At 34.6% G+C, this 72,089-nt stretch overlaps 4 protein-coding genes and 1 pseudogene across 4 annotated transcripts; 1 reads left to right on the forward strand and 4 right to left on the reverse strand.

Moving 5' to 3' along the window:
* Positions 1–19,872: 19,872 nt before the first annotated feature.
* On the reverse strand, positions 19,873–20,820 carry LOC124237385 (olfactory receptor 12-like). Its single transcript, XM_046656988.1, has one exon. The coding sequence runs from the start codon at positions 20,818–20,820 to the stop codon at positions 19,873–19,875; it is 948 nt and encodes a 315-aa protein (XP_046512944.1).
* Positions 20,821–32,692: 11,872 nt separating this feature from the next.
* LOC124228473 (olfactory receptor 12-like) lies at positions 32,693–33,640 on the reverse strand. Its single transcript, XM_046643051.1, has one exon. It carries the CDS (start codon positions 33,638–33,640, stop codon positions 32,693–32,695), a length of 948 nt encoding a protein of 315 aa, XP_046499007.1.
* Positions 33,641–36,353: 2,713 nt separating this feature from the next.
* Positions 36,354–42,230, forward strand: LOC124252223 (olfactory receptor 9K2-like; annotated as a pseudogene).
* A 7,742-nt stretch (positions 42,231–49,972) lies between these two features.
* On the reverse strand, positions 49,973–50,971 carry LOC124234709 (olfactory receptor 9K2-like). Its single transcript, XM_046652081.1, has one exon. The coding sequence runs from the start codon at positions 50,912–50,914 to the stop codon at positions 49,973–49,975; it is 942 nt and encodes a 313-aa protein (XP_046508037.1). The 5' UTR covers positions 50,915–50,971.
* A 17,364-nt stretch (positions 50,972–68,335) lies between these two features.
* LOC124228162 (olfactory receptor 12-like) lies at positions 68,336–69,271 on the reverse strand. Its single transcript, XM_046642516.1, has one exon. It carries the CDS (start codon positions 69,269–69,271, stop codon positions 68,336–68,338), a length of 936 nt encoding a protein of 311 aa, XP_046498472.1.
* Between the last annotated feature and the right edge of the window lie 2,818 nt (positions 69,272–72,089).

Here is a 72,089-nt window from a genome sequence, read left to right on the forward strand (position 1 = left end):
CATGGTCCCAGGGAGTGGCCCTGCCTCAGATCCAGCAGGGAGGCCCCACACATCAAGCACAGAAGCTGGTACAACCTAGGACCAGGTGGCTGCAGAGCTGCAAGTCCAGTTGAACAAGCTCCCAGCTTCCTCAGAATCCCATAACACCACTGTGCTCCTTAAGGGGGGAGGGCATCTGAGCAGGTCCATGGGAGCAGGTGGCAGAAGCCTGGAGCCCCTGTGTGATTGTTCCCACAGTTGGTGGGAGACCCCACAGGGCTGCTGTGATCCCAAGGAGTGATGTAGACTTGGACAGGAACAGCTGACAGGAATCCTGGTGGGCACAGATCACATAGCTCCTTCCTTCTCCCCTCAGTGACAGCAAGTGGAAGCTCTGACCAAATTGTAACTTTGTGTGGAGGCAAAAATCCACGCTATAAAGCAGTAAGAAAAAATATATTAAATCTCCTGAACAGAAGGAAAATGACAAGTACCCTGAAGACACAGAAATCTATAACCTAAATGACAAAGAATTAAAAATAACTAACAGTGAAAAACTCACTGAGTTAAAAGAGAATACAGATAAACAATTCAATGAGTTCAGGAGTTCCTTTAAAAAAGAGCTTGAAACTATAAAGAAGAACCAATCAGAACTGCTGGAGATGAAAAACACAATGAATGAGATAAAGGAAAATCTGGACTCCCTGAAAGGTGGAGCTGATCTTATGAAGGACAGAATTAGCATTCTGTAAGATAGAAATAAAGAAATGTTTCAGATAGAGGAGGAGAGAGAACTAAGACTAAAAAGAAATGAAGAAACTCTCTGAGAAATATATGACTCAATTAGGAAATGAAATGTTAGGATTATAGGTATCCCAGAGGGAGAAGAGAAGGAGAATGGTGCAGAAAGCTTGTTCAAAGAAATAATAGCTGAGAATTTCCCAAGCCTGGGGAAGGAGCTGGAAATCCATGAGACAGAAGCTAATAGATCTTTAAACGTTATCAGTGTAAAAAAGACTAACGCCAAGGCATATAGTAATAAAGCTGGAAAAAGTCAATGACAAAGAAAAAATATTATGGGGAGCAAGGCAGAAGAAAATAACCTACAAAGGAACCCCTATCAGCCTGTCAGCAGATTTCTCAGCAGAAAACTTACAGGCTAGGAGAAAGTGGAATGAGATATTCAAAATTCTGAAAGTCAAAAACTTTCTGCCAAGAATAGATTACCCAGCAAAAGCATCCTTCAAATATGATGGAGAAATAAAAACTTTCCCAGATAAACAAAAGTTAAAGGAGTTCATTGCCATAAGATCTCTCTCTCTACAAGAAATCCTCAAGAAGGACCTCATACCTGAAAAAAAAAAAGGGGGGGGAGGGTTACAAAAGCCTGAGCAAGGAGATAAGTAGAAAGACAAAAATCAGAAAACTGCACCTCTCCATCAGAACAGGTTAGAAAATGCTTAATTATAACATTAAAGATAAAGGGAAGGAAAACACCAAAAATAAATATAATCTTGTCATTTTAACCACAAACTCACAACACAAGATGAAATAAGATGCGGCGATAACAACTTAGAAGGAGAACAGGTAAGGGATGGAACCAGCTTAGCCTAAGGAAATAAGAGGCTATCAGAAAATGGACTATTCATCTATGAGATTTTTTATACAAACCACATGATAACCATTAAACAAATAATTAGAACAGAGATACAGATGACAAATAAGGAGAAAACTCAGAAAACTAGCCTCAAAAACTACCTAACTGAATTGGTAGTCTGAAATTCATGAGACAAGAAACAACAGAAATACAGGAAAACTGGAAAACGAGTGATAAAATGGCAGCATTAGGCCCTCATATATCAGTAATCTTTCTAAATGTAAATGGATTGAATTCTCCAATCAAAAGACAGAGTGGCAGGATGGATTAAAAAACAAGACCCAACAATATACTGCCTCCAGGAAACATATCTCAGCCCCAAAGAAAAACAGACTCAGAGAGAAGGGATGGAAGACAATACTCCAAGCTAATGGCAACAAAAGAAAGCAAGTGTCGCCTTACTTAGACAAAGTAGACTTCAAGGCAAAACAGGTAAAGAGAGACAAAGGGGGCAGTATACAATAATAAAAGGGACACTCCATCAAGAAGATATTACACTAATAAATATCTATGCACTCAACACACGAGTACCAAAGTACATAAAGCAACTATTAACAAACCTAACAGGCGACATTAGCAACAACACAATGATAGCAGGGGACCTCAACATCCCACTTACACCAATGGATCAATAATCCAGACAGAAAGCCAAAAAGAAATTGTAGAATTAAATGAAAAACTAGACCAGATGTACTTAATATATATATAGAACCCACCATCCAAAAACAGCAGGTTACACATTCTTCTCAAGTGTGCATGGAACTTTCTCAAGGATAGACCATATCTTGGGAAACAAGGAAAGTCTCAATAAATTTAAGATAGAAATACCACCAAGCATGTTTTTCTGACCATAATGCTAGGAAAGTGGAAATCAACCACAAGAAAAAAGCTGTGAAAGGGACAAAGATGTAGAGATTAAACAATATGCCACTGAACAACCAATGGATCATTGAAGAAATTAAAGGAGAAATCAAAAATTGTCAGGATACAAATGAAAATGAAAAAACACCATACCAACTCATTTGGGATGTGGCAAAAGCAGTCCTAAGAGGAAAATTCATTGCAATATAGGCTCACCTTAAGAAACTGTAACGAAAAAGAACAACTTCAAGTGAGCAATCTCAGACTACACCTAAGATAATTAGAAAAAGAAGAAGAAAACCCAAAGTTAGTAGAAGGAGTGAAATAATAAAAACTAGAGCAGAAATAAATGAAATTGAAACAAAAAAGACAATAGAAAAGATCAATGAAAGAGAGCTGGTTCTTCAAGAAGGTAAACAAAATTGACAAATCCTTAGCCAGCCTCACTAACGAAAAAAGGAGAGAAGGCTCAAACAAATGAAATTAGAGTGAAAGAGGAGAAATTACAATGGATACCACAGAAACACAAAAGATTATAAGAGAATACTATGACAAACTATATGCTGAGAAATTGGACAATCTAGAAGAAATGGATAAATTCTTAGACTCTTACAACCTCCCAAAATTGAATCAAGAAGAAATAGAGAATCTAAATAGACCAATCACAAGTAATGAGATTGAAACAATAATCAAAAACTTCCCCAAAAATAAAGGGCCAGGACCAGATAGCTTCTCTGGAGAATTCTATAAAACTTTCAAAGATTTAATACCTATCCTTCTCAAACTATTCCAGAATGTTGAGGGAGATGGAACACTTCCTAACACATTCTACAAGGCCAACATCACCCTGATACCAAAACCAGACAAGGACAACACAAAGAAGGAAAATTACAGGCCAATATTGCTGACAAACATAGATGCAAAAATCCTCAGCAAAATATTGGCAAACTGAATACAGCAATACATTAAAAGATCATGCATCCTAATCAAGTTGAATTTCTACCAGGGACACAGGGATGGTTCAACAACCACCAATCAATCAATGTGATACACCACATTACCAAAGTGAGGAACAAAAACCACATGATCATCTCAATAGATGCAGAGAAAGCACTTGACAAGATCCAACATCCGTTTATGATAAATACTCTCAATAAAGTGGGTATAGGAGGAAAGTACCTCAACATAATAAAGGCTGTATGTGACAAACCCACAGCCAACATCATACTCAATGGAGAAAAACAGAAAGCCATCCCTCTGAGAACAGGAACAAAACAAGTGTGCCTACTATCACCGCTCTTATTCAACACAGTACTGGAGGTTTTGACCAGAGCAATTAGGCAAGAAAAAGAAATAAAAGGAATCCAAATAGGCAATAAGAAGTGAAATTCTCACTGTTTGCAGATGATGTGATTTTATATATAGAAAACACAAAAACATCCATTGGAGAGCTATTAGAAATAATCAACAATAATGGCAAAGTTTCAGGATACAAAATCAACTTACAAAAATCAGTTGCATTTCTATACTCTTATAAAGAACTAACAGAAAGATAGCTCAAGAGCACAATCCCTTTCATAATCGCAACAAAAAGAATAAAATATCTTGGAATAAATTTAACCAAGGAAGTGAAAGACCTATTCAATGAAAACTGCAAAGCATTGCTGAAAGAAATTGACAATGACAAAAAGAAATGGAAAGACATTCCATGCACATGGATTGAAAGAATAAACATCGTTAAGATGTCCATACAACCTAAAGCAATCTACAGATTCAATGCAATCCCAACCAGAATCCCAATGACTTTCTTCATAGAAATTGAACAAAGAATCTTTAAATTCATATGGGACAACAAAAGGCCCTGAACTGGTAAAGCTATCCAGAGAAAAAACAGTAAAGCTGGAGGCATTACAATCCTTGACTTCAATATGTACTACAAAGTGATAGTAGTCAAAACAGCACAGTACTTGTACCAATACAGGCACACAGATCAACGGAACAGAATTGAAAGCCCAGAAATAAAACCATGCATCTATGGACAGCTAATCTTTAACAAAAGAGCTAACAACATACAATGGAGAAATGAAAGTCTCTTCAATAAATGGTTTTAGGAAAACTGGATAGCCACATGTAAGAGAATGAAAGTAGACTAATCTCTTATGCCATACACAAAAATAAACTCAAAATGGATAAAAGACTTGAAGGTAAGAGCTGAAACCATAAAACTTGTAGAAGAAAATATAGGCAGTACACTCTTTGACAGTGGTCTTAAAAGGATCTTTTCAAACACCATGTCTTCTTGAACAAGGGAAACAAAAGAAAAAATAAACAAGTAGGACTTTATCAGACTAAAGAGCTTCTACAAGGTAAGAGAAACCAGGATTGAAATGAAAAGACGACCCACCAACTCACCAACTGGGAAAAATTATTTGCATATCAGATATCCAACAAGAGGTTAATCTCCTTAATATATAAAGAATTCACACAACTCAACAACAAAAAATCAAACAACCCAGTCAAAAAATGGGCAGAGGATATGAACAGACATTTCTCCAAAGAAGATATATGGATGGCCAATAGGCACATGAAAAGATGTTCAACATCACCGATCATCAGAGAAATGCAAATCAAAACTACACTAAGAAATCTCCTTACACCCATTAGAATGGCAGTAATCACCAAGACAAAACATAACAAATGTTGGAGAGATTGTGGAGAAAAGGAAACCCTCATACACTGCTGGTGGGAATTTAAACTGATGCAGCCAGTATGGTAAACAGTATGGAGACTACCAAAAGACTAAAAATAGAAATACTATATGACTCAGCTATCCCACTACTGGGTATCTATCCAAAGAACTTGAAGTCAACAATTCAAAGATACCTATGCACGCCTATGTTCATTGCAACATTATTCACAGTAGCCAAGGCATGGAAACAACCCAACTGCCCATCGACTGATGATTGGATTAAAAAGATATGGTATACATACAATGGAATACTACTCAGCCATAAAAAAGACAAAATCATCCCGTTTGCAACAAGGATTGACCTTGAGGGTATATGTTAAATGAAATAAGCCATACAGAAAAAGGCAAACACTGTACGATTCCACTGATATGTGGAAGATAAACCCATAGACAAAGAGAACTATTTAATGGTTATCAGAGGGAAGGGAGATTGGGGGTGGGAACAAGAGTGAAGGGGAGCACCTATATGGTGACTGACAAACAGTAATGTACAAGATGAATATCACAATGTTGTAAGCTATAATAACATCAATAAAAATAAATTCCTAATGACTTTCTTTGCAGAAGTTGAAAAACCCATCCAAAAACTCACATTGAATTTCAAGGGACCCCAAATAGTCAAAACAATACTGAAAAAGATGAACGAAGCTAGAGGACTCACACTTACTGATTTAAAATTTACTATAAAAGCTACAGTATTCAAAACACTGTGGCACTGGCATAAAGATAGACATATAGACCAATGTGACAGAAGTACAGAAATAAACATGCATAGATACTATCAAATGATTTTAACAGGATGCCAGGACCGTTCAATCGGGAAAAGGTAGTTCCTTCAACAAATGCTACTGGGAAAAGTGTATATCCATATGCAAAAGAATGAAGTCGTACCCTCACCTAACAACAGATACAAAAAATTAACTCAAAAGAGATGCATGACCTCAATGTAAGACCTACCATTATAAAATTCTTAGAAGAAAACAAAGAACAAAATTTCACAACTTTGAATTTGGCAGTGATTTCTTGAATATGACACCAAAGGCATAGGGAAGAAAAGAAAATACATACAAATTGGCCTTCACTAAAATTTTAAAATGTTTTGCATCAAAAGACACTATTCATAGAGTAAAAATGCAACCCACGGAATGCATGAAAATGTTTTCAAATCATATATCTGATAAGTGATTAGTACTCAGAATATATAAAAAACTCCTGAAATTCAACAATAAAAAAACCCAAAAAACTTGACTCAACAATGGGCAAAGAAATTTATAGACATTTCTACAAAGATGATATACAAATGACAAATAAGCACATGAAAAGATGGCAAACATCACTAATCACTATGGAAATTCATATCAAACCTACAATGAGATGTAACCTCACACCCATTAGGATGGTACTCTCCAAAAAAAAGCATTAGTGAGGATATAGAGAAATTGGAACCCTTGTACACTGTGGGTGGAAATGTAAAATTGTACAGCTACTGTGAAAAAGAGTATAGTATGTTCCTCAAAAAAATAAAAATAGAACTACCATATGATCCAGAAATTCTACTTCTAGGTGTACAGTCAAAATAATTGAAAGCAGAGTCTCAAGGTGATATTTGTACACCCATGTTTCAGCAGCATAATTCACAATATATTAAATGAGGAAGCAACCCAAGTGTCCAGCAATGGATGAATGGATAAGCAAAATGTGGTATATACATACAATGGAATATTAATCAGCCTTAAAATGGAAAGAAATTCTGACATGTGCTACAAAATGCATGAAACTTGAAGACACTATGCTAAGTGACATAAGCCAATCACCAAAAAGACAAATCCTGTATGACTTCACATATATGACATAGTTAGAGTGATCAAAATCATAGAGAGAAAAAGTAGAATGGTGGTTGCCAAGGGCTAGGAGGTGTGGAAAATGGGGGAGATATTGTTTAATAGGCATAGAGTCTCAGTTTTGCAAGATAAAAAAAGTTCTGGAGATGAGTGTTGGTGATGGTTGCACAAAATATGAATGTACTTGATATCACAGAACCGTATACTTAAAAATGGCTAAGATAGTAAATTTTATGTTACATGTATTTTACCACATTAAAAAAATGGGCAAAAAAGGAATAGACAAACTGAATTATCCTTCATCTATTAAAGACATTGATTGATAGTTAAAAGCCTTTCCACAAAGTGAATTCCAAGCTGAGGCAGATTCAATGGTGGTTTTCCAAATAATTTAAAATAGAAAATAATGCAAATTCTATACAATTGCTTCCAGACAAATTTAAGGAGAAACACATCCTAATTCATTTCAAGAGGCCAGTGTGACTCTGATAAAAATTCCTGACAAAATATTTGAGGGAAAAAAAGAAAAGAAAAAAATTAACTACGGATAAACAACCCCCCAAAACAAAGAAAGATAATCCTTAAAAATGTATTAATAGTATCCAGGACTATATAAAAAATAACACATCATGACCAATTGGAACTTATGCTTAAAATGTAAGGTTATTTTAACATTTGCAGATCAAAGTTATTCACCATATTAACAGACTAAAAAGGAAATATGAAACAAAAAAGAGTCTAAAAGTACTCCTTAACCATGTATGGTTCATTGATTTTTGACAAAGGCAAAAATGTAATTCATGTGAAGAAGATAGTCTTTTCATCAAGTCTTGCTGGAAAAATTGTATATCTATATGCAAGAAATATGAACATCACCTCTTGCAGCATGTCATATACACACATTAAATGAGTCACACATCTAAATATAGAAGCTAACACAATATAAAAATTCAATAATATATGGCAGAAACATTCTTGTAACCTCAGTTTAGGCAAATATTTCTTAGTTAAGTCATATAAGATAGAAAAAAAACTAGGTTCCATCCACATTAAAAATATTTGGTCTTCAAAAAAAGCTGTTAAGAAAATGAAAAGGCTAGGTATAGACTGGGAGAAAAGATCTGAAAAACGTTTATCTATTAAAAAACAGTTATCCACAATACATAAAAAAAACTTTTGCAACTCAAGAATTGAAAGGCAAAAGAAAAAGAAAACCCAGTGGCAAAGATTTTATCAGAAACATTACCAGACAAGATATATGAGTGATAAATAACCAAGTGAGAAGATTCTTCACCTCACTAGTCATCAGGAAAATATTAATTAAATCACAATGAGAAAATACATATCCATTAGAATGATTAAAATTAAAAATACTGATAATACCAAGTGTTGATAAGGATTTGGAGTAACTCTAACTTTTACACACTGCTGTTAGTAATGCAAAACGTACACCCACTTTAAAAACCACTTTGGCAATATTACTGAAGTTAAATGTACACTTACCTAAATCAACAATCTCTCCCAGTTATTTTCCCAAGGGAAATGAAAATGTATGTCACCATACAGCTATGAAAACAATTATTCACAGCAGCTTTTTTCATAAATGCTAAAGAGAAAACAAACCAAATGTCCAACGGTTGAATGGATAAACAATTTACAATATGTCTATGTAATTTAAAAAAAACTACTTATGAATGAAAACAACAAGCTGCTGATACACAAACAGACATAAATCACTAAAGCATTATGCTAAGAGAAAGATGTCATCACAAAAAGATAAATACACATGATTTCATTTGTATACAATTCTAGAAAAGTTAAGTATAATGACAAAGAGCTGTTCAGTCCTTCTTAAGGGTTGAGAATGGAATACGGGAATTGACTACAAAGATGTATGAGAGATCTTCTATGGAGCAGGGAAACATTCTGTATTATAGTTGTAATGATGGTTCCATGAATGTATACATTTGACATAACCTGTTAAATTGTATACTTAAAATTGGTGAATTTTATTGTATGTATATTCTATATCAACAAAATCTTTAAAAATTTTAAGCCATCTACAAAAAGAGAATTTCTAAATTAACTCACTAAGGTCTCAATTTAATTTTAATTTTATCAGAGCATGTATTTATATATGAACAATGAACAATTGAATAACGGCATTAAAAATACCATCTATTGGAGCATTAACAATTACCCATAAGGAGCAAACAAAGTGGTCCTTGATCCTGCCTTCTGCCATCCCCCAAACTGACTAAAATAGATCACAGACTTAAACATAAACTAAAATTGTTGAACTTATAGAAGAAAACATAGGCTATCGTTGCACACTCGAGGTAAGCAAGCATCCCTAAGAAAGAAAACAAAACATACTAAACATAGAAGAAAAAATGATAAATTTGACTTGATCTAAATTTAAAATGCATGCTCTTCAGAAGATGTAGCATTTCATACTTAAAGGTAAAATGTGGGCTAAGAGAAAATATCCATGATTCATGTATCTTGACAAAAGGCTTTTATCCTGAATGTACAAGAATGCCTACAAGTCAATAATTAAAAGATAAATACATCACCATAAAAACAGACAAAAGAACATAAATTTATTTGAAGACTAATGGCCAGTGAGACTATGGAATTGTACTACTTGACATTATTAGTTTGGAAATTAAAATTAAAATCACTTTATACAGACCAGACTAATGTTAAGAAGACAGACAAGTATTGGCAAAGATGAGGAGCTACTGAAATTCTCTTATCGAAAGTAGCTGTATAAAACATTTGGTCAACTTCTGACTTAGTTAAAATGCATAAATAAAAACAACTTAATAAAAACATTATTAAAATATAAATACTCATATTGAAAAAAATTAAATTCAGGGCAAAATAAGACCATTGTATTTAATTAATAAAAACTTCAATACCTAGGAAGCATATTACAGAAACAAATTACCAAGTCCACCGTCATTGTAGGAGATCATCATGTCTCACTAAAATATTGAGAAATAAAGCAGACAGGAAATCAGAAAAATTGTAAAGAAGTGAAATTAACCAGACACATGCAGGAACACATGTAAATATGCACACATCTAATATGTTTATCCCCAAAATAAAAGAATGAAGGAATAATTACAAAAAATGATCACAAATTAGGCGATCAAGTTACATTCATCACAATTAGAAATACATATCATACATATAACAATCTCTGAAAATAAATAAAAAGTCAACAGCTAGTAGAGTTCATTTACAGTTCCATCATATTTGTAAACTTTATAATCTATTACCAAGTAAACCATCAGTCAAAAACTATTAAATGTATTTAGATCTCCACAATAGTAAAAAGAATATGAATCAAATATTTTCAATTAAAAAAGAAGTTGAGATAAACAGTTTTACCTACTAGATTACAGCAATTAGGTATGATTCTTTTATCTTTAGCCATAAAGTATAGTTAAGATACTGTTTAATATTCTGTTCTTGATAATAGTTCCATGGTTATGTAAGACATTAACATTATGGAAAGCAAGGCCTTTTAAGGGAATTGGTTTTTACTATTTTTTCAACTTTCTGGCAGAAAACTTAAAATAAGTAAGATTAATATGCCAATGTCTGTAATAGAAATAATAGACAACAGTGAAGATCATAAATTTAATTTCAGCAGAAAGATGGGACCTGTAAAAAATAATGGAAATGCTAGAAATCAACAACACAGTAACTTAGATGAAAAATGCCTTTGATGTTCTCACCAGTATAATTTACATGGCCTCCCAATATTATTAGAATTAATGAACATGAAGACAAGTCAATATAAATTATCAAAAATGAAATGCAAAGAGATAAAACATTTTAAAAAGAAAGAACAGAACATCCAAATAACTGTGGGACAATATCAACAGTGCATCATATGTGTAATTGGAATCACAGAAGGAGAGGAAAGAAACAATGAGGCATCAAAAAGTTTGAAGACATAATGACTAAAAAACTTCCACGGTAAGTGACAAACACTAAACAACAGATCTGCAAAGTTCAGAGACCACCACCGAGGATAAATACCAAAAAATACCACCCAGAGGCAAATTATATACAAGCTACACAAAACCAAAGACAAAGAGAAAATTGTGAAGGCAGTTAGAGAAGTGGGGGGAACATTTGCATTACATACAAATAAATAAAGATAGGAAGAATAGGAATTAGAGAAGACTTCTCATCAGAAACAATGCAAACAAGGGAGCAATAGAGTAATTAACATCTTAAAATAGCTGAAAGAAAAAAACCCCAGCAGACTCAGAATTCTATACCCAGTGAAAATAACTCTTCAAATACAAAGGACGAAGATCGTCTAAGACAAAAACTGAAAGAATTCATTTTCCCCTACAAGAAAAGTTTAAGAAAGTATTTCAGACAGAATTAATACGATACAGGTCAGAAACTTGAATCTACAGAGAGAAATGAAAAGTTTCAAAGTAGAATAAATGAAGGTAAAATAGAGTCTTATTTTCTCATTTTAAATTTCTCTAAAAGATAACTGACTATTTAAATTAACAGTCAACAAACTATAGCCCATGGGCCAAATCTAGCAAGCCACAAGTTTATCCATCTCCACATGTTAAAAATACTTTTTACACTTTTAAATGTACAACTTTAAATGGTTGGGAAAAAATCAAAATAATTTTTTTTTTAAGGAAGATTAGCCCTGAGCTGACTACTGCCAATCCTCCTCTTTTAGCTGAGGAAGACTGGCCCTGAGCTAACATCCGTAACCATCTTCCTCTACTTTATACATGGGACGCCTACCACAGCATGGCTTTTGCCAAGTGGTGCCATGTCCGCATCCGGGATCTGAACCAACGAACCTCGGGCCGCCAAGAAGCGGAACGTGTGAACTTAACTGCTGCACCACTGGGCCAGCCCCCAAAATAAAAATATTTTATGACACACGAAAATTATATGCACTTCGAATTTCAGTGTCAATAAATTAAGGGTTGTGGGAACTCTACCATATGCATTCATTTTTGTCTGGCTAAGGCTGTTTTCTTGTAACAATGGCAGAGTTCATCAGTAGCAAAAGATACTGCTACATTGTATATTTCCTCTACATATTTTTATTTAATGCTTTTAGTTTGTTTCTGTCTCTATCTTTCACTTTTGATTCTTTCCACATGTATCTGTTACGTTGCTTATTGAAAGCTCTTGATTAATACAGAATGACTAAAATGCACATTTCCACTCTTCACACAATGTGATTTTTTTATTGCTTTGAGAATTTACTGTGATCTAGCTAGATCATACTGGTAAATTCTCAATTTCAGTATATTTGAGTCACTCCTTTTGGAAATATGAGTCCCTGAGTGATAGTAATCTGATCTGTTTCCTAATATACAAGTGAGGGAGGACTCCTGGAGCATCTTACATTTGTTTAGAATATGGTAATAAAAATGACCAGCAATAGGATATATTGGAGTATACAGGAAGCCATTTGGTGTAAAGCTGATTTGGCCTAACCTTACTTTTTTTCCAAAAGGGCCTGACATGGCCCTTGAACATACATTGTATATCTGCTTTAAGCATTTGTTATGTCCCAAAGGCAAGAACAAACTTCCTTAAGATAAAGGTGCAACTTCCCGCATATTAGCATTTCCTTAAGGATAAGCATCTCTCCCTAGACTAGGAATTGATTGCTGTGCTCACCTGTGACCACCCAGCTCACCTGTGACCACACAGCTGGAGACAAAAAACCTGCTTCCTGCCATGCCCACCAAGACAGCAGACCTATTACCTGCTGTGTCCATCAATCACTGTACCAACAGTGCAATCTTGTGACTATTGTAAAATGGACATGTCAATCATGTGTGATACATGCTCTGTGATGGTATATAACTACTCTGTACACCCCTACTTCTTTGAAGTGCTCCGTTCCTTTGTGGAAGTACTCTCCCAAGCTATATGGTCCTCACATTTGGTTCATAATAAACTCACCCCAATTTTGATTTATAGATTGGTTATTGATTATTTGCATCGACAATGGTTTTTAATTGCTTGGTTTTTCGTATGGAACCCACTCATCTTCTTCATTGTCTCTGCATCTAGAAATCCTTTGGTTTACACTTCCTGGGAAAAAAAACCTCAAATCTTCTTTGGTGTGGGAGAAGCAATCACCCAGCATCATGATTTGGGGAAAGTGAAGGGAATCAGAATATGTCTCCCCAAAATATGCCTCCTTGACACAAAAATTATTTTGAGCTGAAAGCAATTAAAAGACAGCAAATCCAGAAAAAGCTCCCCCTTTTCTGTCTAAAAGAAGGAAATAAACTCTTCTGTTACTGGAGACAGATATCAGCCCAGAGGCAGCACCAGAGGAATCTGAGAACAAATCTTACTCCATTAGTTTCTTCCCATATATTTACTTTCCCACAGTTTACCACCTGTAGAAGCCAAAAACTGCTTTCCTTTGTCCTGTAATTTCTCTACAAATTTATTGTTTGAAAAGATACTATATAAGCTGGATTTTAAGTCACCATTTTGAGTTACTTTGGGTTAGCTTTCTCCCATGTGATTTACGCTGCATGCACTAACAAACCTTTTTTCTCTTATTGTTATCTTTTTTTGAGTCCTAGCTGAAAACCTAGGATGGGTGGAAGTAGTGTTTCTCCTCTAAGGAAAGATTCAGGCTGAAATTGCATATGTGTGAGCATGCTTCTTGAAAGTTATCAGTTCATAAATCCAAAATAAATGTGGCCTAAATAAGTTGTGAATTTATTTCTGTTTCAAAAACTTGAAGTCCTGAGAGAGACAGGGCTTACGCAGGGATTGAGTGTAGTTTCACTTCTTCAGGGACAACTGTTCTTTCCAACTTGTTACTCTACACCCTTCAACAGAGGGATGCCACTTTGTAGTTAATTACAAATGTCACTCTGGTATTTTCCAGGTCCTTCTTACAGAGGGGTGAAGTTCACTTCTCCCTGTTTTGAGTCTAGGGTGGCCTCATGAATCACACTGACTTACATAATGTAGTGGCTTTGATGTGGGAATTTTTAACCTTTAAAAGGTTTTGCAAAGTCTTGTTATATTTTCCTCATCATCATTTTAAGGAGACTGGGTTAATATTCTAGATAACCATTTGGCAACCATCAGCAAACAGGCAGATGTGTAACTGAGGCCATTAAACACCATGTGACTACAAAATCATTGAATGATAAATGTATAAGTGTTTGTTGTTTTAATCCACTTGGTTTTGATACAAATCCTATGATTCTAAATGACTGCTAGAGCTCCAGTCTAAAAGAGAAAAATTAAAAAGCAAAACTTCATGCTAGCCATTATGAATTAGGGAGGAAGAAGAAAGATGAACAAATTTCTTTAAGGATGCTTTCCAATTTTTATATGACACTTCTGCTTATATCTTTCTGTCAAGATCATAACTGTACAACCTCATGAGAAAAATCAGTGAATCTTATTCAGCATATTAAGAGAATAAAAATGAAAAAAATGATAATATTAATTGGTATTGTTAATTGATAAGAAAAAGTGCAACCTCCATTTCTTATAGAAACTATGAGAGAACTATAAACATAAAGGAAGTTCCACAACCTGACCAAAAACATCTATAATAAAACAGCAATTAACATATATAATAAAGACAGAGTAATTTCCTACTAACACCAAGAAAAAAGCAAGAATGTCTGGCTTACTACCTGTATTTGCCATTGAATTGGGGGTTCAAGAAAGTGCAATAAAGTAAGAAAAAGATCTTAAAGGCACCGAAAACGAAAAAGTAGTGAAACTGCATTTATTAGCAACTGACATGATTATCTGTGCTTTAAATTCCATAGAATCTAAAAAAAAGCTACCAGAATTTATAAATGTTAAACCAATCTTACTTTCCTTGGATAAACTTCACTGGTCACGATGCAGTGTCGTTTTTATATACTGTGGATTTGATTTTCTAAAATCTTATTAAGAATTTTTGTATCTATGTTCATGAAAGATGGATATGCTATCGAAGTATGTTGGCCTCATAATGAGTTGGGATATATTACTTCTGCTTCAGTTTTCTGGAGGAGTTTGAGTAGAACTGTGTTCTACTAAAAATACACCATTCTTGATAGCATAAAGCACATTAAATATTTAGTGATATATGTGACAAATGTGTAACCCGGATACACTAAAAACTAGAAACATCACTGAAAGAAATTACAGAAGGCTAAATAAAGAGATATGCCATATTCATTAATTGGAATATTCATTGCCAAGAGATTAGTTATACCTAAGTTGATCCGTAGATTCAATTTAAATTCGAATGAAAATCTCAACAAGCTTTTTTTTGTGGAAATTGGCAAGTTTATCCTAATATTTTACACAGAAATGCAAAGGAACTAGGACAGTCAAAATAACTGAAAAAGAAGAACATAGTTGGAGGCCTCAATAATTTTAATATTCTAAGTCCTATTTCAAAGACTTATTAGGGCCTGCCCGGTGGCGCAGGGGTTAAGTTTGCACGTTCTGCTTCTCGGCAGCCCGGGGTTCGCCGGTTCCGATCCCGGGTGCGGGGATGGCACTGCTTGGCACCCCATGCTGTGGTAGGCGTCCCACATATAAAGTAGAGGAAGATGGGCACGATGTTAGCTCAGGGCCAGGCTTCCTCAGCGAAAAGAGGAGGACTGGCAGTAGTTAGCTCAGGGCTAATCTTCCTCAAAAAAAATAAAAAACCATAGAAAAAACAAAGACTTATTAAAAAGCTACAGCTAAAAAGCTACAGATCAAGATATCAAAATGGACCGAAGGAAGAGAGAGTTCATAAAGAGATCAACACCTTTATGGTCAGTTGCTTTTCAGCAAGGACACAAAAGCAATTCAGTGGAAAAAAAGATAATTTCCATCAAAGAATGCTGGAAAAATTGGATGTTCATATGCTAAAAACAAGATTTATTCATCCCTCTTACCACATACAAAAATTAACTCAAAATACATCATAGAAACAAATGCAAACCTGAAGTAACAGAACTAGGAAATCTAGGAGAAAATGTTTGTGACGTTGAGCTAAGCAAAGATTTCCTAGATAAGACATCTTAGAACAATTGATGAAAGAAAATGTTAACTTGAACTTTTTTAAAATTAAGAAATGTCTAATTTTGGAAACATAACGTTAACAGTCAAAAGGCAAACAACATGTTTGTATAAAATAGTTGAAATTATACATCTTGTTAAGAACATCATCCAGAATTTTAAAATCTCAATAAATATAAAGTGAAGTGTCCAGCAAAATCTGACAAATTTTTTAAAAATACACTACATCAAAGTAGATATACAAATTTCCAATAAACACATAGGTTCAACATCAATAGTCATCAGGAAATGAAAATTAAATCAGCATTTTCTGGCTTTATTTCTAAATGTGAATGGACTACTAAGTGAAGAAAAATCTACCAAGAAAAAAATCTATATGGTGAGAAAAAACCCTCTGGCAAGAAACTGACCAATATAAGCAAATATAGGAAACAAACCTGGTGAGAAGAAAGATAATTAGAGAACTGAATAAATGATGAAAATAAATAGGGTTGCAAAGGTTAAAGAGAAACAAAATGCAAGCAAAGAGGAAGAAGCAAAAATATTGATAATATATTAGGTAGGATTCTGAGGAAAGTCATTAAGCACATACAGAGTGATACTACATTATAATTTTAACAAGTTTGTTTTTCAAGTGTACAGAAAGAAATTAATAGTAATCCTACTCCAGTAGCTTGTTCAATAGGATGGCACTGGGACAAGGATGCACTTCAGGGTCCATAGTTGGATTCTCAGTCAGCAGCCTAATACCAGGTGCATGGACAGGAGTGTCTCCCACTGGGCCCTTGGACCTGTGGGACAGCTGGCAGCCTGTGGCTGTGAGGGGCCTGAATGCAAATACAGGACCCTTTCAAGATCTCTGGAGATGCATATGGGAGTGTCTTCTACCTAGTCTCTGGGCCATCAGGACTGCTTGTGGACTGCTGCTGGGATGGGCTGGAGTCCAGTTACAGGGCGATTTCAGAATCTACAGTCTGCCTGAGTTTGGTGGGCTTAATTCCAGGGGCTCCTAGACTGTAGCAGCCAGGAGGAGCTGATGCCAGTTAATGGGCTACATCAGAGTCCACAGCTGAGATTGAGTTCTCTATGCCTATTACCTGACACACGGCTGGATGTGATTTCTCATGTGTCCCTGAGCATGTGGTACTGGTGACAGGATCAAGCCAAATAGGGGGTTATTCAAGTCCTCAGAGGTATAGAGTTGTTTCTGGGAATGTAGCTGACACTGCATCAGTGAGTTAGCCAGCTGAGTGTGGGTCTGCGATCTAAAAATGGCTCTCCTCCATGTTGTACTGCATCAGGGTTTCACAGTCTCCTACTTGGATCCCCAAGCTCCCACAAAAGCACGCTGTCCATGGACTGATGTCAAATTGTTGTTCAGAGGGAATATAAGAGGGGGACGTCTTATTCTGTCATCTTGCTGACGTCACTCCTCTCTTCCTCATTGTAATTTTGAACAATATTTTTCTACTGCATGATGTAAGGGATTTTATAATTTTCCTCGCTGAGGTCTAACACATCTTTTGCTACAGTATTCCTAAATCTTCAATAATCTCCGATATATGGCATAGTCTTTTAAATTAAATATTATAGTTTACTGCTGTTGTATGGACATGCAACTGATTTTTTATGCTAATCCAGACATCTTCATAAACTCTTCTTTCATATTTTGTAAATGATCATGTAAATGACAGTTTACTCCTACATTTCTCCCATTATATTTTAAATTTCTATTTATTATCCTTTTGCACTTGCTAGACTTCTAATAGAATGTTGAACTGCATTTGGGGATAATGGGCACTTTGTTTCCTAACTTTAAAGAAAATGCTTCTAAGATTTTCCCATTTAGACTGTGTCTTCATTCAGTTTGTACAGATATAATTTAACAAGTTAATGAAGTTTAGTTATTTTTCTAATTTTACTAAGTTTTTTAAATCATAAAATCATGTTATAACATCAAATATTATTTCTACATCTTTTCAGATAGTATTTTTAAAATATTTTAATCAGTTAATATGGTAAATGTGATTCTGCATTGTCTAATGTTAAATCATTGATGCCTCCATGGTATAACCACAACTTAGCCATAGTGATCACCTCGTATTATGTTTAATATATTGTAGGATTCAGTTTGATAATACGTAAGAGAATAGACATGTTTTGCTTAAACTGTGGGATTTTTACAAAAAATATAATAGCTCATTAAGTAAACGTTGTCACTACATAAATTCCTTGAAAAAAGTTTTTTGAGTTTAAATTCTCTGAACTTAAGATAGTAAAACTAGAAATCATCAATAAAAAGATATTGTCTAAATAAATCTACTATATTGAAATAAAGCAAGTTACCTAAATAATCCTTAGATGAAGAGACCATTAAAAGTGAAAAGAAAAATTATTTATATAATAATGGAAGCAAAAGCAAATTACATTGAAAACTGTGCAAAAGTTTTAAATATAATTCATTAAAGTAAAAACAGAAAATAAATGAACCAAGTAAGCAAGACATGAATTCAGAAAGAAAAGTTTAACAAAACCAGAAGATCTTAGGAAAATAAATTAAAATAATTATGTAGATATGTAAATGTATATTCAAATATTGTATTAATGAATATTATGTGTGTATTTACGTATTAATTTAGTAGTGGAATATTTATGCATTGTAATTTTGAGCACATCTAAGCAAAACAAAACTAGAACAGTAACTTATGTAACACATATACATATATACATCATATACTATTTGAAAATAAAGATAAGGAACTTAAAATTCTAATGGCATGAAGTCAAACCCTTGGCAAATTTAATTAAGAAAGAATAGTAGGAAAAATTCTAAGAATTAAAAATAGAAAGTGTAGATAACCATAGACATTGAAAGAATTAAATTATTATGACATATTTTTTGTCATTCCATGGCAACACTTTTTCAAATCTAGAGCAAAATGAGGATTTTCAATCAATATATAAGTTGTGAAAATGACCCAAGAACATACATATAACATAATGAGACAAATAGGCATAAGTAATACTGGAGATTTTATCAAACATTTATTATTAAGACCCCCATGACAAGACAAATTTACGGCAATTATGTCACACTTGCTTTTTTATTTTTTTATTATTTGCTTCTTGATGGAATCATTAATATTTGGATGATTTAAGGCTATTATTAGTATAATATTTTGCACCACTCCTTTGTATAATTATTTGGACAAAACCAATAATTTACATTACTATAGCACTTCCAATTCTCATTTGCAAAGATTGGACAGTGGTAAACTTGAATATGATTTGGAGAAAACAAAGAACATAGAACATTCGATAGTGTCTCTCTTTCTCCCTCTCTCAGATATACAGATGAATATATAGATATTCTAATATATTTTTATATATTTGCAGATATATTATACTAATAAATTTAAAATGTGCATTGTCAGTAGTACTATTATTTATGACTTGCGATTTTGAGTACACCTAAGCAAAACAACACATGAACAAGCCATTGTAACAAATAGATATCATACCATAAAATGATTGTGAAGGAATATGAAAAATCTATATTGACCTTAAAATTTATTTTAAAATAATCTATTGATGCTAAAAAGAGGAAAAGAAACGTTAATCTGCAAAACTTTTAGATGCCTTTAGTTGAAACTATTCCATAACAAATTATTGAAAATATTGCTTTTAGTCTATTCTGCAGTTTTATGGATGGCTGGAGGTCAATGAAAAGATGTTTTACTCAACAATATTTTTTTCACAGCATTTTTCACCTCCCTATTCCTTAGAGTATAAATCAGAGGATTCAACATAGGAATGATAAGAGTATAGAACACAGCTATAATCTTGCTTTTCTCTGGTGAGGAGATGGCCCCAGGTTGGGCATACATGAAGAACACAGTTCCGTAGAATAAACTCACCACCGTGATGTGAGAGCCGCAAGTGGAAAAGGTCTTACTCCTGCCATGGGTCGAGGGGATCTTCAGGACAGTGGAGAGGATACAAGCGTAAGAAATCAGAATGACCGTTGTAGTGGTGACAATGATGAGAGCAGAGAGAATAAACAATACAATCTCATTCACAAAGGTGTCAGCACGTGAGATCTTGATCAGGGCTGGGACATCACAGAAAAAGTGATCCAATCTATTTTCTCCACAGAAACGCAAACTGAAGGTGAAACTTGTTTGTATCATAGAGTTGACACATCCACACATATAGGATCCAATCACCAAACGAACACAAGCCTGCTGAGACATATGTACAGCATAGAGGAAAGGCGAGCAAATGGCTGAGAAGCGATCATATGCCATCACAGCCAGAAGAAAGCCTTCAGTCCCAACACAGAGAGCAAAGAAAAAGAACTGTGCTGCACAGCCATTGTAAGAAATTTTCTTGTCCTCAGACGAGAAAGTAGCCAGAGTTTTGGGGGCAATGACGGTGGAGTAGCAGAGATCTAAATAGGACAAATTTCTGAGAAAGAAATACATAGGTGTATGAAGTCTGGAGTCTATTTTAATGACAACTAACATGCTGATATTTCCCACCACAATCACCATGTAGATAAGCAAGAAGAGTAAGAATAAGAGAATCTGTACTTCTGGAGATGTTCTGAACCCCAGCAGAATAAACTCAGTCACCTCTGAGCAATTCTGATTCAGCTCACTCTTCATAGCTGAGACCTATCTGAGAAAATGAGTGAATTATCAAGAAGCCTGTGGAAAGCCTTGCCAACTTTTGGGTCCTGAAGTTCCCAGTAAGAGAAAAAAATGCTAAACAGAAGATGAGGTTTTCTTGGCAACACGTCTGACAGAATAACTTTACATTTGGAAGTACTCAAACATATTACATATAATGTTGTTAATATATTTAATGTCACTATGATAATGAAATGCGGATGGGAAAAGGATGTCTGGGACGGTGAGGTCATTAGTCATTTTATGCCACTTGTTTAGAGCTTTGGAATAAGACGGGCTTCGTCCAAATTTTACCTCTTTCAGTCTAAAAGAATCTAGGATAACTATCTTCACTTTCAATGTCTTGAAGTTCTCTTCTGTCAAATGGAAGATACTAATAATACCCACTTTATACGATTGTTGTGAGGATAACATGAAACTGAATATGAAAAGCAATATTTACAGTTAATAGAACATCCTAAAAGCACAGTAAATGTTAACCAATTTAAACAAGCAAACAAGCATCTAAAAAATTATTTTTGCTTTAGGAACAGAAAATTGGGTGAAAATATAAAATGATTCCTGTTCCCACCAGAAGATGCAGTTAATTTGGCTGTCTTAAAACATTCTCCTATTTAAAACTCATTAGGAAACGCAGGATTACTGTTTCACGAGGTAGAATGAAGCCTCAGTCTTAAAGAAAGTCATCTGAAATGATAAATCAGACTCTTACCTCCTACACTAGCCACACACTAGCCTCCACCTCCTTCACCAGAATAGCAAATCTCTGATTGCTAGTGGCTCTGCTCCCTCGTTGGCAGCCCAACTCCAGCACACATTTTTCCTATTACTATCAAGCATTGACATTTTAGATACACAAATTATTCCGTTTATATAGAAGCATTATGGTGGAAGCGCAAGACTAACTTCCCCAACCAGAAGTGGTTTTTTTCCTTGTATATGTTGTTAATTAAACTGAAGGCATTAGCACAAACAAACAGGGCAAAAAAGATCTGTATTACATAGGTTATACTCCTTGCTTTTTTTAATAACTATCAATCTTAAGATCAAACACTAAAGAGGCACGCAGATAAAATATTAATAATTTTAAGATATCTGAAAAAGTAAACCCAAGTGGAAAAAAATGTTATAATTCTGTGGTTCCATTACTATATTTAATTTCTGAACAAAAACGTAATCCTTCTGTTGAAGGAACTTAAAATCATATTTGAAGTCACATTTTTCTCTAGAAATTTTCATAAATTTAAAAGTATAATAGAGTCATAAGAAGTGACACTGATTATCATAGCTTCTCTTACTATTTTTTGATATCAAAGCATTTTATTAGTTAAAAGCACGGCATTTTAATTCATATAAATCTAAGTTTTAAGCCATGTCCTGACACTCACTGGCTTGATAATCTTGAGCAAATTGTTCAAATCCATGAGCCACTGTTTTCTCATCAGCAAAATATGTCTTAAAACATCTACCCCACAGGATTGCTGTTGTAAGGATTAAATTACGTTATACGTGTAAACTAAATGAAATATTTAGCACCTGGGAAATAGATAGAAAGCACTCAATAAATGCTAGATATTTGAGAGATTGAACAGGAAAAAAAGATAATATTTTGCTAAATTAAGAAAATTACCCTCAGAAAAGGTAATGATTTTTAAAAACCAGGTACCTTATTTGAGAGCTAGCAGATTCCAAAAGACAACTTCATTGAAGAATTTTAATAGCTGATTGTCCTTTAACAGAAACTTTAAGGAAAGTTTAATTACAAACATGCTTCAAAGCATATGTTAAATTTATTCAACCATCTGAGTACACTCAGTAAGTGGCCCTATTTATCTCTAAGTCTCACGTACTTCATTTTTACTTATTAGAAGCAAAAGAGAATCTAGACTGGGCCTTCAGTTTGAACCTCAAGAAATATCTTACTCTTTATATTATTCAAAGACAGAACTGAAAACTCCTCCAATATGTTATCTGCCATAAGTTTTAAGTCCTTTGACCTAGACATATATAGTATATTATATATACGTATATATAGTTATTCTTAAAATCGAGCAAATAAATTAGAAAAAATATATATATAAATGAGTGGTCTTTTTTAGAAGTAATAAGGGCCCTAGAGGTCAATTAGGTCATTTTTGCCAAACTTCCCCATTCCTCAGAATCCTCTGGGAGGGGTTTTGTTTAGATTTTTTTTTAATACTGATTCCTGGATCACACCACGTGCTTAATTAATCTAAATACCGAAAATTATCTATTTGTGGGATGGGTATGGGGAAGCGTTCATTTATGTTTTAAGATTCCCAACTGACTATAATGAAGTCAGTTCATGTGAAGAAGTTTGAGGACCAATGAACTTGGTCTTCTTATTGCTTCCTGGGAAAATAGCAACCGTCTCCCTCAAAGTCATCAAAGTCATTATTAATTATAAAGATTCTTCTAAAAGAATATTCTTAACCCTTCATTTCACTGTTTTACAAATATCGCTTCCAGGGATTTCTGTCTTTATTCAACACAAATATGTAAGTAATATAACCCATTTCTTGATTTTCTGATGCCATTGGATACTAAAACTAGTTAGACTTACTTGTTGGAGTTTATGACATGCTGCTTATGTGAAGCAGCTCATCCCACTTCTGAGGCATTCCTTTAATTTACTTACATTTCCACTTTATACATCTAGTTTTATCTTGGGTTCTAAAAGACCTTTAAGGAATGACATAAAAGTAGGGATTATATTTTATATATGGGATAAGGTCTTGGTCTGAAATGTTTGAAGAAGCTTCTGAGATTGATGAAACTCCAATAATTATAAATAAAATTTTGTGCATTTATATGGCAAGTGGGTTTCATAATTTATATCAAACTCTAAAAACAATTCCTAACCTAAAATTATTAGGATTAAAAATGACAATCGATACACTTACTAAGTCAAGCATAATTGGACAATGAAAATAAAGAGCATATGTGACTTTTTTTACCCTGCAAGTTTGCAAAGTATCTTATAATATGCATCACTCAGTCAACTAATATCACAACACCTGGTACATAATTAGTATGACATTTATTTTATTATTTCTTTTATAAACTTGTATATAATACAGCATATTTTATAAAATAGCTTATAATAGCTATGAACTACTTTAAAATTCTGTAACATTCCTACTGTACTGATTTGCAGTTACATGAGTATTCTTGCATAGCATATCTTCATTGTCTCAAGCTATTCTCATTTTGACTTTTTACATAAATCTATTAATCTTTGAATGTTTATATACTCAACTCTACCAGCACTTATAATCTTCCCCCAACACAGTATATCAAACACATTTATATTTCTTAGTTTTACATATACTTTTCACAATCCTTTTTGTTTCTTTTTTCATTTTCCAATCATACATGTGCCTCATCTGCACACTGGAGACAACAATAGTATCTTCTCATGGAATTGCTCTGTGGATTAAGTAAGTTAATATATGCAAAGCACAGCATATATATGTAAGCTAATATTTTTATTACATCTCACATATATGATGAAAAACTAAGCTACAACTCAAATAGCAACAGTAGCAATGATATAGGCACTAAGAATACTCAAAAAGGAGAGAAAAAAATGACAAAAGAACCTTCCCATGAAAGGGGAAATGCACAATATTTTGCAGCAAAACAAACTTTAGAAGAAGCAGAAGAGGAGCTGGCCCATTTGCGTAGTGATTAAGTTCATGCTCCACTTCTGTGGCCAGGGATTTGCCAGTTTGGATGGGGCCGTGGACCTACACACTGACTCATTTAGCCATGCTGTGCTGGCGTCCCACAACAAAATGGAGGAAGACTGGCACAAATGTTAGCTAGGGCCAATCTTCCTCACCTAAAAAAAAAAAGCAGAACAGAGGCCAATCATCTATAAGGTTGGTTAGAAGTCTGTAACATGATATCTTATGACAATGTAAGTTTTATATTTTATTTCCTTCCTATACTAATGGAAATGTTCAAAAGTTGCCTCAGTTGCCTTGAAGAAAGTCAGTTGTTATTGAGGCATGAAGGCGACTGTCTTCCCCAAAGTGTAAGAGTAGCAGAGTGGAGTCTACCAGAGATAATCAACATAGATTCACTGCTCAGAAAAGAGGATTGACAACACCATTTAGGTAAAAAGACCGGAGACCTCTGGGCTCAAACATGGAGATGATCAGACTTTGTATTTTCAAATATAAGAAAAGGTACATGACTGACTCTTGCTACAGTGATTCCTGGGGAAAATACAAGAAATTGTTCCTGGTCTATGAACAATGAAAACCCAAATCATTTATGACATAGAATCAATGAGGATTTTTAAAGATGGAATAGAAAATGCTGAGAACTCAGAGAAGCTGTCCTAAGAATCAAAGCAATATCTCTAAAAGATTTTGGCTTTCAGTGAGTGAGACTATCATTCAAAAAGAAGGAATGGAAATAAATAACTTTCTTCTCTGAACATCGTCATACAGACTTTCAGGCAACTTCATCAACAGTAGAACAGTTTTATCTGAAGGAAGTTCAAGTTTAGTTGCCATCAATAACTCTGCAATGTTCAATGAGAAGCAATGGGCAAATGATACTGGCCATACCTATGGAGATCTCTAGCTCAACAGAGAATTCAAAAAAAATTTTTTAATCCTAGCTAAAATAACTGCCTTCCAGCTACTCAGGCATATGGGCAAAGAAGTTTAGCTTGACTTGAAAAATAAAGGAGGTAGATTTCTGAATCTGGCCAAGATGAAGCAATATGAACCTGATTCACTCTCCTTCCCAAATCAACAAAAGCAACAAAAAAGGAGCATCTCTCTCTCCTTCTCTCTATCTCTCTATCTCTCTGTCTCTGTCACTCTTGCTCTCTCTCTCCCCCATCCCTCTCACTTTCTTCCCTTTGAAATATACATGACACAGACACACATATACATACAAATATTATTTGTTCAAGACATTGGATGGCAGGCAATGAAGGACAGTAATTCCTGAAAGATGGGAAAGAAATGTGGTAAGCCCAAGGATTTCCCCAGTTTATAGCATTGAGAGCAACTCAAAAATTAAAACTGTAGTTTCAAATTATCCCACAAAGAAAATTCCAGGCCTAGTTTTGTTCACTGGTGAATTTTACCAAACATTTAAATAAAAACTTAATAAAAATCTTTCCAAGGAATATTAAATAACAAAATACTGCTAATTAATTTTATGAAGACAGGGTAAAGTTGGCACTAAATCACACAGAAACAGAAGAAGAAAAGAAAACCATAGGCCAATATCTGTTGTGAACAGAGATGCAACATTTCTAAATAGAATTTTAGTAAATTCAATCCACAAAGGATCAAAAGTATAATACGCTATGACCAAGTGAAGGCTGTCCCAGGAGTGAGGCTGGTTTAACATTCATAAATGAATCAATGTAATTAAATATATTAACAAAATTAAAAATATATAAATATAATAAACTAAACATATATCATATATTTTATATATAACATATATATACATATAATTACTTCAATAAATGAAGAAAAAGCACTTGATGAAACCAAACATTCACTCCTGATAACAAATATCCGCATTTTTCCTCAGCCTGATAAAAGGCATCTATGAAAGACCTGTAGGAAATATTTTCCTTAAAGATGAAAGACTGAACAACTTCCTCCTAATATCAGGAACAAGACAAGGAGATATAAAAATTTAAATGTAATTGATGTTAGTTTAGCAGAAGACTGCAGAGGATTCAAATTATGAACAATTTTGTTGAAAGAAAATTTTGCTTTTTCAAATACCACATCATCTAACAGCTTTCAGTTTAATGGGACGACTATTGTAATGGCTTGGTCTAGTCTAGTCCCCTGCTGTCAAACTGTGGCTCAGACAGCATTTAGCGATAACATGACAAACCAGATTTCCCCCAACAATTTGTAAAAATCAACAAATGATTTGAAAATCATTAGAATGATTTGTGTTAAAAACTTCATCACTAGTTAAGCAGTTTAGTAAGATAAAAGGGGCTACTTTGTGTTCTTGACTGATAAATAAGCATTTGTTTATAGTGATCACTGAACAAGCTGTTAAGTATTTTGATTATCACTCATTTTGGTAACCGCTAAAGCAAGTGAATCATAAGTCAAAACTCTTCCCACAATGAAAACTCCTCGTCCAGATGGCATCTCCCGTCAGTTCTTGTAAACCTTCGAGGAGGGAGTAATTTCAGTGATATGCAATCTCCTCTTCAGAACGACAAAGGAGGAAAATTCACCATCTTTCAAACATCTTAAGACAAGCTTGAGTCTAAAATGTGCCGTGATTAGTATGAGGAAATCAAACCAGACTGTGTCTTGATGATGAACATACACACTTCTAAATAAAATTCAGTAAATATTTCGCAAATAAGACAAATTCAGATATAAAATAATGGGCAAATATTTTCCATTTTCTGTGCATCCCTTTTCTGAAACAGAGGAAGAGATCTCCAGGACTTATTTTTGTTGAGAAGAACAAAAATGCCAGGGACACCTTCATCTCGGGAGACAGCCAGGTGCAGGGTGGATTTGACATTTCTAGTGATTTCCAACTCATCTCCCCTGCTTAGGACAATATCACGGGGATGGAAACCAAGTAACTAGGAAATACTTTGACCTTTCAACCATCGTTCTGGAGGTTCCATTCTATCACAGTACCCAGTCTTTACCTTCGATTTAGTTAGAGCGGATAACAGCCACCAGATGGCAGCAAACTGCAGCTGCGTCCAGGGTTTGCTGCAGGAGCCACAACCCTCCAGGAATCCTGAGCAATTGTGTCCATGCTTGGCTGGATCATATCATTCTATTTATTTTTTAAGGTTTGCTCATATTTTATAAACTTTTTCTTACTAATTTTAACATGTTTAAAGGAAAGGAAATGTTTGAAGGGAGTCAAAAAAAGACTCTAAACCTTTGCAAAGACTCACAGAAGAATAAGATAGAGTCTTTGCTAAGGAGACATTCACTTGCTATTGCAGGAAGCAAAAAATAAATATGATATGTTTTAAGGTTCAATAGAAAAGGTGAGAGAGCATAGAGCAATATATGATTCTCTTAAGTGTGACTTGACTTTTAAGAATTAAACTATTTTTCTACATCTGGGTATATAGAACATATATTTTTAAATATCTATAAAATTATATTGACCTCATTTGTCATGGGTTAAATGCTAACAATATTTTCTGAAAAAAAAGCTATTAGATTCCATATCATTTGTTTATAGTATAAGAACTGAAATATGTGTACAATTTTACAAGGCTCAAAAAACCTACACTTCATTAAGATGAGTCATAATAATTTGTTGAAGCTTAAAAGTTGAGCCGTAGGAGCTGGCCTGGTGACCTGGTGTTTAAGTTCACATGCTCTGCCTCGGTGGCTTGGGGATCGAAGGTTTGGATATTATTTCCTCAAAACAACACACAAAAAGGAAACATATGAAACAAAAATATTAAAAATGACGAAAGTGAAAAAATAATAGATGATAACAATGAGTGTGAACAACATATACTACCCTCATTTTAAGAGAATTACATTTTCCTTGGGAGAAGGGAAACTTGATTTACAAAAAGTCACAGCTAGAAGAGATTACATAAAATAATTGAAAATCAAAGGATAATAATATATATTATGGATAATATACTACATTTGGGTAAACACAATAAACTTTCCTTCTCTTGAGTTTTCTAAATTATGTTTGATGGTTGAAGCAAAAATTATAATACTGTCTTCTGTGGTTCCAAATGTATGTACATGAAATATTTAAGAAAATTGTATTACTAATGGGAGAGGGTAAAAATACACAAAGGGAGAGAAAATTTCTATATTAAACACAAGTGATGCAATATAATTTAGACATATTTCTGAAAGATGAAAACAACAGAATAATTATTTTCTGAATAGTCAAATACAAAATGAACAAATACAGAAAGAATAAAAATATTAAAAATGGAAAAAGTGAAAAATAACAGATTCTGTAAATGATATAGATCTCTCCCATTTAAGGATAAGTTGTCTCTGTTGTGTATATGTGTGTGGTGGGAGGAGCTTGAGTTTTAAAAAGTCACAGTTATAAAATGCTACATAAAAAAGTTAAAAATCAAAGTTTTAATGCGATATACCAGATAAAATTTGAAGATAAGCCAATGGCCTCATTGATATTAAATAAGGTAGAATTCTGAACAATGCACGTATAAATATAACAAAGAAATGCATCTATATTAATAAAATATGTAACTAAATAATATATATTATACAATACATCAAAAATTGTTGTAACAGAGAAAAAGATCAAACTAACACAAACAGTAGTTTAACATATTTTGCTGTGATATACCAAAGAAGCAAAAGTTAATGAAGTTAGAGAGATGTGAATAAAATTATTAATACATTTGAGTTAATAAATATATTTGTAATATTAAAACCTATAAGGGTAAAACTTTCTCTGAGCCACTGCCACATAATCTTTACCTCTATGGGCTTTGGATTCAGAAAGTTCTGTGTTCTAGTCCTGGCCTTGGTTGTTACTGGCAATGTGAAATTAAGCATATTACTTATTTCTTTTAAGATATAATTTCTATGATTGTAAAATATATTAATTTCAATTGTACCTTTAGTGTATATACAATGTTGCCTTTACCATATGTTTGATTTGAAGAGTAAAGAAATACCCAGGAGCTTTATACAGTACCTCACATATGTAAAAAGTATTTTTAATTAATATCAACACTTGAAGAAAGTCAGATTGAAACTTTTCAAAAATTCTCTCTTTGATAAGCAGACTTCAAATCTAATACTTAATTGAGAAACTCTAAGAACGGAACAAAAGTTTGGTAAGCTGAACTCGTATAAAATAAATACACAGTAATTTTAAGTTCTCTGAGTCCTAGAATTATCCATTAGAAAATAAAAGCTAATCAAGAGTTTTGTTACATTAGCAACTAATATTTAATATGTATAGTAATATGTTTACTAAAAAAGTGCAGCTCTCAAATATAGAATCACCACAGAATTGCCAAAACACGTAAAAAAGATGATGATGATAACGGTAATAATAGTAGGAGGAGTTACTGTTACTTGAATGCTTTCTTGCGCTAAGTGCTTGGGTTATACTATTTTATGTGATCCTCTCACCTGTTGAATGAAGTAGGTAAACTGACAGCATCCCTTCAACCTTAAAACCATTCCAGGACTTCCCACATCTGTGATCGGGGCAGCACAGGGACTTCCACCTAGGCTGTCTGGTATCAGAAGCAATACTCTTAGCCTTGTTCTCACAAAGGTGTATTGTAAATATTTCAATTATCTGCTAAATGAAAATATTCTGCAAAAAACAAATAGAAATTATTTTCAAGTGCAAAATAATCCTGAAGTCACTGAATTAATAAATAATATTCGCTATGAAATTTTTGGAAAAGACGTAGCCCTATCAGGCGTTCAATCCTGTTGTGCAACAAGTATGTGACACCAGCATAAAAACAGACAAACAAAAAGAAAGAGCAAAACAAAAAACTTGAAATACAATTAGTATGTATAAAATGTACTACACAATCGCAACAATAGATTTAATAAACCAAAAGAAATTATTGTGACTTATTAGAAATTTTGGGCAATTTGCGTCCTATTGATGAATATTTTACTGGAAGACCAGTAATTCCCTGTTCCTGCTATAGCCTGGCTGTGGGTCCTATCAAAAATTATCTGTAGGACTTGTTTTCCTCAAGTAATAGGAGCAATTGGAAACAAAGCGTCACTTTATTTTAATTAGCTGAAATTGCTATCCAGTTGAACTAGACCATTTGGGGAAGCCATGAGATCTTGGAAATCCTTCCCCTTCTGCCTAAATTCAATCGTTAATACTAGTTAAGAAAAAGAAAAAACCTGCCGCAGTGAGGCAGTGTACAGCCCATGTGAGAGAGGAAGAAAAATGAAAGAACTAACTCTCTGGTCTGACCTGATGTGGTTGAGTGTCAAACAGTGATAAACCACATGTATACATTATTAAAACAATAACTCACTCCCCTTAATAAATTTGGCTCAATTAGGTTCCTGGATTCTTATTTTGTATTCATATATCTAAAGAAAGGAAAGAAAAGCAGAGAAAGTAGGTCAAAAGCTTTCATTTTCTCTCATTTTTATATCCCTTTTTCTGAAAACAATTGCACTACAAATGAGGAAAAGAGGAGAAAATTCAGAGTAGAGAAGAGTTGTGCAAAGGCTTCCTGTGAAAGAGTGATGTTTTAAATGTAGGAAAAATTGGCTAATTGAGTGGGGACCTCAGTCTGCATCATAGAGAAAAAAAGCTTTTACATCAACTACAATGTTACAGTGCTATATTAAAAAAAACATTAAAAATGTTTATCTGATTTTAGGTGGGTAAGTGTATGCACTAAATTAAAAGAGAAAAGTCTAGTAAAAAAATTATACGCAAATGTATACTGCTTTACACCAAAAATTGGTTCAAATGTTAAAAGAAAATAGAAACCCAGAATAATACTTCCAAATAATGACAAGACAATGGGTCCAATGTATTATAGTTTTAAGATTGGCCACATATTTATACCTCCATTCAGAAATAATTGTTTGTAGGTTGTGAGATTACATTTTCAGAATATTCTATATGTTTTGAAATATATATTTGGATAATAAAAATTCTCAGGCCATACTGGTGCTGAGTTTTGGCTAGATAAAGTTACTTCGTCTCTCATAACTCAATTTCTTCTTTTGAAAATGGTGATAAAAATGAAACATGGCATATAGTACCTCTTCTTTAGGTATCAGCTTTTATTATCATAACATGTATCATTTTACACTAAGAAGAAACCGGGGAAATAAAAATTAGCAGAATGTTATTGACACACATTTTCCATGTGAAGAATTGTTTTTCAAATAATATATTGTGGGCCTTCTTTTTACAGGAGTAGCAACTCTAAGGATAATACTCCACAGAATATGGCTCTGTACCTTTGGGAAAGAATAGGACCTTGAGTCAAAAGTGTTTTGTGTAACCATTACCATTCCATTTTTCCACCTTCCAATGGGACTGTTATCTTTTCCAAACAAAAATCAGTTTGATGCGGGCTCAGCGAGCCATAGAGTCAAGAGAAAGATTTCTTGGACTCTCAAGTTCTGCTAGTAGTGCTCCTTTATTCAGAGAATAGCATGGAGTAGCATGGGGACAGGACCCATGGGCAGTGAAGAGCTGCAAACATGGGTTGAGGGTAGGGCTAAATTTATAAGACATAGGTATGTGAGTTATTTCTTTATAAGACAAAGGAAAAATTATGCAAAAAAAAGTCGTTAAAATGGTATCAGTGCAGGTGGGGTTTGGTTATCAAGGGGTCCTATAACTTTGGATACGAATCAGGTAGGGTCAGGTGAGGAGGTCCTATGCATCCCGGAGAATGATATAGATGATTGGAATGTAGGCCAGGACACCTTGGTCTTCTTTCCCTGGGGCAGCCTTGATCCTCATCAGGTTTACTTGCTTTGTAGAATTAAAAAAGTTAAAGAATAGTCCACAGAGGTATAATATTATTTTAACTATTATTTAATAACAGCTCTTAATATTTACATCTTGACCAAGGAAAAATTGAAATGAAAATATCGTTACCACATCATCAGTTCAGAACACAGATGCTTTCATACATTCTAAGCAAATAAAATAATGATGCATATACCTATATTATTAGAAATATTATTTTGGAAAACAAAAATATTTGTTACCATATATATAAATATCTTGGATATAATAATTTTACAAGAAAATGTACACCTAGGATGCATAGAAAACAAAATTTGTCCATTACATAATGGTTTTACACGTATCAGTGAGAGAACCATTTCCTGTGTAATATTCTTTTCACAGCATCTTTCACATCTCTGTTTCTCAAACTATATATTAGAGGGTTTAGCATTGGTATTATAAGCGTGTAGAGCACAGCTATAATCTTGCTTTGCTCTGGTGAGGAGATGGCCCCAGGCTGGGCATACATGAAGAACACAGTCCCATAGAATAAACTCACCACAGCTATATGGGAGCCACAAGTGGAGAAGGTCTTACTCCTGCCATGGGTGGAGGGGATCTTCAGGACAGTGGAGAGGATAGAAGCATAAGAAGCAAGAATGACAGTTGTGGTGGTGATGATGATGAGAGCAGAGAGAATAAACATTACGATCTCATTCACAAAGGTGTCAGCACATGAGATCTTGATCAGGGCTGGGACATCACAGAAAAAGTGGTCCAATCTATTTTCTCCACAGAAACGCAAACTGAAGGTGAAACTTGTTTGTATCATGGAGTTGATGCACCCACAGATATAGGACCCAGTTACCAATCGAACACAGACTTTCTGGGACATGTGCACAGGGTAAAGGAGAGGGGAGCAAATGGCCGAAAATCGATCAAATGCCATGACAGCCAGTAGAAAACCTTCAGTTGTGACAAACATGGAAAAGAAGAAAAATTGAGCAGCACAGCCACTGTAAGAAATTTTCTTTTCGTTAGACAAGAAGTTGGCTAAAGTTTTGGGAGCAATGACTGTGGAGTAGCAGAGATCTAAATAGGACAAATTTCTAAGGAAGAAATACATAGGCATTTGAAGTCTGGAGTCCATCTTAGTGACAGTTATCATGCTGATATTTCCCACCACAGTGGCCACGTAGAGCAGCAAGAACACCAGGAATAAGAGGATCTGTACCTTTGGAGGGGTCCTGAACCCCAGCAGAATAAACTCAGTCACCGCTGAGTAATTCCTACTCAGCTCTGTCTTCATAGCTGAGACATAGGTGGAACTGGAGAGATGGTAAAAATGGAAGAAATGAGCGATCAGAATACTTGTTTTAGTAAAAATAACGAGGAACCAGGAGGGAACTTTTTTGTTTCCTTATATTTCCAATAATTTACAAAACACCAATGAACACAAAGAATGGATTAACATTTTTAAAAAGTCGTCCTAGTGAAGAGTTCTATCTGATTGATTAGCCTTTTTAGATATATTTATTAGCAAATGATGCAGATTTGCTCTCTAAATGTGCATGGGGAAACGGAAGTCTAGGAAAATGTCTGGAAACAATAGCTTGTTTTTGTCTTAATTTCTTGACTTCTTATCAATTCAATGTCATTGAAAGTTGCCTCCTTAGTAGAAGATATTTCTCACAGACATTATAACCCACTTAAGATTTTATTCAGAGTTAAAAATCTATTCAATTGATGGTTTCGTATTATTTTTTTTAATGATTAGTTTATCCACCAAAGAAAAATAATGTGCCAAAATTGTATCTTGTCCCTCTTATACAAGGAGAAACAGTCAGATCCAGACAAAAGTATCATGCTTTTACACATTAACCTCATATCCTTATTTCTCTCATTATTTTTGTCCCTGTTGTGATATACACTCTTAGTGGCACAGTTCATCTGCTAAAAATGAAAGTAACTCTCGCTTGTATTTCCTAAACACAATAAAATCAGACTTTTCTTTCCCTCCCTCCTTACTCGCTTTCTTCCTTCCTTCCTTCTTGCTTTTGTTCCCTTTGGATTTTGCAGATTGGAATGCAAATGGAGAATTCTAATGTCTTGGGTAGAGATTGTTCTGTCTTTTCGGAAACAGACAAATCTAATTAGAAATACAAAGTTCTGTGCATATGAAAGATAGAAGGCACACAGAACATTTTAAAGATAGCTACAAAAGAAAAAAGAGAAATATCTATTTAAAGAAGCTTATATTATATTTATTTAGGTTTATGCTATTACAACTATAAAATGTACTAAAATACAGTGCAGAGGTAGAGAAAAGGATTAATTTTTATTATAATTTTATAAATGGAGGAACAGGCAAAAGTAGATATAAGAGGCTTACTTGGAGTCATGAGATTGAGCAGTATAGGGGGTTACTATTCAACAATCTATCATAGAATATAAAAGAAAAGTGATGGGCTGGCCCCATGGCCAAGTGGTTAAGTTCATGTGCTCCACTTCACTTCCGCGGCCCAGGGTTTCACCAGTTCAGATCCTGGGTGAGGACATGGCACAGCTCATCAGGCCATGCTGAGGCAGCGTCCCACATGCCACAATTAGAATGACCCACAACTAAAAAGACACAACTATGTACTGGGGGATTTGGGGAGAAAAAGCAGAAAAACAAGAAAAAAGGAAGGTTGGCAACAGTTGATAGCTCAGGTGCCAATCTTTTAAAAAAAAGAAAAGAAAAATGACAAACGACCAATTCAACAATTCACATGCTATGGAAATGTACTTTATAATATTATAATTACATGAATTTATAATTCTGTAGATATTCAGACTTCTACATAAGTTGTATAATTATAATAAATACATGATATAAAATGTCTCAATGTCTCTTGTAATTTTTGCTGTTGTCATTGCTATGGTTTTGCCAATTTTGACATTATTTTAAGATAGATTGGGACTACAGAAGTATATTACAATCAATTTGGTCTAGTTACAATATCTATTTCCTGAAAAAATTAAAGGTTAACAGAAATGTTGACAGACTGATTTTAGAAGGCATAGGAATGGTCAAAATAACCCTTGGTAGATCTTAACTACAAAAATTCTAGTTCCCTTAAATTCATATTTTACATAACAAGTTTCTGATTTCAATAGAAAAATTGAAAAAGAAGGAAAGAAATATAACTAAAGGTATCTAAAAGAAGAGTTTTGAGAATAAACAAGTTAAATGTCAGACATAGTCTCAAGAATGAATATTGCTTCTTATCTTAGTAAACTCTCATTATATGTGAAATCAAGTACATTCACAAAGAAATAAAATTATGTAAAGAAGCAAACCTTTGCTTAACAGGAAGTTTTTCTGCAACAGATATTGCATTCCTTCACTGTTCACATCATGACTCAAATTGCTGAGATGAACAAGTTCTAGCAAAAATTGTAGCTTCTCTCTCTCTCTTAGTTTACTGTACTTTTCATTGATTAAACCAACAAGTAGACCTGAGATGGATCCTGAGAGAAATTCTCTCATGGGGAGGGAAACCAGGGTAGTGGGTATTCCCTCTGCAAGATAATCACCAGGGACTAAAGGTCCCTCTCACCAGTAATGTATTTTGAATCATAATGCAAAAAAAAAAAGAGAGAGAGAATAAATTATTAATTAGTAAACTTACCAGATCTTTAGAAAGTTAGAAGGGGTTTTTAGGGGCCATAAGAAATAAACTTGTACTTATAGGACAAAGTAATAAAAAAACACATTTGGAGGAGAAGATCAAGTTCTTGGTCTTGATTCTTCTTTTATTTTCATGACTTACAGAGAGATAAATTCACACTATTTCCTTTGAATGGATTACAACCCTTACTCCTAGAAACGCATTTTTTATCTCTCCTGTAAATGCATCATGCCTGTATTAATCAGAGGAAAATTAATACAGAGAATAAGCTAAACAGTTAATGGAAGAGTCGAAGAAAGGGGATGTTGAAGTAATATAGAGAATAAGAGCAGGAGTCATACTGCATCTATGATTGCAGGGCACAAGAGAGATGGTATTAAAAGATCGCAGAAGTTGGGAGTTTCTTCAAGAGTGAGAACTATGGTGAGAACAATAGTGTCCAGTAGGTGCTGGAACCAAACAGAGAGACACTCTAAAAAGCATGTTGAAAGAGCAAGAAATTCTGTCTCTTCTTACCTCCTCAGTTCTGCCGCTGTCGTGTGAAAGAACCGTAGACAATAAGTCAATGAATGAGTGCAACTGGATTTGGCCCACAGGCTATAGTTGGATGACCACTCCTCTAGAAGGTACAAAGATTCCTCAGCTAACATTTTGGGAAAGAAAAGATCTTACATGAAAATTTTCAAAATTTTCCACAGTCGTGTTCTGTGCATTTCAGAATTTCCTAGAGATCCTAGTTTATATTGACAATATGTCCTTTTACCCAGAAAAACTGTCCTTGGCATTTCTTATAGTGCAAATTTGGCATAATGCATTCTCTTAATTTTCCTTTATCCGAAAATTTCCTTATTTTGCCTCCAGTTCTGAAGTATATTTTCCTGGATATGACATTTTGATTTGGTCTCCTCTACTATCTGTAAGCAGTTTAAAGATGTTGTGACATTGTCTTCTGGTTTGAGATGTTTCTGACAAAAATTTGATGCTCTGACTTGTATTTGCTTGTCTATAATGCCTCTTTTTCCCTCAGCTATTTCACCAATGTCTTTTTTACTCATTTTTAGAAATTTTATTCTGTTTCGTCTTCATGTGGTTTTCTTTCTGTTTATCCTGCTTTGATTTTGTGCATTTTCTTGCATCTGTGAGTTGATTGTCATCATCAACTTTGAAAACAAATTTGGCCATTATAGTTTCTAACATTTTTCTGGCCCCTATTCTTCCAGTTACATTTGTACTATTTTCTCGGTTCTCGCTGAATGTTCAGTTTTTCCTTTTTAGCTCTATGCTAATGTTTGATTTGTTTGAATTGCTATGTATTCAAGTTTAAAATCTTTTCTTCTTGATTTATTTTCTTTTTCTAGAGAATTACAGTTATTCTCTGCCTATTGTCCAACATCCAAAAATAGTTGGTTCATATATTTTCTCCAGAGCTTAGCTTTTTGTTCTGGAAGGTCAATGTTGTGGTAGTTATTCTTTCATGAGAAGATGTGAAAACGTCTTAAATTCATTACTTTTTAAATATTTAATGACCGTTACATTTGTAGTACACACACTCTTCAGTGCGATTTTATTATTCCTTTTGTATTGAAGTGTTTTATTTCTTAATATTCTGCTCAGAACTTTTTAAGTTAAATTAATGTATTTTTTTATTTTAATGTGTATATGAGACTGATGGTAGACTCATAAATATAGTCAGAATTATTTACTTTATGACTATTCCTGAAAGAGTTTATGTAAGAATAGTCTTACTTCTTTCTTAAACATCTGGAAACAAACACTAGTGAAGCTATCTAGGCAAGGACTATTCTTCTTTGGAAGACTATTAATAAAAATTTAATTTCTTTAATAGATATTTTAAAATTTATATTTCTTTTTATATATAATTTTGTTCTATTTAAAATAATCTTATTTTTAAAAATCATCAATATTTGGTAGAAATATAGTTTACTACATTCTTTTTGTTAATATCAGTAGGATCTACAGTGATATCCCATTTTTCATTCCTGACGCTTGTGATTTAATGTTGCTGGTTCACTTTTGTTAAGTTGGCTAGGGTTTTACTAATCTTTCCTACTAGAGTCTTACTAATTGTTCAAAGAATCTATGTTAAGCTATGTGATTTTTCTATATTATTCACATTTTTTCTATTTAACTAATTTTTTATCTATATTATCTACCTACTTTTATTTTTTGTTTTGACTTGAGTATTCTATTTCACATTATTAAGATGAATTAGTCTATTGATGTTCCTGCTTTTCTTCTTTATACTATTTACCTATAAGGCTCTGTATATCTGTCTAAGTACTACTTTTTCTGCATTCCAGAAGTTTAGATATATCATAATTTATTATAATTTAGTCTGGTTTCTTTTATCCATGGATTTTTAGGAAGTGTTAATTTTAAGGTCCATGTCCATGGAGTTTCTAGTTATCTAATTTATCTAGATTTATCAAATTTATCTAATAAATCTAGATTTCAATCTTTGAATTTGTGGAGTTTCTCAATGACCCATCTATTGTGAAAGCCAGTAAGAGTTTCTTATGTATTTTAAGCAGAAGTGTGTTGTTATTGCTAATGATATTGTGGAAAGTTTAAAGATGAAAAAAAGTATATTAGACATTGGTACATTTTCTAGATTAGAAACACAAGTTCCACCCCACATGCTTTCTAGTTGGAGATGTTGGAAAGTTAAAATGTCTCCTGCTACTAGAGTTCTTGACACCAATTTTTTTCTACCAACCAGGTGTCTACTTATGACCAAACAAAATATACAAACTCATATTTTGGGAGGGGATCAACATTCTGCTCCTTTCGACTTATTCCACCAGTGAGGACAGTTGTGGAAATAGGTGGGTTTCCCGCAGCGTTGATGAGTCTCCACCTTTCTAGAAAAGCTGTTTGATGAATGAGAAAGTAGGGACTTTCTTTTCTATGTATCTGATCCCTGGAGCAGAGTTACGGTGCTGTGTTTTGAAATCATACCTCCAATACTAGCCCCTTTGTGAATTAATCCAACATTGCCCCAAGGGTCATTGCAAGAGTGTCACCCAGAAGTTCCTCCAGCCTTTCCAAATTTGACAGGCCTCAATTCACATTAGTAAATGATTTCTGGTTTAAAATATCTAGACTGCTTTCTCTTCCTACACTGACCAAACTTTTACTAAGACTGTGTTAGTATTAGCATTGTATTATAGTGTTAGTACTGTATTATAATATTCCGTATTATAATAAGGAGAAGCTCTGACCCCATATCACCTTGCTATCTCTACACTATTCCAGAAAAATTCTAGAAATAATTAATTAAAAGAGGGAATTTCTAAAAAGAGGATTAAAATTAACTGATGGAAACATTGAAGTAAAAATGACATCCCTGTAATATTAGGCTCATTAAATAAGGTATTATATCTCTGATTTAAATGTAGTCTTTAAGTCTCATAGTAGTTTTAATGAATTTTTTAATATAGGTATTGATCTCATAAATATTTTTACTTAGTATTTTTAAAAATTTTACTGAATGCTTTTATTTCTTCCATTACATTTCCTAACTGTTTAGTGTTAAACTATAAGAAAGCATAGAATTAGCAAAACATTATCTGACTTTGAGTTTGTGACTCAGAGGGCATTTTTTATATCATGAAATATGTCTGCATCAAGAAATACAGATAAATCATAATTTGGGGTGAATTTTTATCTTTTTTAAATCAGAGTAAATGTAATTTACTACATAATATAAAATATTGTTATCTAAACTTTTCTCATTGTGTACAAACTTTTCAATCTGTTTCTCTATGCCTATCAATACGTCTGCTGTGGTAATTATCAGGAAGCTTTTCGTTGTCAAGGAAGAAAATAAAGTCCAGAAAAACTTCCCAAAAGATACACATAAGCAGAGAAGAAAAAGATTTTCATATTTGGACTATTTTTAGACTATTTGTCTATATACGAGGTTCCCACAGTCCTCATGGACAACAGCCCTGGAGCCTGCACTTACGTCTCCATAATTGGCTTTATGATTACTCTTCTCCCAGAGGAATTCATGACAGAGGATGAGCAAAACCTCAGTGCTGAAATATCCTGAAAAAAGTTTTCACAGGAATAAAAATAACTAAGGCCATCACAACCACTGTTGATAGTATCCCAGATGATCATGGACTCTGGAAGATACAAGGCTGCTCTGCTCCTTAAAGATCCATGGTTATCCTTATTTTAAGATGTATAACCTATCGAGATTTCAGGAAAGGAAATCTCTTTATATAGAGAGAGAAAGATATAGATATAGATAGATCTATAGACACATTCCTTGTCCTGACTGAAGAGTGAGTTCCCTGGAATTGACGCAGCTTTGGTTGAACGTCATTTATTGTAGTGTCAGGAGTGGAATGTTCACCGGCTTCTCTTTGCTTAAAAAAAAGGGCTAAATGATTATGGCATTTTTAATTAAGCAACTTCTAATGAAAATGAAATATTTGTAATGAGGAAATAGAAATGCATTTATCTGGGGAGGCCAGCCCAGCGGCTGAGTGGTTAGGTTTGCGTGCTCTGCTTTGGCAGCCCAGGGTTTCGCCAGTTCACAATCTACGTGAGGGCATGGCACTGCTCACTAAGTCATGCTGAGTCGGCGTCCCACATGGCACAACCAGAGGGATCTACACCTAGAATATGCAACTGTGTACTGGGGCCTTTGGGGAGAAGAAGAAGAAAAAAATAAGAAATGTATTTATTTGGCAGAATGGTTTTGATCTAAGAAAATGAACATATATTTGGAAATGGCTTTAGACAACTTTATTTTATTCATGCTTACTGATTTTGATGTTATTGATTTTAACATAATAACATATCTAATTTTATTCTATGTTAAAAGATGGCTACAGTAGTAATGGGCACTATATAGATTGAGGTAAAATAAGGTAAAAATATTTTTGAACATATATATTACTGTCATGTGATGATTCGAACACTGGCTTAGCTAACATAATTGCTACAAACACTATAACAGAGATTATATGTAATACTTCTATTTTAGATTATATGAAATACGTCTTTTAGATAAAGATAATTCTTTAACTATAAATATATTGAGAATAAAAATTCAGACAGGGAGTAAGATTAGACAATAAAATATGCCACATTCTTGCTGAACTCCCTGCAAATGTATGAATGAAATACAATAACCAAATAACTTCTTTTACTACTTAATAGAAGAGCAATCTCAGAAGCCTAGTGTCATCTAATCCAAATTCTTGATTCTTCATGACATTAAAATTGTTTTATACAGAATAGTAAGCTGTAAATAATTTATTTCTGCATTTAAGAGAGCATTTATGTCACTAGAATAAAAGCCGAGAGTTCCTTTATTCGCCCTGCGCCTCTCAGCATGTTTCTACCGTGGGTGCAAGAAGAATAAGCAATCACTCAGAAGTCACTGACTTCGTTCTTGTAGGCTTCAGGGTCTGCCCAGAGCTCCATATCTTCCTCTTTTCTGCTATTTCTGCCTGTATATGCCATGATTCTTCTGGGGAATGTTGGGATGATGGTCATTATAATGACTGATCCCCGGCTGAACACACCAATGTATTTCTTCCTAGGCAACCTCTCCTTCATTGACCTCTCCTATTCATCTGTTATTGCACCCAAGGCTATGATCAACTTCTGGTCTGAGAGCAAGTCCATCTCCTCTGCAGGCTGTGTGACCCAGCTCTTCCTCGTTATCCTCTTCGTTATGACTGAGACATTTCTCCAGGCAGCGATGGCTTATGACTGCTTCATTGCCATCTGCAACCCAATGTCAGTACGTCTCTGCACGCAGTTGGTGACTGGTTTTTATTTTTGTGCCTGCATCAGCTCAGTTCTTCAGACAAGCATGACATTTATTTGATCTTTTTGTGCTTCTTGGACCATCAACCACTTTTACTGTGATTACCGTCCAGTTCAGAGAGTTTCTTGTTCTGATCTCTAGATTCAAAAGATGGTTTCTTTTTTCTCGTACAGCATTATTATTTTGCCTACAATAATTGTCATTATTGTTTCCTATGTGTATATTGCGTCCACAGTTCTAAAGATACTCTCCATTGAGGGACATAAGAAAGCCTTTTCCACTTGCATAAAGTGACCTCCTTATGTTACAACTTAGTCACAGCTATGTTGATTCCTTTCATTTACTCTCTGAGAAACAAAGACATCAAAGAAGCTCTGAGAAAGATCCTGCAGAAAAAAATACTTATTTTTTAATTCTATTGTAACATTGATGTAAGACAAAGGCATGGACATTATGACAATTTGGAGAGGCACCGATGCAAAAAAAACACCATTAACTTTAGGAATATTTAATCTTAGTGAGTTTATTATTTAAATTCTATGTAATTACAGTTGAACAATATCTTTGGATTACATTTTGCCTGGCTGTTGGTCTTGAAGTGGAATGGCTTTCTCCATACTTCATCTTCATTTTGGATAAATATAATGATTGACATGTCATTTGTCTTTATGGAAAATATATTCCTAGTTTTTTGCTGGCTCTCTGAAGATGATATTTGGGAATGTATTATTTATCTTGAATCAGCAACAGACGTTATGTGGATATGCTTATAATTGGTAGAGATAACAAAATCTGATTGATGTGATAAGCAGACAGACAAAAATATCACATTTACTAAAGAAACCTTTTTGAGTGCTTAGTTCAAGAACCAGATACTCTCCAGTGCACAGAGTCTTAAGAATGACATGTGAGTCACACTTAGTTGTCCAGAGGCTAAATGACAGACACATTTCTTTCATGGTTTCTCTGGCTTGGATAAGTTATTCTTGAAAATTCACCCTTTTCACAAGAAAACTTTAATGAAAATGAACCAAAAGTAAACATAATTCATTATTTCTTATATATGTCTTTGTGAGAATCAATTCATCAGTTTGATAGTGAATTTTGATTCACTCTTTGCCCTATGAACATCCCTAGGAATAAATAATTTCTATACTTAACGTCACAATCATTGAGGGGAAAATTGTTGTATAGAGAACTAAACTGCCACTTGGTAAACCCGGTGAAAAGACATGTATAGAAAAAACAAAGGGAGTGGAGACTCTAGAGGGGAGTGGTCTTAATGGTCAGGGCAAATTTCCTAAGGACATTTCAAAAAGTAAATACAATTGAGCAAGTGAAAGTGACAGGTTTCTGTGCAAAGGGAAATAGATAACTATATGGTGAACTGCATGAAGTTTAATAAGTGATTTTTTATGCATAAGGCAGGGAGTGAGAGATTAGACTTCAAAGGAAGTTCATGGAAATCATGCAGATCTTTATGACAAACCAAGGAAGATGATCTTAATTCTGTAGGCAGAGGTTAAGCATTGGGGATTTTTAAGAAAGGTGGTATTGTGTTCATTTCACAAAAATCACACTGGTAGCTTTGTGGAAGATAAATATTCACAGAGAGAAGATGGGAGTCACAGAAAGTGTGTGGTCGTCCAACTAAGAACTTAGGGTGGCTTGAACAAGAGCGGTATTATAGAGACAGTGAAGGGAGGGACTGTTTAAAATGACAGGTAAACTAAGCCAAATATTGATCAATGGTTGATTAAATGAGAATGAGGTAGAAGTGTATAATGACTTCTAATGTTCGAGCTTCTATGACTGAAGAAATGCTACCTCATAAAATGAGAAAAAAATATGAGTAATAAGAGTTAATCCTTAACTTAAGAGTTCAGAAAATAAACTCAGGAGTCAGACTGAGCTTTCAAATTCTGTTTTTGCCTCTGTAGCTTTGGGAAAGTTACCTAATATTTCTGCACTTTCATTTCCTCATGTAAAATGGTATACATAATAGCGTCTACATTTAGAATTATTTGAAAGATTAAATTATATAAATTATTTATAAATTTGTTAAATCCATATATTTAATGGCTGCCAGATTTGTTCTTTCCTCATGCCCTCAAAACTACATCATAAGTCCAAGAGAGAAAAAACGATCATTTTCTCTGCCCCTTTCCCTGACTCTCTAACATGGACCATCCCCAATTCTCCAAGATGACCTGTTTTAATTTCCTAAGACAAGACCTGAGAAAATCTTAGTTATTTCAGTCTTTACCTTTCTTTCTGCTAAAAACTAATAAAAAAGATTTAAAAATGGCAAAAAAATGAACAGAGCCCCCAATTAGATGCAAAATATTATCTTATCATCGAATACTATATCTATTTATCTTTCTTCTCATGTCTTTCTTTAAGAGTGCTCTCTTACACCTTAACAACGTTTCCTGTTTCACTCACGTTTGTTAAGTTATGGATTACTGAGGAAAATAGGGGACTCACCAGATAGAAAAACCTTGTGGCGATTTTCAGGTAAGTGATCACTGTGCTAAGGTGGAGTCTTGCCTCTCTCCCGAGATGAAGCAGAAAGACATTTAGGTTGAAAGAGGAACATTTTGCTAACCCTCCTCTGGGAGTACAATACAGAATCCTTCAGGCAGCACTCGGAGTCCTGTAATGGGACAAGCCTGCAATGAAAGAGGATCCTGATTCTTTGTAATTCCAGCCTATGTAAGGCCCAGGAACAGGGTCTTTGTCCAGTGGATATTAATAATCTTATGTTAAACTGAGAAAGAAATCCTAACTATAGTGTTGACTGCCAAGGGAGGAGAATGTTCCTCTATATTCACCATGTCAACGCAACTCCCCGTCTCCATCAGATTCCACACATACACATAAATGCAAACATAATCATAGTCTCTCTCTCTCTCTCTCTCTCTGACACACACACACCCCAGGATATCTTTGAGTAAAATACCAAGAATGATCACTGATTGAATCATCTCCAAGGGTCCAGTGTCAGCCAGTTGACTCAGGAAAGTATCTTCAGACTGAGGTAAAGGCTAACATACCTCACCATAAGAGGATATGCATCATAAGTTTTCAATGCTGACTTTTTAACTTTCTTTCCTGAGGTCACGTAATTGCTGTCTTTGCTACATGAATTAAATTCAGGTATATTCTGTTCACACTCCTGTGTGGAACTAATTCTTCTCATTATACTTTTGACTCAAGGAGGGTGGATATGCTAAAGAGAGTAACCTCTGAAAGCAGGAATGAGATTGAAAAATAATAACGAGCATGTTAATGTAAATTAATCAAAACATATACATAAATGCATATATACATATATGTATATATAATTATCTAAGTATGATACATGCAGTATAAGACTGTTTATAATATAATCAAAGTTGTAGTACATCATGTACAAAATCATTTTAAGAATTCTAGCTAATTTTTTTATTTGGGAATTACCAGTTATTTTTCTTTTCTTTTTTTTTTTTTAAAGATTGGCACCTGGGCTAACAACTGTTGCCAATCTCTTTTTTTTTTTTCTCTGCTTTATCTCCCCAAACACCCCCGTACACAGTTGTATATCTTAGTTGCAGGTCACCAGTTATTTTTCAAAACATCATTGTTAGTAGCTAAATAACATTCTTATTTAAAACACGGTGGACATAAGGAACTTCTTCAAGTTCATCTAGTGACTTTCCATTAAATTTATAATTATAGCTGATGTTAGTGTCAATTACTACTAAGTTTTCTTAATTTAAATGATAGTGTTATTTTGGTGAATTCTCACCCACCTGCTGCTACACTAACAACAAAGTTTTAGCCTGCTTAACGTTAATATTTTTATACAAGTATCTTATATTGCCTTCATGGTTTCCTGGTTTTTAGGCCAAACTAAATCTTCCATCCTAAAAAAGACATTTCTAGGTCATTGCTCTAAAACGCAAATGGTTGGATCTATAAAGGCAGCTCTGCTGATTATTTTTTCTCAAGTACTTTCTTGAGGGACAATTAGTGTGAAATAAATTGTATTCATTCACAGTGTACAGTTCTGTGAGTTTTGAGGGTTTATACCTGAGTGAAATCATCACCACATCAAGTTATAGAACATTTCCATTAACTCAAAAAATTTGTCACGCCCCTTTTTAGTCCACACCTCCTTCTAATTCCATTCCCAGGTAACCAGTGATCTGATTTCTTTTGCATATTATTTATACAAGCACACACACACACAGTATGCACTCTTTTCTGTCAGGCTTCTTACACTGAGAAAAATTATCTTGAGACTTATTCATTTTGTCATGTGTATAAGTAATTCATTCTTTTTATTCCTGGGTAGGATTCCATTTTCCACTGTATACATATACCAAATTTTGTTTATGAACTCTTAAATTCATGCTCAGTTGAGGTGTTTTCAGTTCTTAGATATTGTGAATAAAGCTGATATGTCCGTCCACATATATGTATTTGAGTCAGGGTCCACACCACCCCTCCCCTCTCTCAGCCCACTACGATAGAAAGTTCACTTGTTCAGGCAAATGCAGACAAGAATACAAGGATTCCTCGTCCCTCAGATCCCAGTCAAAGCTACCATATCTCCTTGAGAGTAGCAGACATTTCTTATCTGCTCCAGCCCCATGTTGCAGAGTCTCTATTCATGTTGCAGCTCCATCAAGAGCTGATAAAATATCTGGAGTTCTCTTCCTCTACCCAGTCCATTCCTAGTGTAGAAGTTTTAGCCCAGGCACGATAGGCCAAGAATAACAGGGCCCCCATTTCAGTTTCCACAGTTCAAAAGATAGATGTTCTATGCCAAGAGAGACAAGCTTAGAAGAACGTAAGCTACAGATCTCACCAAGAAATCTGATCATAAAGCAGGGGTGTCACTCTGTGAGAACTGGGCCACTGTTCCTGCTCCAGTTCCAGAAAAGTTGAACACAGGTTTTACCTACAATGAAAAGCAGGCCATTACACCAGAAGGCTCCAAAGCTATCCTCAAGTGAATTGACTTTATTTGGAACAAGCTTGGGAAAGTTTAAGCATAAGTGAACTCACAAACATGAAAAATATTTGGTGGTAAGCAATTAAGAGGAGGTTGGTAGCTTCATGAGAGCAAAAGCTAACTGTCAATCAATTGGAAGATTACCAGAGTCAACTGGGGAAGCAGACAGCTAATAAGTGCCCTTCCAGAGCTAGAACAAATCACAATGACTGGTCTTAAAGACTAACCTTGCAAAAGGGACCAAATTTAATTGGATCAGACTGTAGAGTAATACACGTCTTTCCTGGATTGTGCCTTTGCTGTTGTATTTAAAAAGGCATTGCCACACCCTTGATCATCTAGATTTCTTCTGTGGTATCTTCTAGGAGTTTCATAGTTTTATCTTTTACACATAAGTCTGTGATCCACTTGAGTTTATATTTGTGAATGGTGTAAGGTTTATATGCAGGTTCATATTTTTGCATGTGGATGTCCACTTGTTCCAACACCATTTGTTGAAAAGACTACCTTTCTCCCCTGAATTACCTTTGCTCCTTTGTCAAAGGTCAGTTGACTATACTGATGTAGCTCTGTCTCTAGTCTCTCCATTCTGTGCCATTGATTTGTTTTCTGTTCTGTCACCAATACCACACTGTCTTGATTACTGTAGCTGTGCTCAGTCTTGAAGTTGTGTAGAGTCAGAGCTCTGATTCTGTTCAACTCCTTCAATACTGTGTTTGCTGTGTTGTGTATTTTGCCTCTCCACATAAACTTTACATTCAATATCTAAAGATTCTTCATATCCACAAAATAACTTGCTGGGATTTTGATTGGGATTGCATTAAATTCATAGATCAAAATGAGAAGAAGTGATATCCTGACAATATTGAGTCTTTCTCTCCATAAATATAGACTATCTTTCCATTTATTTAGATTCTTCGATTTCCTCCATTAAAGTTTTATAGTTTTCCTCGCACGGATTTTGCACGTGTTTTCTGAGAATTATATAGAAGTATTTCAATTTGGGGGTGGGTGTGCTAACATAAATGGTATTCTGTTTTTAATTTTAAATTCCACTTGTTCATTGCTGGTATAAGGAAAGTGACTGACTTTTGTGTATTAACCATGTATCCTGCATCTTCCTATAATCTTGTATTAGTTTCAGGAGTGTTTTTGTCAATTCTTTCAGATTTTCTACATACACATTCATGTCATCTCTGAACAAGGACAGTTTTTTTGTCTTCCTTCCCATTCTGCATATCCTCTGTATAATTTTGCTAGGGCTGCCATCAGAACATACCACAGACTGGGTATCTTAAAAAACAAATTTATTTTCTCACAGTTCTAGAGACTAGAAGTCCAAGATCAAGCTGCCATTGGATCTGGTTTCCCCTGAGGCCTCATTTCTTGTCTGCAGGTGGCCACCCTCCAGCTCCCACTTCACATGGTTGTCCCTCAGTGCACGTGCACCCCTGGTGTCTCTGTGTTTGTCATAATCTCCTTTCCTTATAAAGACACCAATCAAAGTGTATTACAGCCCACCATACAGCTTATTTTAATTACTTCTTTGAAGGCCCTGTCTCCAAATATGACTGCAATCACATACTGAAGTACTGGGGGGCTAGGGCTTCAACATATGAATTTTGCAACTCTTAATTCAGCCCATATCACTTTCATTTCCTTTTCTTGTCTATTTCGTTAGCTAAGACTTCCAATAGGATGTTGAAAAGGTGTGGCGAGGGGGGACATCCTTGCCTTGTTCCTGATCTTAGCAGGAAAGCTTCTAGTTTCTCACCATTAAATATGATCTTCCCTATAGATTTTTGTGAATTTTCTGTTTCAAATTGAGGAAATTCTCCTCTCTTCCTAGTTTGCTAGAGCACCTGTACTGTTAATCTGTTTGTACCATCACCATGCACATCATTCAAGTTAAAAAATGGTGAAACTCTCCTCCTTGAAATATACTAATCAGTTAATATGTTCTGTGTATTTTCCCCATAGTTTTTGAAATCAGCCTTTTTTCATTTACATTGGCATACTTCAAGCCCACATCAATAACATCAACTGATACAGCATTTTCCCTGACTCAGATCTAATTCTCTTTAAATAGATCTTCCACGTAGCCCTGAAGATTTTCCCTGACTACCGACTACCCGCTCCCAGGCACTCCATCTTGCAGTCTCTGAGTTGGTCCTTGGCATACACATCTCTGGATTTTAATTGTCTGTCCAAAGATGTGACTCTTATACTAAATTGTAAGCTCCCTAAAGAATGAGGTTATTTATACCTGAGCCTACCACAAGCCTAGAACATATTAAACAAGTAGTCAAAATTAATCAAATAAATAAATATTCAGAGGCAAAGATCAGCAAATTTTCGATAACACTCTACTTTGATGACATGCTTATTTTTATACCTTTATTATATATTTCTCGCAATAATTAGCAAAGGAAAAAATTGTGAAAATCCAAATTGAGGAAACGATGCTTAAAAATGTTTACATATATTTGTCTCCCACTTTGCTTCTTTATATTAGGTTTCAGCAACTAGTAGAGCCTCAGAGCACCCCACAATGTCTGACACACTCAGTGTACAGTTTTCCAAGTTAATATATAAAGATTAAGTATTGTTTGTTTCTTCATATCATGAATTCCTATCAATATACACATATAAAATCCTTGATTCAAAGTAAAAATGTAATAACCATTTTACATGGTAAAGAAATTGGTTACAAAATTGGGAATTGTTTCGTTTAAACAAATCAATTGGGCATTATTGTCAATTATCAATGATTGTGTGTAAGGGAGAAGCAATTCCAGAGACAAACACCAGACAAAATATTGTTTAAGCACTACAATAAAACATAAAAATAATGTTCAACAATATGCCATAAAAATAAATGAACATAAATTCCATGAAATAAAATGTTGAGATCAATGGGAGGGTTCAATCTCAAAATATACTTCTCTAATGTCCAGGACATCTCCAATATCCAGGATGTTAAGAATTAACAATGTCTCAGAGGGGGAAAAAAGTAACATATGGGAAAGTAAAATCACCTTGAAAAAGCTTCTGATAATATTTTTCTGATACTCAGGGGAATAACTTTCATTAATGGCCTCAAGGAGTATGAAATAAACTGCCACAACACCTTTGGTGGAAGAGAAATAATAATCAAAGAATTGTATTTTTCTTCTCTAGAAGTTTTTTTAGAGCCTCTTTGACATCTTTGTTTCTCAGAGAGTAAATCAGAGGATTCAACATGGGAGTGACTAAGGTGTAACAGAAGGAGGCCACCTTACTGAGCTCAGGAAATCTGTCAGGAGTGAGATACATAAAAAAGACAGCTCCATACAGCACACTCACGACTCCTAGGTGAGAGCTGCAAGTGGAGAAGGCTTTCTTACGTCCCTCAAAGGAGCGTATCTTTAGAACTGTGGACGCAATATACATATAGGACACAATAATGACAATCACAGTAGGCAAAATAGTAATGCCACATAAGAAAAAAGAAACAACCTTATAAACATAGAGATCAGAGCAAGAAATCCTCTGAAGTGGACGGTAATCACAGTAAAAGTGGTTGATGACCCGAGAAGCACAAAAGGATAAAGTAAATGTCATGCTGTTCAGAAGAACTGCAGTGATGCAGCCACAAAAATAGGAACCAGCCACCAACTGAGAGCAGAGATGTGCTGACATCTGAACAGAGTAAAGAAGTGGGTTGCAGATGGCAATGAAGCGGTCATAAGCCATGGCTGCCAGAAGAAATCCCTCAGTCACAATGAAGACTGTAAAGAGAAAGAACTGAGTCACACATCCTGCAAAGGTGATGGACTTGCTCTCAGACCAGAAGTTGACCATAGCCTTGGGTGCAATAACAGATGAATAGGAGAGGTCAATGAAGGAGAGGTTGCCTAGGAAGAAATACATTGGTGTGTTCAGCCGGGGATCAGTCATGATAATGGCCATCATCCCAACATTTCCTAGAAGGACCATGGCATAGACGAGCAGAATTAGTAGGAAGAGAAGGATGTGCAGCTCAGGACGGACCCTGAAGCCTACAAGAATGAAGTCAGTCAGTTCTGAGTGATTGCTTGTTCCCCTGTCACCCATGGCAGAAACCTGCTGAGAGGCACAAGGCAAAATTAACAAATGTACTCTTGCCTTGGATCCTAGCTACAAATAATTTCTTACAATATTAGAATTTACAAAGCTAGTCTATAATCATTATTCATTTTAACCTTATAAAATCATTGTAACTTAAAATTAAGCCAATTCCAAATGATGATGAATCAAATGTTCAGTTTAATGCCATAATTCCTCCAAGTGGTGGAATTAGATCTTTTTCCTCTGGGTCTACTGCAATGCCTTTCCACTCAAACGCCTTTCACATTTGCAAGTGTCACTTCTTTATGCATTTCTGACTTATGATTTATGCACTAAATTGAATGTCATTAAGCAGTCATTGGAACAGAGCACAAATAATTTAATAAATGACATATAGGAAGCAATTTCAATGTCTGGGTTTGGAGATAGAGGGGGCTTCAGTAGTCTAGTTTAGGAAAACTTAACTTTGAGGGCTTGAGTTAGAGCTCAAGCAGATATAAAGAAAATGACTAAATTTAAAAACTACTTAAGGGCCGGCCTGGTGGCACAGCAGTTAAGTGCACACATTCTGCTTCGGTGGCCCAGGGTTTGATGGTTCGGATCCTGGGTGCGGACATGGCACCGCTCGTCAAGCCATGCTGTGGTAGGCGTCCCACATATAAAGTAGAGGAAGATTGACACGGATGCTAGCTCAGGGCCAGTCTTCCTCCGCAAAAAGAGGAAGATTGGCAGCAGATGTTAGCTCAGGGCTAATCTTCCTCAAAAAAAAAAAATGCTTAAGAGGTGCAATTACTTTTTGTGGGTAATGGAAACTTTGGATTCTGATGTAGAGTATATACTAACTAAGATAAAAGTTGTGCACCACCAAACACAAAAATAATTAGCACTCACATGCTAGAATTTCTCTCCCAGACTATGGCCTCCAAAGCCCTTTCATAACGATAATTTCCCTCATTTCCTCAGTCCATAGCTCTTAGTTGTTTAAGAAGAGGCCTACAGGTAGTTTAGATAAAAGAACTATTTTAGAAATGGATACCAAACACAAGATACATATGAAGGAATTGTTGCTTGCATTCTTATTTACCCTGGATGTTACTTTCATAGTCATCATTAATTTGTTTACTGGACAGCTCAACTAGGATTTTGAACTCCTCATGTTAAGAATATGGTCTCTCTTTCTCTCCCCTTAGGGCTTGGTATGCGCAATTGTGCCTGGTCTATAATAGCAGACATTTATGTGGTGCTTTTTATATGCCAGACACTTTTCTCAATGCTTTCATAGTTGCTCACTTAATCCATACAACAATAATATGAGGTGAGTACCAATATTCCCCAGTTTACAGATGAGGAAACTTAGGTACAGAGAAATCAAGCCTGTTGAAAGCTACCTATTAGGGTCAGAATCTGAATTTGAAGCCAAGAAACATGGCTCCAGAATCCATGCACCTGATCACTGCCTGATACCACCTTTGATAAGGAGCCCTTCCTGTTCCTTTACCTGACTTACTTCTACTCACACTTCAGAGTTCATTAAAGTGCCTTATCTTCAAAATAAATTCCCCAATTCTTCAACTTGGGTTAAAATATCGCATACATCATTCTCCCAAGGATAGTAGCTATTATCACCATATTTTATATTAAATATTAACTATTCCTCACTTTGCAATAGCTTCCTTAAGATCAAAACTTCAACTTGCCCTCCATACATTGTCACCAGAACATTCTATGTCTGGCAAATTTCAATTAATCAATATATATTTATCATATAGGTAAAAGTTGAATGATAATTGAGCATGCAGAATCAGAGAAAAACATCAAAACTCTGTAATACTGCAGTGGTTAGCATGGGTTTAGCTTTCAACAGAGAAATGTTCCAGTGCTGTTTCTCTCAATTTCTAACTTAATCTTGGACAAGTTACTTATGTAACTTACTTTTATCACTCTATTATGTTAATTACTTAGTTACTCATGTAACTTTTGGCAAGTTACTATACCACTGTATCCTCATATAAAGGAGGAATAAAAATAATACAACCTTCAAAGTTTTCTTAGGGGTAGACAAGGAGATAATACATGTGAATCACTCAGCACCTTTTATGGCAGAGTAAGTACTCCATAAACATTGACCATTATTATTTTTATTTATCTTTCTGTGCTCAATCCCACAATGCACACCAAAATCATCAGTAGTAATTAGGTTGAAAATTGATAATATATATATATATATGGCTTTTTTGGGATAAACCATTCTAAGTTGAGGGGAGGTATCAGATAAACCGTAAAAGTTTAGAAAGAATAAAGAAATCTGAAGGAAGTTTAACATTTTCACTGAGAAAATGATGACTAATAGGAAAATGGCATGGTGTATTATTTTTATATTTCTTTTAGTCATCAGCTGCACAAAAAATTAAATATGCAAATAATTGTATTATAAAGGAGGAAAATTTCAAATAGATTATACTTAGATTCTGGGGATATGTAAGATATTGAAGCAGTGAAAAGAGAGCCTGAGGTAGTCATGAAACATTTTTTGAAATGTGATATATCTTATTCATAATTTACATATTATTTATATTATATTTAGTCTCACAGGAGCAAGGACACAGACTATTTTAATTTTTGAGATTCATTCCTATTAAAATCATTCTAATATTAAAGTTTATGATTGAAGGCGTTTATACCCAGAAAAAGGAGTTTTCCCCAGAGTAGCCAACAAATAAGTAGTCAGTTTGTGACGTGTTATCAGTCAAAAACTCACATATTTTAAAAATTACTTCTACCTTGTATTGTTTGGTAATTTGTCAGGTTCTGTAAAATGAAGCAGCAGAATTTGATGGTATCTTCTTCTTGTTGTTTTAATTCTAGAAAGGGTAAACATAAAGGTAATTAATGTCTATGTTACAACTACAAGTACTGAAAAATCATCACATCAAGATAAAAAGAACCCTTCTCCCCTCAAAATTTACAAATGCATGTTCATTATCTCAGCTGTGGATTCCTTCCATAGAGAAATTTGACTTCATTTTCCTTACTGCTGTACTAGACCAACTGTCCTTGTTTTTTCAGTAGTTGATTTCTTGATAAATTCTGTAGTCCTTCATGCAGGAGAGGCAAGGTGAATTTTCTAAATGATGCTCTGCTAAAATTGAAATAATTCCAGGAGTTATATTCTATGGTAAAGTAAAATGAACCTGAGGAATCAGTCTTCAGAATATTCTCTCTCCCGCATTTTTGGATGTTTGAATGCTTTTGAAGAAGGAAAGTAGATTGTCTTGAATGTATTAGTAAGGCCCCTGAGGTATCTGGAATCCCCTACAATCTGCCAAAATATCAGCAGCTATTATTCTCAATGGCTTTGGTTTGGGCAAAACAGTATAATCCTTTCACATAATTGCAGCATTGAGGTTTTTCCCACCTTCTGGGAGATAGTCTTCCTGGGAGAGAAGGAAGCATGTCACTTATTAAGATATCTAGGCCCCAGGGCCAGAGTCCATGAGGACCATAGGATTCAAGATTAAAAAGAAGAAAAAGTTAAAGGAAAAAAGAGCCTAATAGGTGTCAAAATATGTGTAAGATTTTTTTCTTTCTTTTCTGTGTGAATCTTTGGGAGGATCCAAAAGGATTTTTCAATATTAATTTCTTCACTGAAATGAAAGCATTTCAATTTATCATGACAACAAAGTCTGTGGTAAGCAAATAGAAGTAGTAATGAAAGGAAATACTATCCTTCATAATACAAGTTATAGGGAAATTTTTGTTCCTGGTCATAAAGTTAATTTCATTTTCACCCAAAACTCTCCATATTTATTCTTTAGCTTTATTTTCACAATAATAATGGATAATACAAAGCAGAATAGCATGACCACAATATGGGGCAAAAGCCAACAAATGCCCTCTAATTCATTATGTAAATGTTAAATGGCGATTGACTAGATCTAAACGTAGGCTCACTTTGAAACGTTAATTGCTTTAAGCTTGTTCATCCAAGTGTCGTGTGTTAAGCTAATAATTGCTCAACAGTCACTGTATACACTTCAAAATAAATGTTTAAACTGTTCTTTATGAGCTAAAAAAATCTCAATTTGTATTTGATAAAAATTAAATCATGAAGCTAAGTGCCATAAATATATCTTATGTAACATAGTAAGAGTAGGAGAATGAGTAAAAAGGAAGAAAATAATGGCAGCTCATAAAGTCCTCATGTATGCAACTGCTCGAAGGTAATAGTTGGTATTTTTCCCCCCATAATCTCCTTGGTCTCAACAATATCCTCAATATGCAGAAGTTGTTTACCTAGTAGGTGACCCAAGTATTCATTGATGAAGTATCTGAGCCATTGCGGTCTGGCTGTGCTGTAGTTGTTCATTAATATTTACCATCAGACATGGCGGTCTTAGGAGGCATCCTGTGAAATTCCCTGGGTTACCACTAGACTCCTACTTGTTTCCTTTCTATTAATATCTTTTGCTAGTCAGTATCAGTTACCCAAAAGAATGCAAAGCATTTTGTTTACCTGTTGGTTCAGTGAATTACGTAACTAGGAGGCAGGAGCAATTGCTGTATCCCCTAGTAAAATCATCCCTTTGTTGGGAAGGAAGTATGCTAACTCAGTAAAGTCCAATGTCATAGAGCCAGCAAGGAAGGAAAATTTGAGACTGGGTTAGTAGGATTTATAATGGCAGTTGACATTCCCATTTTTTACCCATTGCACTTGGGCTAATAGATTAGGAAAAAAATAGTCTGATATATTGGTTGTTAATGCAGAGCACAAACCACATCCTGGATGACAGGTACTCAACTTTGTAAAGATCTGTTAGCCACTTGATCCAACAGCTGAATCTTCAATTTCACCATTCTGTAAGATCATCTGATTCTGTTTAACTTGATAATTCTATTGACTCCCATGGGTATGAGTACATTGCCTCACTTCTCTTCTTGTAAAATGAGTGCCTTGCACCAAATCACTAGAGCAATATAGTATAGTAACAAATAAGACATCTATTGAGCCCAGACAGGGTGGTACTAACAGAAGCAATTTGAGCACGAATGGCAAAATGATATCTAGGGCAGTGCCTGGACACATAGCTAATTCTCCTTGATGGAAAAACTAATCAGTCTGAAACATGATGACTGACTGGTAGGCTGACATACTTATTCCTGATGTACTTATCAGGAACGTGTTTTTTCCTGTTGTAATAACATTTAACATGAGATCTACACTTTCAACAAATTTTTAAGTACGCAATACAGTACTGTTAACTATAGGCACAATGTTATACAGCAGATCTCTAGAACTTGTCCATCTTGCACAATTTAAATAAGTTAAAACCCATTGAATAGCAGCTCCCCATTTTCCTCTCCCCATCAGCCAGTGGAAACCAACATTCTACTCTCTGCTTCTATAAGTTTGACAATTTACATACCGTACATAACTGGAATCATTCAGTATTTGTGCTTTGGCAGCCCAGGGTTTGCCGGTTTGGATCCCAGGTGCAGATCAATGCACCGCTTGTCAAGCCATGCTGTGACAGACATCCCACGTATGAAATAGAGGGAGATGGGCACAGGTGTTAGCTCAGGGCCCATCTTCCTCAAAAAAAAAAAAGACAATTAACATCATATCTAATAGTGAAAAAGAGAATAATTTTCTGCTAAACACTAGGAAAAAGGCAAGAATCTCTGGATCACTACCTCTACTCACCATTGAATTGAGAGTTCAAGGAAGTTTGATAAAGTAAGGAAAAGATATTAGAAGTACCCAAAATGAATGGAAGAAGTAGTAAAACTGTATTTATTAGCAGATGACATGATTATCTGTGCATTAAACTCCATAGAATCTAGAGAAAAGCTACCAGAATTAATAAATATTAAACCAGCATTACTTTCCTGGGATCTACTTCATTTGTCATAATGCAGTATCCTTTTTATACATTGTGGAGTTGATTTTCTAACATTTTATTAAGAATTTTTGTATCTATATTCATCAGAGATGGATAGGCTATCAAAGTACATTGGTCTCATAATGAGTCGGGACAAATTATTCTATTTCTATCTTCTGGAAGAATTTGGTAGAACTGTGTTCTACAAAAAGCATACCATTTTTGATAACATAAAACATGTTAAATATTTAGTGATAAGTCTGACAAATGTGTAAGCCTGGTACAACTAAAAACTAGAAACAGTGATGAAAGAAATTACATGAGACCTAAATAAATGGAGGATACCATATTCATTAATTGGAAGACAATATTATTAAGAGATTAGTTATAATCAAATCAATATATAGATTCAATTTAATTCAAATAAAAATCTTTTTGTATAAATCAACAAGTTTATCCTAAATTTTACTAGAAATGCAAAGGAACTAGGATACCCAAAATAACTTTTAAAAAGAACAACAAATCTGGAGGCCTCAATAATTTTAATATCCTAATTCTAAGACTTACTAAAAAGCTACAGTAAGCAAAACAGTGTGAAACTTATATCAAGACATCAAAATGGACCAAGGGAAGAGAGAGTCCAGAAATAGATCAACACCTGTTTGATCAATTGCTCCATGAGTCTTAACCAGTTATGTAGATCCTTAACTGGATCATACCATTACATTTATTTTTTAATCTGTTTTCTCATATTTTATAAACTTTTTCTTACTAATTTTACCGTGTTTAAAGGAAAGGAAGTGATTGAAATGAGTCAGAAAAAGATTCTAAGCCCTTAGAAAGACTCATTGAATAAAAGATATAGTCTTTGCTAAGGAGACATTTGCTTGCTATTGCAGGAAGCAATAAATAAATAAATATGATATGTTTTAAGGTGTAATAGAAAAGATGAGAGAGCATAGAGAGATACATGATTCTCCTGTGTCCCTTGACTTTTAATATTTGAACTATTTTTCTACCTATGAGTATATGGAGCATATATTTTTAAATATCTATACAATTATAATGACCTCATATTTTATTATCTGATAAAAGATACAACATTTTCTGGAAAGAAATGATATTACATTCCAGGTCATTTGTTTATCATATAAGAACAGCTGAAGCATATGTACAATTTCACAATGCTCAAAAAACTACAACCATTAAGATGAGTCATAATAATTTGTTGAATCTTAAAAGTTGAAAGGTAAAAATATGACACATTTGCTAAACATAGAAACAAGTAAGGTAATATGGGCTTATACTTCTCAAAGATGAAAACAGTAGAATTGTCATTTTCTCAGAGCAACACATAAAAAGGAAAATTATAGAACAAGAAAATATTAAAAATGACAAAAGTGAAGAAAAATAGATTGTAACAATGAATGTAAATGACATATACTACCCTAATTTAAGAGAATAACATTTCTCTTGGGAGGAGGGAAACTTGATTTATAAAAAGTCACAGCTAGAGTGAAATCAGCATCATGGTGGAGTGAGACTTCCCCTTCAACTTGCCCCTCTAAGGCACAATGAAAAGGACGTTCATACACCAAAAGAGGGCATTCACACAACACAAAAGATGTCTGAGAGACCCACACACCCATACATCTGAAGGTGGAGGTGCTGGACCCCCTGGAGGACATGGAAGGAGATAATGGGAATCTTTACTTATTCCCAAACAGCAGTAACCCAGGGACTTCTTGCAGCTCTGAGAGGAAAGGAGGGAGGGGTGGCCCTCTGTGGGAACACCATCACTCTCCAAGTTCCCTCACAGCCTGTGGGAAAGCCTCATGCAGAGGTAACTAAGCTATCATGGAGGTGTCTTCATCAAGCTAGCACCCCAGGAGAGCAGATAGTGAGGGCCCAGAGAGGACATCCCAGGGATCACTCAGGTGAAAGAAAGCACCCCTCTTCCCCTTCTAGCACACCAGCTCAGTGGTCAGCCAGAGCACACACAGACAGAAAACCACTGAGCAGTTGGGGGCTATCATGTGGGTGAAAGAAAATGCACTTCCCCCTGCCCAATGCTCCAGCTCAGCAGTTGGCCAGGGTGCTCACAGACAGAAAAGCAGTCAGCAGCTGGGGGGATTACATAGGCAAAAGAAGAAGCCCCTCCCCTTTGCCCAGCACATCCGCTCAGTGGTCACCCAGAACATGCCCAGCCAGAAAAGCAGTCAGTGGCTGGGGCAAGGGAGCTGCAGATCACAGAGGACTCAAAATACATAGCTCCTGACCCCCACCCAGTGGCAGCAGGTGGAAGCTGTGACCAAATACTATTACTATGTGGAAGCATAAATCCATAAATCTATTCATTAATAGAATGAAATATTCTATTAATTCCCCAGGCAAGAAGGAAAATGGCAAGCACCCAGAAGTCAACCCTGAAGCCACAGAAATTTATAAGCCAAATGACAGGGAAGTCAAAAGAGCTACCATTAAAAAAACTCAATGAGTTACAAGAAAATACAGAAAGACAGTTCAATGAAATCAGGTACTTCTTCACAAAAAGAGATTGAAACTATAAAGAAGAACTGATCAGAAATATTGGAGATGAAAAACACAATGGCTGAGGTAAAGAAAAATCTAGACTGCTTAAACAAAAGAGCTGATATTATGGAGGACCAAATTAGCAATTTAAAGGACAGAAATATAGAAATACTTGAGAGGAGAGGAGAGGAAATTAACACTAAAAAGAAATGAAGAACTTCTCCAAGAAGTATCAGACTCTGTTAGGAAATGTAACATAATGATTATAGGTACTGCCAAGGGAAAAGAGAAGGAGAATGGGACAGAAATATTCTTCAAAGAAATAATAGCTGAGAACTTCCCAAACCTGAGGAAGGAGCTGGAAATACAAGTAAAGAAAGTCAAAAGATCTCCTAACTATATCAATGTAAAAAGACCTTCTTCAAGGCATATAGTGGTAAAGCTGGCAAAAGTCAATGACAAAGAATAAGTAATAAGGGCAGCAAGGTAGAAGAAAATAACTCACAAAGGAAACTCTGTCAGAAATTTCAGGGGACTTCTCAGTAAAAACCTTACAGGCTAGGAGAGAGTGGAATGATACATTCAAAATCCTGAAAGACAAAGTCTTTCAGCCACAAATACTCTATTGAGCAAAAATATCCAGAAAATATGATGGAGAAATAAAAAGTTTCCCAGATAAACAAAAGCTGAGGGAGTTCATTGCCACAAGAAACCCCTGACACAAGAAATCCTCAAGAAGACCCTCATACCAAAAAAAAGGGGGGGTTACAAAGTGCTTTTCAAGGAGATAAATAGCTAGGCAAAATCAGAAACTCCTAGCTATCTATCATGACAGGTTATTAAACACTTAATTATAACACTAAAGATAAAGGGAAAGAAAACACCTAAATAAATATAATCTCATCATTTCAAAGACAATCTCACAACATAAGATGGAATACGATATGACAATAATAACTTTGAAGGGAAAGAGGTAAGGGGTGCAATTGGCTTAGTCTGAGGAAATAGGCTATCAGAACTTGGACTATCTCATCTATGAGATTTTTTTATACAAATCTAATGGTAATCACTAAACAAATAATCAGAACAGTGACAAGAATGATAAATATGGAAAGAACTAAGAAAACCATCATGGAAAACTACCTAACTTAATTGGTATTCTGAAACACAAGGGACAAGAAACAAAGGAAACACAGAACAGCTGGAAAATGAACAGTAAGATGGCAGCATTAAGTCCTCAAATATCAATAATTACTCCAAATGTAAACAGACTGAATTCTCCAATCAAAAGACACAGAGCAGTGGGCTGGATCAAAAAACAAGACCCAACAATATGCCACACCCAGAAAACATATCTCAGCTCCAAAGACAAACACAGGCATCAGAGTGAAGGGATGGAAGACAATACTCTCAGCTAATGGCAAACAAAAGAAAGCAGGTGTCACCATACTTATATCAGACAAAGTTGACTTCAAGATAAAACAGATAAAGAGAGAAAAAGAGGGCAGTATATAATGATAAAAGGGACACTCCACCAAGAAGACAGAACACTTGTAAATATTTATCCACCCAACACAGAATCATCAAAGTACATAAAGTGAGTTATTAACAAACCTAAAAAGGGATATTAACAACAACACCATAATAGTAGGGGACCTCGACACCCCAGCACATCAATGGATAGATCATCCAGATAAAAAGTGAACAAGGAAATAGTGGAATGAAATGATAAACTAGACCAGATGGACTTTACAGACATACATAGAACACTCCATCCAAAAAGAGCAGAATATGCATTCTTCTCAAGTGTGCATGGAACATTCTCAAGGATAGAGCATACATTGGGAAACAAGTCCAGCCTCAATAAATTTAAGAAGATTGAAATCATATCAAGCATCTTTTCTGACAATAATGCTATGAAACTGGAAATCAACTATAAGAAAAAAGCTGGGAAAGGGACAAAGATGTGGAGACTAAACAATATGCTACTTGAGTACCAATGGATCATTGAAGAAATTAAAGGAGAAATCGAAAAATATCTGGAGACAAATGAAACTGAAAATACACCATACCAACTAAAATGGGATGCAGCAGAAGCAGTCTTAAGAGGGAAATTCATAGCAGTACAATTCCATGTTAACAAACAAGAAAAATCCAAAACAAACAAACTTTAACTACACCTAACAGAATTAGACAAAGAAGAACAAAGTCCAAAGTCAGCATAAGGGGAGAAATTAAAAAAATAGAGCAGAAATAAATGAAATTGAAACAAAAAATACAGTAGAAAGGCTCAATGAAACTAAAAGCTGATTCTTTGGGGAGATAAAATTGACAAACCCTTAGCTAGACTCACCAACAAAAAAAGAGAGAAGGCTGAAATAAATAAAGTTAGAAATTAAAGAGGAGATATTACAACAGATACCACAGAAATACAAAAGATTATAAGAAAATACTATGAAAGACTATATGCCAACAAATTGGACAATATAAAAGGAATGGACAAATTCTTAAATTTATACAACCTTCCAAAACTGAATCAAGAAGAAATAGAGAATCTGAATAGCACAATCACAAGTAAAGAGATTGAAACAGTAATCAAAAACCTTCCAAAAAACAAAAGTCCACGACCAGACAGCTTCTCTGGATAATTCTACCAAACATTCAAAGAAGATTTATTAACTAACCTTCTGAAACTATTCCAAAAAATTGAGGATGATGGAACACTTCCAAACACATTCTATGGGGCCAACATCACCCTGATACCAAAGCCAGATAGGGACAACACAAAGAAGGAAAATTACAAGCCAATATCACTAATGAACATAGATGCAAAAATCCTCAACAAAATATTGGCAAACTAAATACAGCAATACATTAAAAAGATCAAACATCATGATCAAGTGGGATTTATACCAGGGATGCAAGGATTATTCAACATCTGCAATCAATCAATGTGATACACCACATTAACAAAATGAGGAACAAAAACCACATGATCATCTCAATAGATGCAGAGAAACCATTTGACAAGATCCGACATCAATTTGTGATAAAAAAAAAACTCTCAATAAAATGGGTATAGAAGGAAAGTACCTCAACATAATAAAATTCATATATGACAAACCCAACATCATACTCAATGGGGAAAAACTGAAAGCCATCCCTGCAAGAACAGGGACAAGACAAGAGTACCCATTCTCACCACTCTTATTCAACACAGTACTGGAGGTTTTAGCCAGAGCAATTAGGCAAGAAAAAGAAATAAAAGGAATCCAAATAGGCAATTAAGAGTGAAACTCTCACTATTTGCAGACAATATGATTTTATATATAGGAAATTTTGAAGAATCCATCAGAAAACTGTTAGAAATAATCAACAACTATGGCAAAGTTGCAGGGTACAAAATCAACTTACAAAAATCAGTTGCATTTCTATACTTTAATAACAAGCTGACAGAAAGGGATTTCAAGAACACAATCGCATTTACAACCACAACAAAAAGAATAAAATATCTAGGAATAAGGTTAACCAAGGATGTGAAAGACCTATAAAATGAAAATTATAAGACATTACTGAAAGAAATCAATGAGGATATAAAGAAATGGAAAGATATTCCATGCACATAGATTAGAAGAATAAATATAGTTAAAATGTCCATACTACCTAAAGCAATCTACAGATACAAGGGAATCCCAATCAGAATCCCAAGGACATTCTTCATAAAAATAGAACAGAGAATCCTAAAATTCATATGGAGCAAAAAAAGACCCCAAATAGCTAAAATAATCCTGAGAAAAAAGGACAAAGGTGGAGGCATCACAGTCTCTCCCTCCAAAATATACTGCAAACCTATAGTAATCAAAACAGTATGGTAGTGGTAAAAAAAAAAAAAATGAACACACAGATCAAAGGAAGAGTACTGAAAGCCCAGAAATAAACTGCACATCTACAGACAGCTAATCTTCGACAAAGGAATTGAGAACATACAATGGAGAAAGGAGTCTCTTCAATAAATGGTGTTGGGAAGGGGGCAGGCCCAGTGTCTCAGCGGTTAAGTGCGCACGTTCTGCTTCAGCAGCCCAGGGCTTGCCAGTTTGGATCCTAGGTGTGGACATGGCACCACTTGGCAAGCCATGCTGTGGTAGGCATCCCACATATAAAGTGGAGGAAGATGGGCACGGATGTTAGCTCAGGGCCAGTCTTCCTCAGCAAAAAGAGGAGGATTGGCAGCAGTTAGCTTAGGGCTAGTCTTCCTCCAAAAAAAATAAATGGTGTTGGGAAAACTGGAAAGCCACATGCAAAAGAATGAAAGTAGAACGTTATCTTTAACTATGCACAAAAGTAAAATCAGAATGGACCAAAGACTTGAAGGTAAGAGTTGAAACCATAAAACTCATAGAAGAAAACATAGGCAGTACACTCTTTGTCATCAGTCTTAAAAGGATCCTTTTGAATACCATGTCTACTTGGGCAAGGGAAACAAAAGAAAAAATTGACAAGTGGAACTTCATCAGACTAAAGAGCTTCTGCAAGGCAAAGGAAACCAGGATCAAAACAAAAAGACAATTCACCAAGTAGGAAAAAATATTTGAAAATCACATATCCACCAAGGGGTTAATCTCCATAATATAACGAACTCACACAACTGAACAACAAAAAACAAACAACCCAGTCAAAAAGTGAGCAGAGGATATGAACAGACATTTTTCCAAAGAAGGTATACAGATGGCCAATAGGCAGATGAAAAGATGTTCAGCATCTCTAATGACTTGGATATCTCCTTACACCCGTTAGAACAGCTATAATTAACACGACAGAAAATAAAAAATGTTGGAGAGGTTGTAGAGAAAAGGGAACCCTCCTGCACTGCTGGTGGGAATGCAAACCAGTGCAGCCACTATGGAAAACAGTATGGAGATTTCTCAAAAAATTTAAAATGGAAATTCCATATGACCTAGCTATCCCACTACTGGGTATTTATCCAAATAACTTGAAACCAACAATTCAAAGAGACTTATGCACCCCTATGTTCATTGCAGCATTATTCACAATAGCCAAGACATGGAAGCAACCCTAGTGCCCATTCACTAAATACTGGATAAAGAAGATATGGTGTATATATATATACAGTGGAATACTACTCAGCCATAAAAAAGATAAAATCATCCAATTTGCAACAACATGGATGGACCTTGAGGGTTTTATGTTAAGCAAAATAAGCCAGACAAAGAAAGACAAACACCACATGATTCCACTCATGTATGGAAAATAAAAAATCACACGGACAAAGAGAACAGATAAGTGTTTACCAGAGGGGAAGGGGTTTGGGAGATGGGCATAAGGGGTAAAGGTGCACATATATACGGTGACTGGCAAATAATAATGTACACCTGAAATTTCACAATGAAAGCAACAGGATAATTATTTTCTTGATAGTAAAATACAAAACAAAGATATACAAAACAAACAAAGATATTAAAAATGTCAAAAGTGAAAAATAACAGATTATTACATTTAAAGTAAATGATATAGATTCCTCCCATTTAAGGATAAGTTGTTTCTTTGTATATATGTATGGGGGGGAGGAGCTTGAGTTTTAAAAAGTCACAGCAATAAAATACTTTATAAAAAAGTTAAATATCAAAGTTTTAATAAGATATACCAGATAAAATTTAAAGATAAGACAAGTGCCATATTGACATTAAATAAAGTAGAATTCAAATTAATGCATTTACAAATACAACAAAGAAATGCATCTATATTAATAAAATATGTAACTAAATGATGTATATTATAATATACAATACATAAAAAATTATTATAACGGAGAAAATGACCAAGTAACACAAACAATACTTAAACACATTCTGCTTGTGATATGCCAAAGAAGGAAAAGTCAACGAAGTTAGAAAGATTTGAGTAAAATTGCTAACACATTTGAGTTAATAAATATCTTTATAATATTAAAACCTATAGAGGATAAAACTTTCTCTGAGCCACTGCCACATTATCTTTACCTTTGTGGGCTTTGGATCCAGAAACTTCCGTGTTCCAGTCCTGGCCTTGATTGTTGCTGGCAATATGAAATTAAGTACATTACTTAATTCTTCTGATACAATTTCTATACTTGTAAAATACATTAATTTAAATTATCCATTTAGTATATATAATGTTGCCTTTACCATAATTTTCATTTGAGGAGTAAAGAAATACCTGGGAACTTTATACAGTACCTGACATATAGAGAAAGTATTTTTAACTAATATCAACACTTTAAGAAAGTGCTGATGGAAATTTTTCAAAAATTGCCTCTTTGATAAGCAGCCTTCAAATCTAATATTTAATTGAGAAACTCTAAGAATTGAAAAAAGTTTTGTAAGCTGAACTCATATAAAATAAATACATAGTAATTTTAAGTCTCTGAGTCCTAGAATTATCCATGAGAAAATACAAGCTAATAAAGAATTTTGTCACAACAGCAACTAACATATAAAATATATAGAAATACTTTAACCAAAAAAAATGTGGCTCTCAAATATAGAAATCCACAGGATTGTTAAAACAAACAAAAAAAGATGATGACAATGGTAATAATAATAATAGTAGAAGCTACCATTAATTGAAAACTTTCTGGTGCTAACAGGGTGGTTTACAGTTTTCTGTGTGATCCTCTCACCTGTTGAATGCGACAGGCAAACGGACAGCATCCCTTCAACCTTAAAACTTCTCAAGGACTTCTCACAGCTGTGATCGGGGCAGCACAGGGACTTACACCCAGGCTGTCTGACAGCAGAAGCAATACTCTTGGCCTTGTTCTCAAAAGGGTATATTGTAAATATATCAATTATTTGCTAAATACCATTCTCCCAAAAACATATAGAAATTATTTTTAAATGCAAAGTAATTCTGAAGTAACAGAATTAATAAGTAATATTAGATGAGAAATGTTTGAAAAAGACATAGCCCTACCAGGCATTCAATTCCATTGTGCAACAAGTACGTGATACCAGCATAAAACAGACAAACACAAAGATGGAACCCAACAAAAAACTTGAAATACAAACTAGTATGTATAAAATGTACCTTATGATCATAACAGAATTTCATAAACCAAAAGAAATTATTATTTTTTAGAAATGTTGGGCAATTTGTATCCTATTGGTCAATATTTTACCAGAAGACCAGTAATTTCCTGATCCCACTATAGCCTGGCTGTGGGTCCTCTCAAGAATGATCTGCAGGACTTATTTGCCTAAAGAGATAGGAGCAAATTGGAAACACAGTATCACTTTATTCTAACTAGCCATAATTGGTGTCAAATTGAACTAGAGCATTTGGGGAAGTCACGAGGTCTTGGAAGTACTTCCCCTTTTGCCTAAATTGAATTATTAATAATAGTTAAGAATAAGAATAATAAAAAAAAACCTGCCACAGTGAAGTGGTATACAACCCATGTGTGAGAGGAAGGGAAATGAAAGAACTCACTCTCTAGTCTGACCTGACGTGGATGAGTGTCAGAACAATGACAAATCATATGTATACATTATTAAAACAAATGATTCACTCCCACTAATACATTTGGCTCAGTTAGCTTCCTGGATTCTTATTTAGTATTCCTATAGCTAAAGAAAGGAAAGAAAAGCAGAGAAAGTAGGTCAAAAACTTTCACTTCCTCTCCTTATTTTTTTGGTTCCTTCTTTACTTTCCCATTTCCTTTTTTTCTGAAAGAACTTGTACTACAAATGAGGAGAAGAGGTGAAAACTCAGAGTAGAGAAGAAAGAGTTATGCAAAGGATTCCTGTGAAAGGTGATTTTTTAAATGTTAGAAAAATTGGCTAATTGATAGAAAGAACTAGAGTAAGGACCTCGGTTCACATTATAAAAAAATACTTTTCATTAACTAAAATTTTACAATAATATATTAAAGTTTAACATTAACAATATTTATCTGATTTTGAGTGGGTAAGTGTATGTACTAAATTAAAAGAGAAAAGACCAGTAAATAACATTATATACAAATACTGTACTTCTCTACACCAAAAATTGATTAAGATGTTAAAAGAAAATAGCAACGCAGAAGAATATTTGCACAAATAATGACGGGACAATGGGTCAAATCTGTTCTGGTTCCAGGACTGGCCCTATCTATACCTCCACTCAGAAATGGTTGTTTCTAGGTTGTGAGATTATATTTTTGGAATAGTCCATGTTTTGAAATACGTATTTGGATAATAAAAATTCTAGGGCCATACTGGTGTGGAGTTTTGGCTACACCAAATTACTTAGTGTCCCAGTACCTCAATTTCGTCTTTTGAAAATGGTGATAAAAATGATACATAGCACACAGTACCTCTTCTTTATGTACCAGTGTTTATTGTTATAAAACGTATCATTTTACATTAAGAAGAAAAAGGAGAGATATAAATTAGTAGATTGTTATTTACACACATTTTCCATGTGAATAATTGCTTCTCAAATAATACATTGTGGGCTCCCTTTTCACAGGAGTAGTAACTCTAAGGATGACACTCCTCGGAATATAAGCCTGGAGCTTTGGGAAAAATTGGACCTTTACTCAAAAGTGTTCTATATAACCATTAACATTGTGTACTGCCACCTACACAATGGGACTGTTATCTTTTCCAAATAAATATCAGTTTCCTTTCTTTGTAGAATAAAGTTAAAGAATATTGCACACAAATATAATATTATTTTAATTACTATATATTAACAGCTCTTCATATTTACATCTTAATGAGGAAAAATTGAAAGAAAAATATTATTACCATATCATAAGTTCAAAACATATACGGTTTCATATATTCCAAGCAAAGAAAATAATGATGCATATACCTATACTGTTAGAAATATTATTTAGGAAAATGTAGAAAGATATTTTCTGCCATATACATACACAATCTTGATATAATAATTTTACAAGAACAAGGATAGCTAGGATCCTTAGAAAACAAAATGTGTCCATTGTATAATGGTTTTCCACATATCAGTGAGAAAATCATCTCCTGTGTAATATTCTTTTCACAGCATCTTTCACATCTCTGTTTCTCAGACTATATATTAGAGGATTTAGCATTGGTATCACAAGTGTGTAGAGCACAGCTATAATCTTGCTTTGCTCTGGTGAGGAGATGGCCCCAGGCTGGGCATACATGAAGAACACAGTCCCGCAGAATAAACTCACCACTGCTATATGGGAGCCACAGGTGGAGAAGGTCTTACTCCTGCCATGGGTGGAGGGGATCTTCAGGACAGTGGAGAGGATAGAAGCATAAGAAGCAAGAATGACATTTGTGCTGGTGATGATGATGAGAGCAGAGAGAATAAACATTACGATCTCATTCACAAAGGTGTCAGCACATGAGATCTTGATCAGGGCTGGGATATCACAGAAAAAGTGGTCCAATCTGTTTTCTCCACAGAAACGCAAACTGAAGGTGCAACTTGTTTGTATCATGGAGTTGATGCACCCACAGATATAGGACCCAGTTACCAACTGAACACAGACTTTCTGGGACATGTGCACAGGGTAAAGGAGAGGGGAGCAAACGGCGGAGAATCGATCAAACGCCATGACAGGCAGAAGAAAGCCTTCAGTTGTGACAAACAGGGCAAAGAAGAAAAATTGAGCAGCACAGCCACTGTAAGAAATTTTCTTTTCATTAGACAAGAAGTTGGCTAAAGTTTTGGGAGCAATGACTGTGGAGTAGCAGAGATCTAAATAGGACAAATTTCTAAGGAAGAAATACATAGGCATTTGAAGTCTGGAGTCCATCTTAGTGACAGTTATCATGCTGATATTTCCCACCACAGTGGCCACGTAGAGCAGCAAGAACACCAGGAATAAGAGGATCTGTATCTTTGGAGGGGTCCTGAACCCCAGCAGAATAAACTCAGTCACCTCTGAGTAATTCTTACCCAGATGACTCTTCATAGCTGAGACATAGGTGGAGCTGTGGAGAGATGGTAAAAATGACAGAAATGAGTGACCAGAATGCTTGTTTTAGTAAAAATAACTAGGAACCAGCATGGAAAAATTTTTGTTTCATTATATTCCCAATATTTTAAGAAACACCAATGAATACAAACACTTTTAAAAAGTCTTCCTAGTGAAAAGTTCGATCTGATTGATTAGCCTTTTTAGATGTACTTATAAGCAAATGATGCAGATTTGCTCTCTAAGTGTGCATTGGGGAAATGGAGGTCTAAGAAAATGTCTGGAAACAACAGCTTGTGCTTTTTTTTAATTTCTTGATTTATTATCAATTTACAGCCATTGAAGTTGCCTCCTTTAGTGGAAGTAATTTCTCATAGACATTACAATTCACTTAAGATTTTATTCAATTGATGGCCTCTTTTTATTTTTACTGATTAGTTTATCCACAAAGAAAAATAATATACAAAAATTGTATCTGTCTCCCTCATATTAGAAAAAGACTTCAGATCCTGACAAAAACGTCGTCCTTTTATGTATTAACCTCATATCCTTATTTCTCTCATTATTTTTGTCCCTATGGTGACATAGACTCTTAGTGGCACAGTTCATCTGCTACAAAGAGAATTGACACTTGTTTGTGTTTCCTGAACACAGTAAAATCAGACTTTGATTGTTTTCCTCCCTTCCTTCCATTTTCCCTCCCTCCTTTCTTCTTCCTTCCCATTTTTCTTCCCTTTGGATTTTGCAGATTGAAATGCGAGTGTAGAATTCTAAGGTCTTGGACAGAGATTTTTCTGTCATTTCAGAAACCAGCAAATATAATTAGAAATACAAAGATCTGTACATAGAAGGCACAAAAGACAATTTAAAGACTGCTACAAATGAAAAAACAGAAATATATATTTAAACAAGCTTACATTATATTTATTTAGGCTCATGCTGTTATGACTATATAACGTTTGTACATAAAATACAGTGGAAAGGAGGAGAAAAGAATTAATTTTTATTCTAATTTTATGAATGGAGAAACTGACAAAAATAGATATAAGAGGCTTATTTAGAATCATGAGATCGAGCGGCATAGTACTTTACTATTTGATACTCTATCATAAAATATGGAAGAAAACTGACAAATGATCAATTCAAAAATTCACATACTATGGAAATGTATTTTAAAATTTTATAATTATATGAATCTATAAATCTGTAGAATATAACTTTATATATAAATTATAATAAATAAATAAATAAAATTATATATGATATAAAATATTCAATGTCTCCTATAATGTCTTTAAATTTTTACTGCTTTTGTTGCTATAGTTTCACTAATTTTGACTTCTTTTAAGGCTGGTTGGGACTATAGAAGTATATTAGAAACTATTTGGTCCAGCCACAATATCTAGTTTCTTGAAAAAATTAAATGTTGACTGACTGATTTTAGAAGGTATACGAACGGTCAAAATAACCTCTGGTTATCAACCACAAAAATGCTAGTCTCCTTAAATTCATGTTTTACATTAACAAGTTTTCGGTTTCAATAGAAAAATTGAAACGAAAAGAAAGAAATGTAATTAAAGCTACGTAAAAGAAGAGTGTTGAGGGGCTGGCCCTGTGTCCGAATGGTTTTAAGTTCTGGAGCTCCTCTTCGGTGGCCCGGGGTTTCGCTGCTTCCGATCCTGGTCTTCGACATGGCACCGCTGATCAAGCCATGCTGAGATGGTGTCCCACATAGCACAACCAGAGCCACTCACAACTAGAATATACAGCTATGTACTGGAGGGCTTTGGGGAGAAGAAGAAGAAAAAGAAAAGAAAAAGAAGATTGGCAACGGTTCTTAGCTCAGGTGCCAATCTTAAAAAAAAAAAAAACATAAAAAAAGAAAGAAGAGTGTTGAGAATAAACAAATTAAATATAAGACAGTCTCAAGAATGAATACTACTTCTTATCTTAGTAAACCCTCACTATATTTGAAATCAAGTACATTGACAAAGAAACACAATTATGAAAAGAAGCAAACCGGTGTTAGGAAGTTTTTCGGCAACATGGATTGCATTTCCTCACTGTTCACGTCACCACTCAAATTGCTAAGTTGAACAAGTATTAGCAAAAATTATACCGTCTCTCCCTCTCTCTCTCTCAGTTTACTGTACTTTTCATTGATTAAACCAACAAGTAGATCTGAGATGGATCTTGAGAGAAATTTTCTCATGGGGAGGGAAACCACGCAGTGGGCATTCCCGCTGCAAGATAATCATCAGGGACTAAAGGTCCCTCTCATCAGTAATTCGTTTTGCATCAAATGAACAAAAAGAGAGAGAGAGGGAGAATAAATTATTAATAAGTAAACTTACCAAGCCTTCAGAAAGTTAGAAGGACTCTCTAGAGGACATGAGAACTAAATTTCTACTTATAGAACAAAATTATTTAAAAAAGCACATTTGGATCAGAAATATTTGATTCTTCTTTTATTTTCATGATTTACAGAGAGGGAAAGTCACGATATTTCCTTTGAATGGATTATAACCCTTACTTTTAGAAACTCATTTCTTATCTCTACTGTAAATACATCCTGCTTTTATTCATCAGAGGAAAATTAATACAGAGAATAAGCTAAACAGTTAATGGAAGAGTTGAAGGAAGGGAATGTTGAAGTAATATAGAGATTAGCAAGAGCAGGCAGTCATACCTCCATCTATGATTTCAAGGCACAAGAAGAGTGGTCTTAAAAGATCCTAGAAGTCTAGAAGTGTCTTCAAGAGTGAGAACCATGATGAGAACCATAGTGCCTAGTAGGTGCTAGAATCAAATAGAG

The sequence above is a fragment of the Equus quagga genome, chromosome 1 (assembly GCF_021613505.1).
Source record: "Equus quagga isolate Etosha38 chromosome 1, UCLA_HA_Equagga_1.0, whole genome shotgun sequence".
NCBI classification, from domain to species: domain Eukaryota; kingdom Metazoa; phylum Chordata; class Mammalia; order Perissodactyla; family Equidae; genus Equus; species Equus quagga.

Bases quoted from the DNA above. Each gene is read 5' to 3' on its own strand.
- LOC124228162 (XM_046642516.1), bottom strand. From the start codon at position 69,271: ATGAAGAGTCATCTGGGTAAGAATTACTCAGAGGTGACTGAGTTTATT.
- LOC124237385 (XM_046656988.1), bottom strand. From the start codon at position 20,820: ATGAAGAGTGAGCTGAATCAGAATTGCTCAGAGGTGACTGAGTTTATT.
- LOC124234709 (XM_046652081.1), bottom strand. From the start codon at position 50,914: ATGGGTGACAGGGGAACAAGCAATCACTCAGAACTGACTGACTTCATT.
- LOC124228473 (XM_046643051.1), bottom strand. From the start codon at position 33,640: ATGAAGACAGAGCTGAGTAGGAATTACTCAGCGGTGACTGAGTTTATT.